The 72,089-nt window shown below is 39.0% G+C and overlaps 2 protein-coding genes across 2 annotated transcripts; one reads left to right on the forward strand and one right to left on the reverse strand.

The window, feature by feature from the left end:
• Positions 1-1,243: 1,243 nt before the first annotated feature.
• On the forward strand, positions 1,244-7,604 carry LOC146689622 (uncharacterized). The gene is made up of 3 exons (XM_085436775.1): positions 1,244-1,780; positions 3,208-3,839; positions 4,633-7,604. The coding sequence occupies exons 1-3, from the start codon at positions 1,755-1,757 to the stop codon at positions 4,992-4,994; spliced, it is 1,020 nt and encodes a 339-aa protein (XP_085292901.1). The 5' UTR covers positions 1,244-1,754; the 3' UTR covers positions 4,995-7,604.
• Positions 7,605-10,771: 3,167 nt separating this feature from the next.
• lepb (leptin b) lies at positions 10,772-13,842 on the reverse strand. Its single transcript, XM_085437360.1, has 2 exons — positions 11,843-13,842; positions 10,772-11,697 (listed from the first exon to the last, which is right to left on the reverse strand). Exons 1-2 carry the CDS (start codon positions 12,065-12,067, stop codon positions 11,386-11,388), a joined length of 537 nt encoding a protein of 178 aa, XP_085293486.1. The 5' UTR covers positions 12,068-13,842; the 3' UTR covers positions 10,772-11,385.
• Between the last annotated feature and the right edge of the window lie 58,247 nt (positions 13,843-72,089).

Consider the following 72,089-nt stretch of genomic DNA (forward strand, 5'->3'; position numbering starts at 1 on the left):
AATCCACAAGTAAACACACCCAAACCAGGGTTTCAAACATAAGCAGATATCCTGGAAAATTTTAAGGTGTTGTAGCGGTGTGTGTGTGTGTGTGTGTGTGTGTGTGTGTGTGTGTGTGTGTGTGTGTGTGTGTGTGTGTGTGTGTTAATGGGGTAATAACTGTAGGAAATTACCTAAAACTCACTCTGCTGCCTAACAGATTGGAAATATTTGATCATACATGTGACATTTTAAAATTACCTACATATAAAGCACTGTCAGAGGACAGCCATGGCTCACTTTCTCTGGAATCCCCATTGAGACGATCTCAAATGTAAACTTAAAGTTAAGAACATAGACTCAGATTCTTGAACTCTACATAATTTTGAATTCAGGTATTTATGCCTGAGTTTGGTATATCTGTTATATTTTGTGTAGATAAAACATATTTAATACTGTCTTACTGTGCAGGATGTAACAATTTTAATCTGGAAGCTTCTTAAAGGATGAATTACATCAACATGTTGCTGGCATAGCTTTCTAGATTCTGGAATTCCCCACTGTCTAAAATAACTCTACAAAATTAGATTTTGCTGTAAGAACAATTTGTCGTAAAGAAAGGCAAAGACGACAACACATAATAAACATATATAGCAGGTTATTCTGAGAGACATGGAGGAAGAGGATGGAAATGCAGGGCACACAGAGAACAGAGTTAAAGTTTAACGTCGAAATAATTATAATTAAAAAAACAAAAACAAAAAGCAGGCAAAGGTTATACATGGGGAATCATATAATGTAGCAAACAATCAAAATGATGAGCAGGCAAAAGCTAAAGTCCCTGACATAGTCCAGAGTTCACACTCAAACACAAATTAACACACGGGAGGGGACTTTCCACAGTAAACAAATTAAAACTGGGAGTACATTTATTCCCAAGTGAGCAATCAGCTGATAGGGAACAGGTGAGGGAGACTAAACTCAGGTGACAGGTATTGAGGACAAACGATCAGAAAAGGGGGAAAGAACAACAAATACAGGAAGCAAAACTGGCAAGCGTGTAAATGGACTAAGAATTGCAAAATTAAACAAGGAAATCCCGAACAGGAAACTAACACCATGACACACACATACAACTAACTGTGCACAACATGAAGCTACCGGGAATATTTAATATACTATAATACAACCTTTTTGCCGTGTCAGTGCCACCCACTGCATCAGCACAAAGTTGTTTCTCTGAAATCTATGTGGCTCTCTGGCTCCATCTCGTGGCCCATCAGACGTTTTGGAGTTAACTGGTTGGTATGTCAGAACATGGATTGGATTTCTGTGCTTCCCTATTTAGCCACATGAAGCCTGTCGGGTCAGTGTGACCAGGGCATGCGAGCCCTTGACGCTATAAATACCTTCGTGTTCCGATGTTAAAGGGTCAAACAAGAATTTTTATTGAACACCTCGTCTTATATTATTCATCACTAATAGTTGTTGCTTTCACATTGTGTCTTAGGCGATCTTTTATGCGCTTTGTTTCCGCTCGTTTGATGGGACCGAGCAGACGTACTGCAGCACGCGGACAAGAAACCGCTCACGGAGGACTGCGGGAGTTAAAGGGGCGGCAAGAGCCGGTGGAAGAGAGGCGGACTCTTGACTGTCAGTCAAACATCCGGGGTTATCCGTTGCTACGTTATAAAGCCTTAGCAGATCTAAACGACTCTCAGAAGTAATTTTTTTCAGAATACCAGGAGGAGACGGACACACCTAAGTCTCTCAGAATGGGAAACCTGCTGTTCTCCACAGGGTAAAATATAAATATATACATATGTGTTTATCTATATATATGTAGACAGATACATCATGTTGTTTTGGCATTACTTGTGCATGCCCTGCTTACTGCTCTTTGCACGAATATCCACTGAAACAAAGGTAGACAAAAGATGTGACGTGTCCTCGCGTGACCCAGTAATGCTCTGAAATTATCCCCCAGGATTCACTTCACTCAGTGCACGCGTTGGTAAAAGCAGCAGAGGTATAAAGCAAGCTGTAATGCTATGTGTGGATCATTTTCCTAAAGTCTGTTAATCACATGTTCAAACAATACGGTAATCAGTGGATCGGCGTGGAGCTTTAGGTGTGCGTCAAGAACGCAGTAAAAAATATTAACAACCAAGGTCACGCATTCGTTTTGCCAGCGTGTCGCTATAGAGCACCACCAGTAAAGAGCCAAGAAAGATGGTGCAAAATTGACTTAAACTACGGTTTATAAAAGTCTAAGGTGTTAAAAAAGTACAATTACAAGGAGGTGACACAATAAAGCCAAATATATAGCTAAATGCCATGCGTGAAGTTTTTGTGATCACGGAAATGGATCCATCGATGAAATGAAGGGGTGAATGTGTCACTTTAATCAGGTGTTTTCTGTGTAGGTCAAATTAACAACCTGGTAAAGTTACACTCATTCAGGTGAGGCAAGAAGATGGTTTACAGCTGACTTTTCCTTTCCGTCATCCATAGTAGCGAACAACCTCCAATTAGTTATTTGATTTCTTGTATTATTTCCTTTAAAACGACATAATTTTACACATAAAATGGGCCAGACTCAAATAGGAAGTGCACACTGACATGCAAAAACCTTGGCCTGCTATGCATCTCAGTTGCATGTAGTCCACTAATGATGATTACATGGCTTCAACATCATCATCTAGAAATAAAACTTAACACAGTAAACATGTTTCCAATATAAATTAAGTCTTTTAAAAACGCATGTAAATAAACAGTCTGTTGAGTCTAATGCATGGAAAATTGATCATGTGAACCACTGCACTCACAGGCTATGTAAAAATAATGTCATTAAAATGGAAATGATGGCATTAAATAAGGTAAAATGATTTTACATTGAAGTTAAACAAATGGCCATTTGGCACAATAAATAAACTTCCTTCCTTTAAAACCATACTGATGACTTTATTATAGTCATTTTGTTTGTCCATAATTTCAGTCCTACGATGGGAATTAAAGTTAATTTAACCTCAAAGAATTCTCCATGAATTACTGTTTGTGGTGACAGTCACAACAGATAATGACAATAATCAGTCTTTGAGTTCTCTGGGTCCTCTGAGGATATGTTTGCAAATCCTTAGCCAAGTGAATGTTATAGTCTGTTGTTCTGTGATGTTTCTCTGGTGAACTGTGGAAAGTATTCATGTTTCAATCTGGCCTCTTTTTCAGCCTCATAAGGACTGATGCAACCAAGTCGGATAAAGTTAACAGACGACATTTAATAGCCAAAACGATCTGCAATGGCATAACCTATTATTACACTCCACTCACTGGTACAGGTTGCGAAACAGAATGTCTTGCCAAAAATTTTCAAGATTCTGCAGCTCTTTGCCCCACATTCCCTGTTTCACCATCTGCAGAAGCCTCCTCTACACTCCTCTCAGATTCACCGTCAAACACATCTGTCTCCTACCAAAAACAATCATATTCTTCGTCCACTTCTCGTCCACTTCTGGTTTTCTTCTCCTGGCTTGGAGCCCAACCAGGGGGAATGGTTAAGTACCGGGACCTTTATCTGGACCGTGGCATGGATGTCCTCCTGGTTCAGAGCAGTGTGATGCATTTCCTGTGGCCTCGATGGGGGCTTGAGTATGGATTGGAGGTTCTGAAAATTCTGGAGAACCCTCCCTTCGCAGGGAGGGTGATGCTGGTTCATGCTTCTTCCATCGGTGGCTACACTTTCACTCAAATCCTCACCCACATTGTCCAAGAACCAAAAAAACATGGAGGCCTAGCACAGAGGATGATGGGACACATCTATGACAGCTTAGTGGTCGGCACACTGGACCACATGGCGATAGGTGAGTGAGAGTGATCTAGTATATTCGGTTGCAGTTCACTTTTGTGTTGGATACGTGTGTCAGATCTTTACATAATTTATTAGCCGATCGACCCACTGCTCCAGTTTGTCAGGAGTTCTCTCTAGCTGCTTGTTTTAATCGGCTTTAGGGCTGTGTCTGCAAGCAGTTTATCCATTTAACATTTGGGATTTTTATCAGGTTCTATCTAAGCCGCTAGTTCTGTCTAGTTTTCTAAAAAAAATTAACTGGCATTCACACTGTGTAGTTACTGTACTACCATCTAAAACCTCATTTATTTAAATTAAAATAAATTCAAACATGTGCACCCAATTCTTTTCTTTTGTTTTTTGAAGTCCTTAAAGATTCCAAAGAGGAAAAAGAACATTTTGAAGAAATCAAAAGTCTGTTAGAAGTGCAAAATTTCCATCAAATTCATGCCCATGATGCATGTAAACTTCTGACAACATGGACGCAAAGCACCTGGTAATTAGAGTTACGTTAGGTTACAAAGAAAAAGGCTAGAATTGCAATCAGAAGAACTGGAGCACAGACTTGTTGGTGTGTTTGACTACAGGGTAAGCCATGACATTACTTGTCAGGTATTGGATTGGATCATCAACACAACAAAAGCACTAAAAAGGAGGTAATAATATTTGATTTTGCCCTACAGCTGGCCATTTTAGGACTTAGCTATATAGGTCTAGGTTATTTTTGATACACGGCCTACATAAGAGTAAAGCTTTAAAACTCTAAACTATTTACTCTCTTGTGTTTTTTTACATTTTTTATTCAGGCATTGGTAGAACTCTGGTGCCACGTTTTGAGAGCTTTGTCAAAAACACTGCCATGCTTTACTTCTGGCTTTTCAAAACCCACACGGCAGACTTCTATGAGACCAGCATCCAAGTGTTCCACAACAGCCCAGTTACCGCTCCCGCTCTCTTCTTCTTCAGTGAAAACGATGCAATGTGCAACACTGCAATGATGGAAAAGCTGATTGACGTCTGGAGACAGAGAGGAGTGGACGTGCACAGCAGAAAGTGGAAGAAGTCGATACATGCGGCCCACTTGCGCTGCCACCCAGATGATTACCTCTCCACCCTGCAACACTTTTTGAACTCGCTGCCCATTTCCTCCTGTAAAAAAACAATCTAAGAGGGGAGGTAAAAATACACCACCACCAAATATTAAAAAACAAAATAAGTTTTATGATTTAAAAAAGAATGCACTTTGATTTTTTTTCCTTTAGCTTTGTTATTAATTAAAATGAGAAGTATTTTTTCTCTCTTTGTTACGACCCCCTCTGCTAGGCGACAGGTGGGGAGAAACATACACAAGCCCACTCACGAAGTCAGAGTAAATAAGGGGTTTTATTGCAAACGTTAAACTAAAAACCGACGGGGCTGTTCAACAGACCACCGGGCAAATAATCAGAGGTGGGACCAAGTCATTGTTTTGCAAGTCTCAAGTAAGTCTCAAGTCTTTATCCTCAAGTCTCAAGTCAAGTCTCAAGTAATGTCAGGCAAGTCAGAGTCGAGTCTCAAGTCACTGGTGTAAAAGTCCGAGTCAAGTCACAAGTCTGAAACTTTGAATTTCAAGTCCTTTCGAGTCTTTAAAAAAAAAGAAAAAAAAATGAAAAAATAATGTTGCAGTTATGCTAAATGTAAATATTAGACCATGTAATTTTAAAATCTGTGTTTTTCTCAACACATGACAAAATAGTGAACTTAGAAAATATACACAAATTGTGAAATTGCACCTCTTTAGAATGCAGCTCAATTAAACTTAGCTCCAAGAATAATTTTCACCGACAGTTCTGAGATAAGCTGCATGTTATTCTTGGATGCGGTTGTAGGACCAGTTTTAAAATCGCATGACAAAAATATCATACACATTAAAAAAAAACTGTATCACCAACGTAGCCTGGACAACATTTGCTAGTTAGATGAAGTCAGCTATCTCATCTTAGCATATTTATATGCATATTTATAATCATACGGTTCTTGGAGTGAGTGCATACACTCATGAAGTTTAGTAACTTCAGGTCACTGCAACAAGCCCAGGTACAGTTTACCGCCGGATGGGTACAGGACCTTGAAATGCACCGTGTAGAACGAAAGACCATCGTACGTATCATAAATTTACCAGTCTCACAAATCGTCGTCATAAATACACATTCGTTAACAGTTTATTAATAGGACCTTTGAGCTCAACGGTAATTAATTAGTAGTGGAAATAATTTCTGGTACCCATCACAGAAATGTAGCAGTGACAATAATACTGTATGCTGTAATTGTACTGGACAATTAGTGATACAAAACAATTGTTTTATCCTGTGAATAAAAGTATATGTTTTTGTCAATGTACCATAATAACAGAAGCGAAACGCAATATTGTGTCAGGACAATTCACTATTTATGCACAATAAATAAAGGAGCATAGCGCGACAATTTCTGTTCAGCGCCAGACTTGCTTGTAACCTATATCACTAATTATGTTATGAAAATGACGTATTAACTACTAAAAAACACTGACCTTCGTGTAAATGCTTGGAGCAGACTAACCTGTGAGCTGGAGTGTTCTGGGACGTTATATTTGGTCTTTGAATGGCTGCAATCCAGGCCATCCGTCGCGTCTTTGTTACTTCGGAAACATGGCTCGAACAATTTCTCTTCAACGATGTAATCCGATAACAACCGATCTCTTTACCCGTCGGCTTCCCGTGGCTGTCATGCGACCGGCTATTGCAGTTAATAATACAACGGCTTCTTGACATTTTTGTGTTTCTTTTTATCGCTGTATAACTGATTTTAATTGAAAGCCTGCGAGCGGTAGTACCGCTTGCCACGAGTTCCCAGAATCCTTTGCGGTTCTACCCGTGAATGACGTCACATTTTCAATCTCTATATAATATGCATGTTAAATTTTATATTTGGGGTAAAATATCAAGTCTTTTCAAGTAAACCGGTTCAAGTCCAATTCAAGTCCCAAGTCATTGGTGTAAAAGTCCAAGTCAAGTCACAAGTCTTAGAACATTTTTTCAAGTCAAGTCTAAAGTCATAAAATTAATGACTCGAGTCTGACTCGAGTCCAAGTCATGTGACTCGAGTCCACACCTCTGCAAATAATTAATACACAAAGAAAAGAACAGGCAAGAATAAAAACTAAGGGTTAACTAAGCTGAGCCAGCAAACACAAGACTCTAACAAAACTAAGGTCAGCTGTATCTCAGAGTTTACAAACGGAGTTCAAATGCTAGGCAGACGAGGAGGACACTGCATGTTCACGTCAGCACAGCAGTTCCCCTCAGTGTGAATCTTCAGCGTTTTTATACTCCCAGGTGCAGACAATCAGCCAGTCAGTTGGTCTTGGAGTGTCATTGGATCTCCAGGCAGCCAATCGTCCACGCAGTCTGGCACACTTTGATCTGCATAAAAGAAGGCTGGCACAGGACTCCCAGCAGCCAGTCATCCACGAGTCCTGGCACACTTAGATTTGCATAAACAAAAGGGCAGTCTCACTTCCTCCAAGGCCCAGGGCCTTAACACTCTTTTGCATATTCATTGTTTGAATTTTTGTTGCTTGCTGTTAAGTAAAGTTGTATTAAAAAAACTGATGTTATTTACCTGTGTGCTTATGTTATGGATTATTTTGCACTTTAAACAATTCAAAAGCTTTGATAAACTGTTGGTACTCTTACCAGAGATGTGGTTGCTGCACATTGAGTGAAATAAAATATTTCAATTGCGCTGCTTGGAACAGGACTTTTACTTGTGAGTTTTTTCCATATAAAAAATTGCCAACATGGTCTCACTTCTACTAAGAACTTCTTGAAAGTCGGCGCTGGTTTAGCTCAGTGCGTTGAGCGAGCGACCACATGCCATACGGCTGAGAACGGCCGGCCTGGGTTTGAGTAGCACCCGCGGCCCTTTGCCGCATGCCTTCTCCTCTCTCTCTGCCCCCACCTCCCTGTTGTCTATACTGTGTCCATCTAATAAACTTAAAAAAGGCCAAAAAAATAATTACTTGGAAGTCTTGTAACTGGTTTATCATTTAAGTCATTTTAATTACTTTTATACACATATATATTTGTTTATTTTATTATTATTATTATTATGATATTTAGTCTATCTGATATTTCTTTTCCAAATTTTTCCTTTTAATGATGAAATCGGGTACTTCATAATGTGGAAAAAGGATAGTTTTCTTTGAATGTGAATGGGTGGACCTGGAAGTTAGTGGGAAATTTATTCCAAGTTGAAAAAAATACAATATATAAATGGGTTTATAATGTGTGTATAAGTGCAACCAAAGGCTTACTGTTAGTCTTTAACTAAAGGAGGGTAGCAAAGTTAAATCTAATACTAAAGAAATGCTGAAAATATATGTGCTAAAGCAAAAATATTTTTCTTACCCCAAGCATATCATCTTAGCTAGTTTAGCTTATCTACACATGTTTATTCCAACCATATCTTTTAATCTATTTTAGCAATTTGGACTTACAATAACGTTTGCTTAGAATTAGACCTGTTTTCTAGTCTTTTCTGTTTTATTTTCAGTGTAATTCAAACATTCACATGAACTCATGTTATGAAAGCACAATCACTCTTGGTAAGTAAAACATAAACTCCATAAAACCTATGTCATTTAACTTCTTTCCAACCATCTTTGAAGTCCGTATGTCTGTTTTCAACCCTTGCTGTTTATTTTAGGAAAACACAAAGATAAACATTTTGAAAACTTTAATATTTTTAGTTGAATTTCTTTTTAAAAATTTCAGTCTGCAACCCTCTCTGTGTGAAAAGGAGCTTATGATGGTGTTTTGAGGTCTCTTCATCCACTTCTGTGTGAGTTACATTTGAGGAATGATATGTACTGCAGTTACTCAGAGTTGTTCATATATATTAGGACCACTCTCACAAGAAGTGAACCAGAAGTGCTTGATTATTGATTATTTCCTGGCATTGTTCATAAAACTATGTTCTACATCATCCCAGATGTTCTGTGATAAAAAGCCATACTGTTATTCACTCTTATTGTAGTATGATCTTAACAGCTTACAGTTGTTGCCATTGTTGTGTAGCAAAGGCACATTAGACCAGATAACTAAGAAACTTCAATGTAATGTTAAGAATGCCTAATAATTCTAAGCACTAAAAAACAGGTCCACAGAAGTATATACGTCTTTTCAGTACAGCTGTTAGTAGTAACCCACTGTTTCCTCCCTGCCACTGTTATCTAACACAAAAATAACCCTGCATTTCCTCTCTAATTACAGAAGCTTCTCTCACGCCAGGAAATAACAATTAAACGCTCTGTTAGCACGGGCTAATGTATGATTCAAAAAAGAGAATTTTACTAAGTAATCAATGGAAATTTAATAAATAAGTTAATAGAATAAACATGCTTTCAAACTGCTCTCAAACAGCTCCATATCACACAGATATTTCTGGCAGTCATTCGTCTTTCAGAGGAAGGCCAAGTGTAGATAACTGTAAAGGCAAGGAACACCAATAAGTCTATATTTAAAAAAAAACTTAATCCTATAGTGTTATCGTTAGACTTTCTTTGGAATCTCATGGAACTCAGCTGGAATACACAAAAAGCAGACTTACCATAAAGTGCTTACAAGCACCACCTCTTGTGTGTTTAGTCCCTTTAGGTATGTAGTAATTTTTTATTGCATGTCTGAGTAGTATGAAGAACTGACTCCCTACTGTATATTACTGTATACTACTATTCTTATTGTATATATTGTATATCTTATTCATCTGTTCCTCTGTCTCTCCTGCTGCTTTGAGCATGTACGTGACAAAAGAATTTCCCTCGGGATAAATAAAGGTCTTCTTATTCTTATTCTTAGAATGTAAAAGAGTGGATCTGTAAGAATTTACTGTTGATTTACCTTGTAAAACCTTATCAAGGTTCTTGAATTTCAACTCTGTTTACTTTTTTATGTTAGCGTTTCACACACACATACACTCGTGCTGTGATTATTCATCATCGATTTGTGGTGACTTGTGTTACATTTCCCTTATAAGGTACAGAGTTTTTAACATTTTCAAAACGTGTAGCATACTCTGCTTAGTGTTGTTTAATGGCCGTAAAATTAGAGGGTTAGATTTTGTTTTTCTGTTTGTTTCTTCGAAAGTGGCTTTTGGATGAGAAGTAAAAAATCTTCAAAAGCCTAAAAGAAGTCCTGCTGACTTCAACTCACACACTTCAGACAGTCGTACTAAGAGGCTGCTCTGTAGTTCCTCATTGCTGAACAGCTGCATGTTATTAAAGTGTCTTCTTGCTCTTTTGTAGTTCACGGGTAATCAGTAATGAGTAAGTTAGTTTCTGTTTTTGTGCCGTTTGGTGTTTAGATTGGAATGTGTCTCATAAAGAAAGTGAATCATTAGATTGAAATATGGGTAATTGTGAACTAATTATTGCCTAATGATATCTGTTTTGTTTTTTAAATTCAATTTAGTAGAAATTCTTATATAAGAATAATAATTTTTTCTTTAAAGTTTAAGCAAAGGATTGTTGTTGTTGTTGTTTTTTTGTAAATATATTATTATCATCTGAGTAGTCAGCTTGATGTGATAAAATAAAATAAAATAAAGCCATGATAGCTGAAAACTACATTTTATAATAAAAAACAAACTTAATTCTTTATGCTGGTTAAAATGCTGCTCCCAGCATATGATATACATTAATGCCATTACTGTAGATTATTATATATGAAATTTAAATTTATTATATCTATTGGCTTGTTTTATTTTATAAAACTGTATCATTGTACCATTAAGTTTAGCTGTATTTTATGTCATACATAATATTTTAATAAAGATTTTTTATCAAAGTAACACAAGTGAAAAAAGTCTTAAATGCATGACTTAAATCTTTTAAATTTTAGAAGAGCATCAGTCATGACAGAATTTGTTATTGCAAACTTTATTACAAAAAAATAACACATTTCATTTTTAAACACAACCTAATAACCTTTCGCTTAATGGTTCTGCTCAATAGACCACTGAGACAAGCATCCACTAAAAAACAGTTAAGATTGCACAGTCATCAAAAGGTCTTATATGCTTTCTCTGGCAATAGTTTCATAGCACCATGCAATTCTTTGCATTAGTTTTATTTACTGGCAGAAATGACCACAATCATGCTTATTCACACAACCTCCAAGTACTATGTAGTGTCTCATTTTTCCCATCCTGACCCTCAAAACACACACCATGTCAAACGTGTGTAAAACAGTTTGCCATAAAGTATTAAAAAATGTATTTTGTTAAAAAATATATGAGTATTTTAATCTATCTGTAAAACCCTATAAAACATTTGTTGTATGAAATAAAAGATGCCCTTTATAGTTTTTTTTCATTATATTACAAATCGCTGAATTATTGGAATTAATTGCATGCTTTTAACGACTGACAGTTGTCCACGTAGTAATTATATGTATAGAAAATATGCATCACAAAGACAAATTAACCTTTGCCTACACTGGGTCAAGTCCTGGCTTACTATATATGCATCAAGCTTAAATTTGTTAGCAGAGCTTGAGTTTGCCCTTGTTGAGAAGAAGTTCCTCTAGGTAGTGCTGCACCTTTGTCACTGTCATGTAAAGGTGGCTTTCTGGGAACACACTCTCATTCATCTGTACTGCTGGTTTGGGCTTAAGGGGACACTCCATTGAGAAGGCGAGGGAGCGCACCCTTCCTTCCAAGCTGGAGACATCAGCCTGAATCTGGATGAGGAAAGGGTGCTGCTGCAGTTCAATATCCAAAACTCCAAGCTCATGGCTTATATTACTTAGTCCTACAATGGAAGGAGGGGGAACACCTATCGGTGAAGCCAGCAACTAAGAATAAAAAAAATAATACATAAGCTTAGTTTAATATTGAATAAAAACATTCCTCAATGAGAAAATTTAGGCAGAAAACAGTATACGCAATGAAAATAAACAGCAAATCGCATTAACATAAAAATAATCAATATATTGGTACCTTTAGTTTCTTAATGTGGACAAGGGTTATCTGAGCAATGTTTACAATGTTGTGTATGGTGTTTCTGATGGATTCTCCCTTTGTGAGAAGACTAGTGCTCTGATGAGCTGCCATAAGAAAGACGCAGAGAAGGGCCAGAATGTTACGCATCCTAAAAAGGAAAAACGAATTCATTAAATAGACAAAAAGAAAAAAGCCATATAAACAAAGACATAATAAAAACATGCAGAAAAAAAAAAGTATAACCTTAATAACGTCTTCCTCTGGATATTTTTTGCATTTACTGTGGGGAAAAAAAAATCTAATCTCTTACCTGGATTTCTTGAAATGTGCTCCTCTAACTGGCTTCTTTGCAGGTTTCCAACATTTAAATAGTCTGCCCTGCACTTCAGTCTTGCCTCGGTCTGTTCTCCTCCTCTATCCCCCCCACGATACATCTTAAACGTAAGCCTGACCCTTGTAGGTCAACTTCTTAACATGCACTGATTAAAAAGGAAATTCCCATTAAATATCAATAAGAAAACAGATCACTCTGACTCAGACACACATGTTCTTATTTTTTTTCCCCCCTAAGATGATCATTAACAATGTTAGTATAAGCCAGTTGTTAATGTAACACTTTAATCTTAACTTTGAGTTACTGGAAAATGTGTAGGCAGACTGACACAGTGCAGAGTGCATGCAGTACAGCTGTTTAAAAGAAAATGTGTATGTAGTGCTATTTGAACTCTTCTTGTTTAGTATAAGTGAGTCATCCTATCAGCTCTTGTTCTAATATTTCTGATAAACAGTTGTGAGTTGCAAAATGTCTGCTGGAAAAAAATTTGATGCAGTATGGAAACAAATAACGGTATATCGGTATGATTTTGAATTTTGAATGTTGTCTTGGTGTTACTGTGACTCATCTGCGTGTGTGAAAGGGAGTATATTCTGTTCATTCTTTTCATTTTACCATTATTTGTCTTCAGTCAGAGCTTCACTTCATTGAGAGTTCACTAGCCGTGATCAGGAATGGAATCAGTAATAAAACCAGTGACGGCATGAGAGTTAAGTGGAACAGTGTGGAAGATCCTTGAACACTGAAACCTTTGAATCTGCCGATGACTGGAAAACCACTAAAATCTTGGACTTCAAACCTTTACAGGGTACCGTCGAGGTAAATAGACCGTTTTATCTGATTGCTTCCGTGTTTGTTTTCTTTTTTGATAGCTAGTTTACATGTTGACAAGCTATTTTTTTTTTTTTTGGGTTGTATGGAAGCCCCAAACGCAATTTCATTGTTCTTGACAATGACAATAAATAAATAAATACTAAAATACTAAAATATTTTCTGGGTTGTCTGTTTAGGTTCTCAGTTAAGTTCTCAGGTCATGGCAGAACGTCTTTTTGTAAGGCAGGGATAGCATGTCTGTAACTAATTTAATTCACTATGAATCGTGTTCTCTATACATGTAAATATACCTATACTTCTTTTTATGTACCACACAACAGAAGCTTAAAACCGAAAAAGCAAGAAAATGCAAGAGAACACACTTTTTGTAAGTCAGATGCGTCATTGCAGGGATAGCATGTCTGTAACTAATTTAATTCACAATGAATCATTTTCTCTGTACCTGTAAACAATCTTCATAACATACATATGACTTATTCCTAATGCACTGAAAACTTCTCTGGCTGACCAGTAAATTTGTGTACGGGGGTATAAAAAAAGAACTGAGCAATAGAGTGTTTCAGATATTTTTTTAAAAAGCATTTGATATCTGCTTTAGTCTAAATATTTAAGTTGCGAGTTGAACTTCCCGGGTTTGCAGGTTTAGGAAAATGTGGGTAATAACAATATCTTTATTCACCCCTGTCCTAATAAAACCCTGCTAAACCTGCACATTCACTTTAGCTTACTTCTTAAAACATCCTTAAATCATCCTTTGTTGGTAGAAACTTTCTCTGTCAACAAGAAGAAAAATATTACATTGAAGAAAATTACAAAGAAAATAACAAAAAGGGACTTTTTTCACTGGACTTCTTATATATATATATATATATATATATATATATATATATATATATATATATATATATATCTTCAAATTAAATGTATATATATATATATATATATATATATATATATATATCTTCAAATTAAATGTATATATATATATATATATATATATATATACATACATACGTGTGTATATTTATATGGAATATGTTTGTGAAGAAGGTAATCAGTCCTTAAGCTGATCATGTTGACAGCTTATAATAATAATTATACTATAGTAATTATGTTTATTATAATAATAACAACCACAATTAATCTGAGCTGGTCTTCAAATTAAAGAGACTGAGTTCTTTGGAAAGATGACAGTCACAGATAATGAAAGTTGAAAATAAAAAGAAAACACAATGCTCCATAATTAAGCTGTATTTATGCAACTTTCTGTCTTACTATCTAACAAACTTGTGGTATATAAAGGCAATTTTCCCCATCTTTTCCTGATAGAAAAGTGGATAATTATATGACATATTCCACTAAACAGATTCTTCTTTTTTGCTTTGTTCACTTTTCTTTTCTTTTCACAAGCACAGCTTGGCTGGATTTGTCATCATGCATCAATCTCCCCTTAAACTCAGAGGTCATACCAAGCCGATCCTATAGTTGCTGATGCCCATAATTTTAATCGTTGTTGGTAATATATTGAGATGGTACGTATCATAATATGTACTCCACGTTACTCCTTTGTATTACAGAAATAACATAGTGCAGATGGAAATACTTTGTTTTTAAAGTAGATGATACATTGAGGCAAAAATGGGCAAGTGGGAGGAGAAAACTGGAAAGTGTATTCAGGTCACTTCCAGTAAGTTAACATGACGGAGCACCAAGTGAATTTGACCTTTACCACCCATACTTGGCTTTTTGAAACCAAGTGACTCGTCTACAAAGGAAATAGTTGTGGTTTAACACACATGACTAAAGCATTATTGCATGATTGCAGAGGATTTAAACCTCCCAAAAGATTAGTCATCGCAGACAGGATTCACAGGACTGACCTTTAAAAAGAAATCAGCTATTAAAATGAAATGTTCTGGCCTCCTTTTGACAGATTTATATGTGATATCACTTACCTCACTTAGCTCACTTTCAACCTGCTCTTTGTAAATCACTTTCCCCACAGTTTTATATACATTTAATATCATGGTCCTGGGTCTTTGACCCAGCGTTTTGAGTTTTGGGATGTTTTGAGTTTTGTTGCGATCTTGTGATTATTTCTTCTGCATTAAAAGATGATTCAAGTTTATACTTTGTACTCTTTAGTTAGTTCTTCATAAGTGTCTCTGAGTTTGTTATCTAGATTCCTTTATCATAGTTTCTTGTGTTATAATGTTAGTTTTGTGTCTCAGCTTTGTCTCTGTGTCTTGTCCTCTGCGTCTGCTATGGAACATTACCTCTCTGTCTAACCAGTCGTGTCCCTATTTGGTTTCTTAGTCCTTGTCTCAGTGTTTGTTACTTCCTGTTTTATTTTGATAGGCTCTTGTCTTGTATGAATTCTTAGTTTTGCTTCCCTCGTGGTGTTAGTCAGATTCCGTTCATCTATGTTCCCCGCTGTTTCCCATCTCCCTAATTACCTGGTGTTTACATATAGTCTTACTCTCCATTTGTTCTTTGCTGTGTTGTCCCTCTTACTTGTGTCTCTCCGTGTTTTGTGTTTTTAATCAAGTATTATTGTTTTGTGTTTTGTTAGGGCTTACAATAAAGCTGTTTTTGAGTTTTACGCCTCGACTTCCAAGTCTTGCAGTTGGAAAGCAAATGTTAGTTCCATCAGCCTCAGCTATGCTTTGTGTTGGTTCCAACACCATGTAGTAGTCAATGTTAGCATGCTAAACATCATCACATGTTAGCATATTAGCATACTAAACATCATCACATGTTAGCATATTAGCATACTAAACATCATCACATGAGTGCAGTGCAACTGCTGTGGTTACTAAAGCCTCCTTTAGTATGAGTTCCTGCAACATACTAAAATTAACTTCAATTTGTTTTAAAAAGCTAAAGCTTCACTTAACTTTACCTCTATTAATAGATAAAAAGAAATGATCAAAGATCAGTAGGAAAAATTGGCCTTGTCATTTAAATTTGAATATTTCTCTGAAGTATAGAGACATGAGAAAGTACCCCCACTTTCAATTGTAATGTTTTATGTGTTAGGACATAATAAAGATAACCTAGTCCTTAGAAGGTCATGTAATTAGTGAAATACAATCTCAGATTGTGCTCTATAAAAGCACAAGTTTTGCTAGCTTGGTCAGTAGCATTCAGGTGTATGGTAGCACAATGCCAATGAGGAAAGACACCAGTAAAGATCTTAGAGAAGCAATTGTTGCTACAGTAAGAAAGAATATTCATGAGTGGAACACATTCAAGACAGTTGGCAATCTGCCCAGGAGTAGAAATCCCTGCAAATTCGGCCTTGACTCAAGGTCAGCTTGTCCAATGCTCAGAAAAACTGCAAAAAACCCAAGAGCTAAATCATAGACCCTACAGGCCTCTGTTAGCATGTTAATGTTAAAGTTCATGACAATAACATTAGAAGGTTTGGAAGCGTTGCCAGAAGAGAACCCTCTCCTTTAAAAAGAATATGGCAGCACAGGTTAAGTTTGCAAAGCTGCCTTCGACCAAACCACAGGACTTATGGAGCAATGTCCTTTGGACTGATGAGACCAAAGTGGAGATATTTGGCCAGAACACACCACACCACATTTGCAGAAAATCGAACACAGCACGGGTCATCATAAGGACACTGATTTCAAAACAGCAAATCATACAAAAGAATAAGTGAAAAAGACAATATTTAAGATGTCTCAATGGCCCAGTCAAAGTCCAAATCTTAACCAGATTGAATGAAAGAATAAATGAATGACTGCAAACCTCAATGAATGGAAGCAACATAGTAAAGAAGAGTGGGACAAAATTGCTCCACAATGATGTGAGCTACTGATGAAGTCATTACTTCAAGTTATTGTTGTTCAGGGTGCCTCTACTTCCTATTGTATCATGCAATCCCTTTAGTTTTTCACACATTTCTGCATTCTTCATTCTTAGATACGTTTTTGTTGACTACATTATGACAGAGTAATACATGATGTGATGTTGTTCATCTGAGGTTGTATTTGTCACGGTCTGGGGGGCAGACCGTGGGGGATGTTGGAGAAAGGACCCAAACGCTGGACTTAATGAAATGAACAGTGGGTTTATTTACAGTGAGGTAATTGTACACCACACATTAAATCTCCAAAAGTGCTCCCTCGACTCCCGTGTCGTGTCCTCCAAGTGCTCTCTGCTCCCGTGTCTGCACTCCCGGTGCTCGCTGCTCCTTAAGCCTTCCACGCTCCTCCTGCGGGAAACAATAGCGGCAGTAGTCAGGACACTGAACAATGGCAGGCATACACTACACGACCAAAACCTAAACTGGGTAACTAACGTGGAGTCCCAAGCAATGATCCCGCGTCGGTGGGAGCTCCAAGACTCTCTTAAGTAGCTCCCCCGACGAGGCCTGATCAGCAGCAGGTGTGTGGCTTCGGCTGTGGCCAGTCCCCTTGCAGGGCCACACCCTCCAGGCCTGACACCGCCTATAAACAAGTGCTCAGCCACCCACACACACACACACATATACACAAGCACAGAGAAGGGGAAGCAACACCAAAATACACAACAATAACACAGGTCCATGACTGCCCAGGGGTCCTGGGTCGCCCAGTCCCAGGACCCTGACAGTATTTACCTACTTTTAAGACCTGAAAGAAAACTGTATATGTAAATATTTTTTAATTTTGTTCTCCCATTTAGAACAAAAGAAATATCTCGTATTTTCGTACCTTGATAATATGTAGCTCTCAGTTTCAGATAGTATACCAAAGTTACAAAGTTGTGATCCACTGGCGTGTAATTTTCTTGTCTGAAAATAAGATCACACCTGTGTACTCTATGCATACATTTCTTCCTAACTCGACCTGTGGTATGTGTGATGGTCCCTGTGCCTCCCCGGCCAGCCCAGTGTGGCCACAAGTGTTTGTTGTTTTTCTCTCTCTCCTACCTGTCTGCCTGGGTGGAGCTCTGATTGGGCTCCCGCCCTTGACCCACGCACCTGCAGCTGATCTCGAGTGAATTGCAGTTGATCTCTGGCTCTTCTTATGGCTGGGGCTCTGAGCTATTCGTCGCTGGAATATTGAGTAACCCTCGTCAGTATTGCCTGGCTTCATTGTGAATCAGTTGTTCCCGTGCTTGCCGCCTACTTACCCTCGTCTATGTTTATAGATTTATCTGGACCCGCCCGTTTCGACTCCTGGACCCCGTGAGTGTGAGTGGGTTGCTCGTGTGAGGAGTGTTTGGACAAGGAGCGGAGCAAGTGTGAAAAAGTGTGTTTCCCCGGCCTATTGATCCCCGGGACCCTGGTGTCCCCCCCCCCCCCCCCCTTCACGTGTACATAGCGCACCGGAGTGATTAATAAAGTCTGTGCCTGAGTCCGCCCATCACCGTGACAGTATGCACATTTTAATTACATTTCATGTAACTACATTTGTGTGTTCTGATTTCAGAAATCCTAAACTACAGAAAGATAATGATTAAACTGCTAAAGACAACTAACAGATGTGCATGATTCTTTCTTTTGCGTCATTTCCAGAGGTTGGAATAACAATAATTTTTCCACTCCTGCCAGCAGCACAAATACATGGATTTCTTTTCTGCTGAGCCAACTCACAATAAATGAATAGTACTTGGCAAGATTGAGAATAAAAACACAGACATGATCTTTGAAAGTATGTTTTGGTAAATTAAACAAGGCATGAAAGTGTTCACATTTACAGCCTTTTACCGTAATCTTGTGTTGAATACCTCATAGGGAGGAGACTGCCAGTATGCATTTGGACATACTGAGTAAGGTTTCTATCAACCCTTAATCCTTGTGAAAACATTTCAGGAAGAAACTTTACTGTTAAGAATTATTCTGTGCTTTTTAAAATTCTTCCGTTAGTCTTTGTAACAGAGATCCATGTCTTGCAGTTCTCAATCCATCCTCTGGATGGCTATACTCACCCAGAGATGAGCGGTTTCCCCGTTTGTTTTGACTCTCGGCACAGTGTAAAATTCTTCCCCTGTTATGAATTTTCTTTCGAGCTTTAAATCTTCTATGAAACATAACATCGCAGCATTTAAGTCCTTGAATTTTTAAAGGGTCTTATTTGTGAATTACAATAAACTACATTTCAAACAACTGTGTGGTGTTTTCCAGGTATTTACTGTAGTTAGTTTGAATGTATTTCACTTTAACCTGCTATTGGGATTTTTTACCTTTTATGCACACTATTCTTATGTTATGCTATAAAATAAATCAATTATCTCTGCAAGAGGATATACATTTTAAACAAAAAAACATAGCAACTATGTAACAACCTAGCAATTTACTATTCCTAGATAAATCTCACTTTTTATACTTATCAGGTCCAACTAATCCCAGCTACATAGGATACATTTTATCCCAAACCAGAGTTCATGTGTCACCAGGTTAACTTTTCTATGGCACTCGTTTCTTTTTCTAAACATCTGTGTTAACATCTTTTTGTAATTGTGCAAGTTTAGGAACTAATTTCAGTGTCTAATGTATTGAAATTTAAATCTTTACATGTGACTTTTAGTCTTTATTGAAGGCAAGAGTAAAATGACTTTATGGTTCACTATTGTAAAGACAAGAATAATGCCACACATTTACTTTCCAGGCATTTTCTTCTGTATATGATTATCCAAAGCTACTGATATAAAGAAAAATGTGTAATACCAGACAATAAATAAATAAATAAATAAATAAATCCCTATCTACCATCTCTTGCCTGTGGTTACCAATTCAATTTACTCCATTACAACTGAAAGGAGCCAAAGTGCATCCACCAACCTACATCCCTATCATGGATGAGGCACTGCTCTATTTCCCAAGGCTATGCGTGACACACAAATTTAACTGTGAATCTCTAGCTCCAATCAGAAGGTCAGTCAGAGACTTGTTTGGTCATTTAGTAGTTGCAGAGGCCCTTGTGCAAAAGCACATCACTCCTATTAGTCTTTTTGATACTGTAACAACCCACAAGGCAGGACGAGTGGATGACTTCATCTGGAATTTGCTGGCGTTGTTCTTTCAGGCTTAAAAATAGAAATAAAATTAAATTCTTGATATTTTTAGGAGCTGGATTCTTAAACGCCACTGATACACCTTGTGAAACAAGAGTTAGAAATCACAACCCATTCATTCATCAATCACCAACAGAGAAACAAGTGTAGTTTAATATCCTGCACATATGAATATGTTGCTGAAATAACTAATCAAAACTACGCAATGCTTACAGTTTGGACACTGGATTGACAAAAACACAACACAATACTCCATCAAAATTTTATTTCAGCTATATTTAACAAGGCACAACATTTAACAGGGAACATTCACGTTACTACAAGGAAGCTTCTAGAGGTTTTGAAAGGAAAAGAAATAGAAAAGTGTCAAAGGAGTAGAAGGGTGCAAAAAGTTGATCACTGCCATAACCATAAGGGACAAGCTCATCAGCATAACATCACTTAACATGTGCTCCTAATTGTAATTGCTCATGATACCGTAAAGAATGCCTCGTGCACCCTCGTGTGCTATATGCAGGCATAAAAACGCTCCCCAAGCGATGAAGTCACATGGCCAGTGAAGTGCACAGAAAGTGCCTCGGGTTTTGATGTATAAAAAGTACATTGTGAAGGCTTGTGGCATTGGCAGGATAAATAATCATGTTTATGTAACACATAGAACGTCAAAGCCTTGGAGCTACACAACAATTTCCTCTTAGCTTATTTAGTCACTATTTACATCCTGTTAATGCAGTTTCTGGGGTTACATTTTAAAATGTATGTCTCAATGAGAAAATGCCATCCTATTAGTTCCTTCTACAATAGTACACCACTGTACGGTAGCATGAAAATATGAGGAAGGCATAGATGCACTTGGAATACACTGAAAGTGTACAAAGGATCAGACAGTCATAAATGCCTTACCCAATCATGTTGTATTTCTCTATGCACTTTCATAAACAACTGACTGGGCAGAGACGATAAAAAATCATTGAACGTGTACAACACAGTCTACAAGGAATGTATGAAGACAGCATCTGTTGTAAGATTCTTCTAGTAACATATATAAGTGCCAACATATGTAAAAGAAATAATGCATTTTTGGATTGCATGACAAAGAAAAAGCAAAAGTGTTCCACATTAATGAGATATGACAGATCTAAGTGAGAATTTTTTGGGTTTTTTTGTCAAATCTGACAAAGTAAGACAAGTTGCTACGTGGATTACACTGCCTGGTGTGTCTAAACTGGCACACTATAAGATTTTTCCCAGAAAGAAATTTGATATTAAAGCTCACTTTGGAAAGTGGAGCTTTACCAGACTGATGAATAAAGCTGGTGTCTCTTTCTTGCTGTTTCTTACTGTAATAAGATTCTTTCCGATCTGATTTTTCTCAGGTTGCAGACATGTGTTGTGCCACATCCTGCATTAAGCTTCTAAAATTCTTCCAATTTAAAAAGGTAAGTTCTTCTGTTTCGAACCAATCAAAAGCCACACCTTGCTTAGTTTCTTAAAGCAACTCAATGCAATCAATATACAGTGTCCTCATTTCAAAACTCACAGGGAAGATATGCAATAATTTATCAGAAAGAAAAAAGGGCGATTTCTGCTTCAGATGCCAGAATCCAGTGCAGATACTTTTTGGGGTAAGGGCTTCCTGGCTACTGCCTTAGGAACAGCAAGCCCAGACCGCAAAAAGACCCACAAAGGACAGTTTTGATCCTTTGTTCCCTATGAGAATGTCCACAGCACCTAGAGAAAGACATAAAAACCCAAATATGAGAGAAGACACATCTCCCTCAAAAAGTGCAGTTTCTGCATAGTAACCAAAAAATCTTTCTAATTGTTCTTTTAATTGTCTTGGAATATTGTGCAGAAAGCAGAACAACTGTGGGTTTGTGTCCACTAACAATAAACTGTGAATTGTTGATTTTAGACTTGCATTTCAGAAATGACTTTAACACTCCACGGTGTGGATAAGCAAACAGCAGTTAGCAGTTTCAGTCATCATGGTCGGGAAGACCACTGCTCGCACGCTCTCTGTTTAACAAGTCTTGGTCAAAATGCAGACTGGCGAAGAAATGGTTTGGATGTCGTGAATTTATAAAACATGTGTTCGTGTTTTTAAAGGTGGTTGAAGTAAAAAGCCCTGAATGATGGAAAATGACAAAGAATATGACAAAATGTAGAGTCGATGTCTTCCACATTAGTAAAGCATACAGGGAGATAGAGCTGAAATAAGCCATTCTAGTCTAGCTCTACATTTCTGTATCAGCTTGATCAAATGTTAAACTACTAGCTGAATTTGCCTATTGGTCAGTTCTTAATCTAATCTCTTCTGCTTTGGTAGCAACACAGTGTACAACCAACACTAACATGACTACATTTAAGAGGGTAAGATTCAGTGTATAACTGGACATTTAATGTATGATTTCTTTTTAAATAGGTAGCTGGAGATCTTGATAGATGCAGAATCCTAAGCATGCAAAGGTTATGGATTTCCACTGTGGAAATTTTATACTGCCAGGTTTAGAGTTTAATAGAGTTTAATTTAAAGAAAATTAAGTAGCTATCTTTTTTTAAATTTTAACATAAACCAGGGGGCCAAGGCGCTCTGGTAAAAAAAATACAAGTTCTATATAGGGATGCACCGATACCGATACTGGTATCGGGTATTGGGGCCAATACTGTAAAATGTGTGTGTACTCATACTTGTAAAAGTTAACCAATACCATGAACCGATACTAACTTATTTCATTAATCAGAGGGTGACTTGTCATTTTTGTTGTAGTTTTTTAGATTGGCCACTAGGGGGACATCCCGCGCTAAACAGGCACAGGGTTAGACGAGTCAGACTGGCAGCTCCAGATAAAAAAAGAGAAACTGGAGGCTGCTGTAGCTAGGCTAAACAAAATGTCAGCAGTGTGGACCGGAACAGCCAACTTTAACTCAGGTTTTGGAAAAGCGATGAAAAATGTCAAGAGAAAATCCACGGGCAGTTAAAATAACAGAGGCTCTGACTCATTTTATCACTCTGGATGACCAGCCAATGCCAGTCGTGGAAAACATAGGATTCTTCTCAGCATACTCGAGCTGCGATATGAAATTCCCAGCCGCCCACACATCAGGGAGATAATGGTGCCAAAACTTTCTAAAGAGGTAAAGACAAGCAGTGTGTGCGCGATGTCAGTCTTTGGTTTAACGGCACAGTGGACTGATGATCCACGGACAGATGGGGAGTTCGTTCGTCAATGCCAAATACTTTCGTTATTTTTTTTGTTTGTTTACAATATGGACACTCTGCAACAATTTAAACGTTTATTTTATTCTCAAACCTAATTTGTATTTAGTTTATTCCAAACAGAAGTGTTTATTTATTATTCCGAAAGCTCGAGACAGTGCCAATAGTTCAGTGATATTTTGTTAAATTACAATGTGGAGACTGCAATAATTTAACAGAAGTGCTTATTTTTCACTTGAAATCTTTTTGTGGTCATTTTTATTAAGATATTATTTATTATCGGCAGAGAATAAAATAAAACCTGTCTTCCAATTCATTGCGTGTGTGTGTGTGTGCGTGTGTGTGTGTGTGTGTGTGTGGGTGGTAGAAGTATCGGTTTTCGTACTCTGTATCGGCAAGTACTCAGATCCAAGTATCGGTATCGTATCGGTTTGAAAAAATTGGTATCGTTGCATCCCTAGTTCTATATATATCCTCCTCAATAGATAGATAGATAGATAGATAGATAGATAGATACACACACACACATACGTTAAAACTATATGTATGTATTTATGTACAACCAGAAGCTTTATATGGCTTTAGGAATGAAACAAAAGGGTTGATCACAAGATCTTCTTCTAATAACACACAGTCTCTCCCTTATTCTATCAGCAAAAGATCAAAAAGAAGTAGCTGTAATTTTTCCTCAGATGGAGATGACAGATGGAGAAAGGTTCAATATTATGCAAACTTTAAGTTGAGAATTCCTGATGGCACTGCAAGAGACGAAAAATTAAATGAGCTTTTGACACCACCCCTTCACTTCAGTGCAAGCAGGCCAACGTGGCACCCCAGTGGCTGAAAATTAGGTTGTCATTCACACAGATGTCGCAAGGGACAGGAACTGTAATTGTGGACCTGGCGTGGTCTTTGATGTTCTTGGTGCATTTTCAAAGAGTAACATTGTCACCGCTTAGTGATGATGAAACTGGTGTGCAACCATCTTGTACTCCACTAATTCTTTAGCCCTCTGGCCAAAAAGGACACGGGTCGGCATATTTGCTTGGTTCTTTCACCTGATAAGTCAAGTCTTCATTGTTGGCCTTCAGCGCCACATAACTTTTGACTAATCTCAGCTGGACACTAGTGAGCTTACATAGTCCCGTCCTTCAGGGAACAATGGGATCTCTTTTTCCTCAAACTAATCCCACTATCTCCACATTCAAGATCTTCAGCTTTCGATAATCCTGCACATGCCTTTCCAGAAAATGAAAACATTCACGTTTTCCTTATATTTAGAGCAAAAAGTTCAGTGAACATCGCTTTCTTTTGAGTTTGGTTTCTCAAAACGAACGTCAGCGTTTATATAGCCGCCCACTGAGAGAATGTCTGAAGTGAACATTGTTATGTAGCCTGATCATAACGACTACAGTCTAGTTTTGAGAAAAGTTTATTGTTTAACATTACATTTCTGTCACACGCAGAAACAATAATAGCTCTTTTCTATCCCATGTGACTCACAGAAAAATGACCATCACTAATAAATCTCTGATTCAGCTTCAATCAGCTGCAAATGTGTCAAACCTCTCAGACCAAACTACCTTAACAAACTATCAAAAAGCTCTAAAAGGCTAAATTAGACAAATAAACCTCAGAGATATAAAAAACCTATATGAAATATAATACAGCAGCCACCATATTATATCAGTATGCCTTACTATGTGAAGGCGACAGTGGTAAAAGTAATAATTTAGCTGCATTTTTTTGTACAGTGGTATTCAGGTACACAGGTAGCTGATTTAAATATGCCACACCCTTTTTGAAACTAAACAACTACCTGCATAGCCACCACCTGCTGAAACTCATAACTGCTCCTGCTGAAGGCTACAGATAACGTGGTGCAACAGGGCTAATCGCATAAACTTTTTATATACAGTCTCGTGGTCAACGTTTGGTTTGATCCTCTGGTTTTCAACATTTACTAACAACAAAATACAATGAAATGCTGTTTCACACCGTTTTTGTTTAACACTAGTCTTGAAAAAAAAGCTTCATGCTGTAGTCAATTTCATTACCTATAAACACAGTGAGACTTTAGTTTAAAAAAGTAAGAAATAATATAAACACAATACGAACAATTCACACAGCTCAAATCATGCAGACAGCATTGCCAGTTTCATGAATGTAGCAACAATAATAAGACTAATAATAATAATAATAATAATAATAATAATAATAATAATAATAATGATGATGATGACGATGATGATGATGATGATAATAGTAGTAGTAATAATAATAGTCATAATAATGCATATTCATCAAAGACTATGGGAAATATTTTGAAGATGTGCATGCAATGATCGGTACAGGAAATATTCTTGGATGTGCAGCATGAAAAAATGATCTGAAATAAAGATCCACCTCAAATCTAGAAAAAACAAAGAGAAAGTCTAGTGAGACAGTCCACACAAGCTAAACTATGAGTCTAACTCCATAGACCATAAAATTTCACGCTCCAGTAAAGAACAAGTTCATAAAAAGGGGGTGGGGGTGCTTTAAAAACGGCTTTTGTGGTGTGTACTGAGAAGGCACGAACAGCACACGACCACATCTGGACGACAGGGCCTTTGCCTATGGGTGTTACATCAAGCCCAGGGCGGATAGGGACCAGCACACTGGACCATCTGCACACGTAGGCATCTGCCACACTTACCTCACCACATGCGTCATATGTGAGGGGGGGGGAAGTTTCACAGTTTCTGCTCTTCTCTAAATATATCTTACTTTCTCCCAACTAATCTCATATACGATTGAAAGCGATGGAAGATAGGGGGTTCTGATCGTTTACTTACTTAATGAATGCAACGATGATGGCTTCACTGGGCTCCATTCATCTCATTTTCGTAGTGTCGGTTGCGCAGGCCCTCAGCCACTTTAGGATCGCCTTCTTAACAAAAGTTGCAGAGGCAAGCCGACCTTTACAGCAAAGAATGACTAGTCCAGTGTTCACAGAAACAACAACAAAACCCCACAGCGCCTAAAAACGATGGGTGAAAGAAGAGTGCTCTCCATGGTCCTGAAATGTACAAGTGATCTATCCATGGTGCTGAAACCAGCTCTTCCCCGCGTGGTGAACGCCCTGCACCGGAGCTCAATTTGTGGAAAGACTGGAAAGTGGAGTTGGTTAAAAACGAGGCTGAAAAAACCCCCACACACCAAGGATCAAAACTAAAAAAAAAAAAAGAAAAAGAAAAAGAAAGAGAGAAAGAAAAAAGAAAGAAAGAAGAAAAGAAAAAGAAATTTAAAAAGGCAGGCAAACAAGAGCCAACATGTCGATTTGTAATCTGCGGGACGAACTGATCGTGCATGAACTGGCACTTGTTGCCATAACGCATTTGAAAGCCGGCAAAGTGGGCAATATTTGTATGCGTGCGCGAGCGCGTGCATCGGCGGAAAGGGAATCTTTGCTATTCCGAGCCAAAAAAAGAAGTAACGTTACTTATTCTAGGTTCCACGCGCACGACTGCCCCCCTTCCCCCCACCTACACACACACGCGCGCGGCTATGAAAAGTAGCCTCTTGGTAAACGACGATCAGCCAGCTCAATTTCTATAGATAGCTCGATCTTAATGAAATTCGCCGGAATCGTTTACATTCACTCTCCAAAACTGATGCAAGATGTTGGGTGACTGGCATTGCAATTAGACCGCTTGCAAGTATCGCATTGATCCTTTTAATGGTGTTTCCAGTGTTTGAAAGATTACGGCCAGTCGTCGGAATTGTAATTATAGATAGTAAAATGTATTTCCTCCCGGTGCACGCTCTCTGTCAGCGGTGAATATGTGCAGAATTGCTGTTGCATCGGAATAGCAGGACTGTAGACAGAGCACGTCCACCGTTGCGGTTAATGATAAAGAATTGCAATCAACTCGGTGGAAGTCAACACGAAGACACTTTTAGTTTAATATCTTTTCCACCACCCCCCAAGCCAACCCCCCACCTCTCGCTCCTATCATCACACATCAACACGTCTCCCCTCCGGAGGAAGCACCGGCCACTCACGCTTCACCATCAAACTCTAGGGAGGGGGTGGTGGTGGTGTAAATTTCTCAATGGCTCTGTACACAGCAACACAGTCGATAACCACGAAAACAGAACGGCAGGTTGTTGTTTTACTTACTTCAACAATAAGCAAAGAGGATATAATAAAATATAATAAAAATAGAATGGGCTCACCCAGTCATCACCGATCCGAGGAAGCGTGCATCATTTTTCTCTCGCCCTCCCGCCCCCCTTCTTTTTTCCCTCCAATAATCCCTGGGAATTTGAACGGCACCCATTGATATGCAGCAGTAGCCCCCCCCCCCTCCCTCCATCCTTCCTCCTTCTCCTCCTCCCTCCACCCCCCTCTCGCCCTCCCTCCGTCATTTCTCTCGCCAGACGTCAGTCGCATTGCCTCCCATTCATTTTCGCTCTACATTTATTTTTATTTCTGTGCTTTTCTTAATCTTAATCCATTTTGGTCCTCCTCCCTCCTCTCCGGAAAATGCTGCAAAACCTCTAATGGAAGCCACTCAATTCCTCCAGTCTGCTTCTTGCTGGTGACCTGCATTGACGTCATTGCGTCATTAGGTTTCCCCTGGAAACACGGGAGAACCAAAAATAGAAGCACATTAATTCAGACCCCAAGCTGGGGGAGGGAGGAGGTTGGGGTAAGGGGTAGTTGGAAGGGGCTGTTTTCGACGACTATTTCGTTCAAATAATCCATATTCTGACCCTCGCTGGACACACACACACACACACACACACACACACACACACACACACACACACACACACACACACACACACACCCTTCTCTTGGCTTTCTTGTGGAGTCCCAAGATAAGAAATTAAGAATTTTTTTTAAAAATGTATTTGGTCAATGCCCACCTTTTGGAAGCAACGCACTGTTTGCAGCTTTTGTCGCATTTCCAGGACACAATGCGATACACTGGGGTTATTTTCTTTTTTGATACAACCTCTGTTTTTTCTGTATAATCTTCTGCAGTGAACCTGAGAAGCTACAATAAGTAAATAAAAGAGGTCTTTACATCTACATAACGTTAAAAATCGTGTTTGTTTTATATATTTGAGGATTATTTATTTACTTAAATTCTCTCTCTCTCTCTCTCTCTCTCTCTCTCTCTCTCTCTCTCTCTATATATATATATATATATATATATATATATATATATATACACATATAAACACCCAGCACGCCCCTGCGGGCGGTTTATCCTTCAAGCTCGGGTCCTCTACCAGAGGCCTGGGAGCTTGAGGGTCCTGCGCAGTATCTTAGCTGTTCCCAGGACTGCGCTCTTCTGGACAGAGATCTCCGATGTTATTCCCGGGATCTGCTGGAGCCACTCGCCTAGCTTGGGAGTCACCGCACCTAGTGCTCCGATTACCACGGGGACCACCGTTACCTTCACCTTCCACATCCTCTCGAGCTCTTCTCTGAGCCCTTGGTATTTCTCCAGCTTCTCGTGTTCCTTATATATATATATGTGTGTGTAATTGAAATTAATATTTTTCATATTTCTGTTTTTGTATTCTACCGGTTTAAATATATTCATATGCTACATTTGTTTTAATTTGTCTGTTTTTTCCAACTGGTATTTCAATGAGAGATTCCACAAATATTGCTTGAGTGACAATAACAATTATTATGAACATAAAGATTGTATGTTTGTGTTTCAGTCACATTTACATCACATGGGTGGATGCCCATATCACAGCAAAAATGGTCAAAATTTAATCTAAAGCTCTGGTGTCAGATCCCTCTAAACGTTCGCTTTATATGGTTTATTCTGCTCTTGGCTCTGTATGATGTCATTGAGAGGGAATATCCCATAAATGACCATTTCGGACACATAGCTCTAGCTGTGAGCACAGCGGCCCCACCCATAAGGGGCAGAAGAAAGAGGGCCTAAAGGGAGGGTGGCCTTAAAGGGGGCTTTTTATGCTGATTTCCAGCTCTGTCTTTTTATTCTTAGGTTGTACTAGAGTAGCTGTGAACAGTTTATCAGTTTATCCGCTTTATGAAACAATTCATTTTATCTCCAAACCAGTGTTGTTCTAATTCAATGAGCCTCACAAATAGAAGGCAGGTGGGGCTTGTGTACTCAAAGTCAGCTGAAATGATTATATTAAAAACACCCCCTCCCATCCCTTGGCTCTTTATGGGATCATAAAGAGCAAAAGACAGAAAAAAAACCTCCTCTGAAATTGAGCTGAACTTTGGTTTGCAGGGGTTGCTTGTAAGACCCACTGACATAACCCCAACCTTATGTTTTGGTGAGAGCCAACACCAGAAAAGGGAGACCTAAATGTACAGTATATGCAAACCATACATTCACTGGCCACTTTATTAAGTACAGCTTGCTGAATGAACCCGCCTTCATTCTTAATAACATATATTCAACAATGTACTGGAAATATCTTTGTCCATACTGACATGATAGCATCACACAGTTGCTGCAGATTTGCGGCTGCACATCCATGACAAGAAGCGCTTGTTGCACCACATCCCAAAGGTGCTCTATTAGACTGGAATCAGGTGACTGTAGAGGCCATTTGAGTGCAGTGAGTTCATTACTATATTCAAGAAACTAGTATGAGATCATCTGAGCTTTGTGACATGCCATATTAATCAGTTGGAAGCTTTCATCAGCAGACACTCTATTTAGCAACAATCCTCAGGTAGGCTATGGTATTTAAATGATGCTTAATTTATAATAAGGGGTCCAAAGAAAATATTCTCCACACCATTACACCCCCAGCAGCTGTGTGGGGAAATCAGTGGATCAGTACTTTCTGAAATATTCAGGCCAGCCCGTATGGCACTAACAATGATTTCATGTTCAACATCACCTTTCTTCCACATTCTGATTCTCAGTTTGAACTTCACCACATCTACATGCCTAAATGCTTTGAGCTTTTGCCACGTGATTGGCTTTAGATATTTACCGTAATGGGCAGCTGATGAGCACGTGCTCACATATCTAACAAAGTAGCTGGTGACTGTAGATGTACAGTAGGTGTGACAAAAAATTAGGAAAATCATAATAACTCAACTTAAATATTGGAGGAGCAAAAATGACTTGATTCAGTGCATGAACTGGACTCCAAACGACCTCTATTTTTTTAAAAAAGAAAGACATAAAAAAAACACAGTCAGAAAGAAATGTGAATGAACAAATACTGGTCCCATTAACCATCACTTCTCCCACCATAAGAAAGAAATGGTTAAAGCCCCAAAACCAGAAATGCTTTAACAGTACGACACAAACTCACTAATCTCAAGTCAGGCTGTAAACCTTGAGGTCTGCAGGGATCTGGGTTTTGGTTAGTCATCAAAATTTTGGCGACTCCCTCTGTATGAATGATCCATACAGTAGATCATTTCTTTGACATCTTGTACTCTGAGCCCAGAGCGCTGCTGCTTTTAATTTAAACTTTATAATCAGGATTTTACTTTTAATGTCAGGGAGTCTGGGGGACTGCAAAAAGAACATTGAATATCTTCATATCAGTTTGAGGGTACTCTGTGCGTACTGGAAGATTTAGATTTATTAAAAAGGGAATAAAATTTTGTGATATTCATTCATTGTCCATTCATGCACTCAAGTTCCCTTCTTAATCCATTCACATATCCAGGGCAGCCACCTTGCCAGTGACGCAAGGCGCTCCTCTCATTTAATCGCTTTAGCTATATCTATCTGCTCTGATGTTCGAGATCAAGTGACATGCAGCGCTGCGTGCACCCATCCCCCCTTTTCAATGCGGACCCACCGTGCACCACCGCTCACATACAGGCACGTGTTCACGTGCACTCTCCAACCTCATGAGATCTGGCTGCTCCCATGCACACTGGCACATGGGTGGTGATGCTGCATTCTTTAATGAAAGAAAAAAAAATCACAAAGAAATAATTGAATGCACAAAACAAATTTGTTAAAACATACACTCTAAGACTACAAACAGTGCTAAATGTTTGTACTTTGGCCAAAATCCAAAGCAGTTACAGCCATTATTGCCAAACTCAATGCAACACCCCCTGGAAAAGAAGACAATGCTGTGTTAGTTACTGCTGTGATGCTCTAGCTAATCTTCTTATTTTACCATGTCAAATTAAATGTCTTGATGCGTGCTAAATAATCCAAGTAAAGCAATCCCAGAAATGTTGATTTTGTTCATATGGATGCAGTGTTTTCACTGTGTCATCACACATCCAAGTGACTTCTTGAGTCTCAGCTGACTGCAGGTTTTCCCGGCCTTATAAAGAAATCACTTGGATGAGTGATGAAATATATTTTCCCACTGGAAACGCTGCACCCACAGACAAACAAAATCTACTTTCTGGGATCCCAAATTAAACTTTATTCACACTTGAAGGGGTGTACACAAACCCGGCAAGTCATCATCGTAACCCTAAAATGACAAATTTCCCTCAGAACAATTTGGCTGCTGTTATTTAAGCTCATTTGTCCAGTTTTGTCATTCCCAATGCAAAACTGTCATTGTTTGAGATGTGTTTGTCATGTGATTACATAACTTGTCACAAAATTAGACAGAAGACCTAATGATCAAACCTTTACTATTTAGCACTGCCTGATCTCATATGTGGTCAGCAATGTTCCCTCTAATTTTTCATGTGTCTGAGCGAACACACAAACTCCCTGAGCGACCCCTTGGTCTACTGTGAGCAACAGCAGACGTGTGCACTGTGGTCACACCAGCATCGAACCCATCCAGGTTACATGGTTTATTAAAATAATCAAATTACAGCATTTACATTTATGTTAGACTACTTTTAATTAACTGTTCATGACCTGTGTAGTATGTTAACACTATTAGAAGTAAAAAATAATTTGAACTTCAATTTTGAAAACACAACTTTCTTTCTTTTTCTTTTTCTTTTTTTTTTTTATAAAGCTCTGACTTGTATTATCAGTCTGTGGTCTGGGAGAGAGTCCTGTAACTCTCTGTCTGCAAAATACAGTATATAATGACCAATGCTGGGCAATTAATTATATAGTTACTTCTTCAAAAAAGTAACTGAGTTATGCAAGCGACAAAGTTTTTTGCAGCTGTTTATCTAAAAATGCAGCCAAGGTGTTTTTTTAAATAAACATTTCAAACTATTTACAGAACAATCAGCTGTTCCGCATCAAATTTGATGCCACACAAATTATTTGTGCCACTCCAAAAATAATTTCTGTCCACTATGAGATAAAGCAGAACGACAGTCTGATACCTGCAGGCCTGACAACAGGAGATGTATCACTGCTGTAACACCTGTAACATTCAGCAGTCGCCTCATTGTTCTGACACACACAACAAAATTATTGACTACACTACACACTAACTACACAAGAACGCCGCAAATCTCTCACATCTCAAAACACTGCCATCACTCCTAAAACTTCCCCCCTTCCTAAACAACTAAATACCATGTCGCCATATCATTTTTTGATTGGTCGACATGGTACATTTTTCGAAGAATAGGAAAGGGTGGGGGTTTTTTGGTTTTGCTCACAGGTGGAGAGCATTCGAGCATTTTCCTTATAAAATGCCGTTTTTACCGTTTCTTCCCGCAGTAAATATAAACAACGATAGCACTCAGGAAGAAAACCAAACATTGCATATATTTTTATCATAACTCTGGTTTTACGTGGCCTATCAACACAATTTAAAAACTGGTATAAAGTCCACAGTTTTTCCGTTAATTGTTCCGTCTGTCCTGCTCACATCTCCAATGGTTGTGCACGTTGCCATTAACATGGCTTCACTCCACATCAGCCACTCCGCTTTGCTAGCTAAAACACCGGTGTCAGCACATAAGGACGCTGTCATAGCCTGTCAACGACTTTGATTAGCTGCGTATATACGAATGTGAATCGCATTATTGGCTGGACTACAGGATAAGGTGGCATCGTTCTAATCCCATACGAGAGCAGCCCAATTCAGGTTGGATTTTTTTTGTGCGCAACACAGATTTTCTGTGCGCAGAGACAGTGCCAGCAGTGCGCAATTGCGCACGCGCGCAGCTTAGAGGGAACATTGGTGGTCAGCTTTTTTTCATAAGATTTCAGCTTGACTTTTCCTTCAAATTAGTCATATAGCCTTTCAAGTCCTGGGTCTATATCTACCATGTGGCCAGACTCTTTCTGTGTAGAGTTTGCACATTCTCTTCATGTTTACTGGGTTTTCTCTGGGCACTCTAGCTTCATCCTGCAGTACAAAGACATATAGATAATGAGGTTAGGTTAACTGACGACTCTAAATTGGCTGTAGGTGTGAATGCGAGTGTGAATGGTTGTCTGTCTCTCTGTCCAGGATGTACTTCCCCTACAGCAGCTAAGATAGTCTCCAACGCCCTGCACCAGTGAATTAGATAAGCAAAAGAGGATGGATGACACCTTGGCTCATGTGATTAGGTAGAGGATCATCAGGGGGTCCTTTGTCCCTCTTTGGGTGGAAACTCCCACTTGGTTTAAATCTGGGACTCCCCACCATTTGACCTTAGAACTGAAGAAGCTTCTCGGATGAGAGGTGAAACGTCTTCAAGCAACTCAAAGAAGTCCAGACGCTTTTCTTTCCAAGCTCCTTAGTCATGGATGACTGAATTTCATTGCTTATAAATAAAGCTTTAACAAGCCCAAACCCTTCCTGTATTGTGTTTTTTATGAAAGCTTGTGTTCGTTTTCAGATACATTTACTTTTGTGTTTTCAAGGTAGGTACTACTCCCCTAGGGCACCTCTTTATTTTTTTTTATCTAATACAAGTGATTTCTACAAAGTTAATACTCATTACCACTTACAGATAAATTGATGCTTTGAACAGCATATCCGTATCCAATCTCTAGCAAGTCACCATTTTTGTCTTGGATTATTTTCCTTAACGGACGTGGACACACATTTGTTTCTTGCTTTGGTCAAATACATTGCTAAGACAGTGTTCAAGCTAATCTGCGTTTCTCAATGTCTCCATGTTTCAACCACCCTGTTTTAGCTGTTGTTAAAGCGCCTCCTCTGTACTTCCCTCAGACCATTTTGTGATGGACATCACAGCAATAGGCTTCTGAAACATTTAACCAATTTTATGAGTTAGTCATTCCACCAAGAAGACTGTGATTATTCCACCAGTCTACACTTTAAAGTCACTTCTAACTTTGACTGGCTTCAGATGTAGCGTACCTCTTTCTTTCTTTGATTAGTTTGCCAAACAGTTTCTCAAAGTTTGTTGTGGTATTCCTTTGATCCGGTTTCCTCCTATAAATCCTTCCTTTCTCAAGGTGACCTCCTTAGTGTCAATCCTACACTTGATGGGATTCACATGAACTGAAGCTCTTTCCTCTCAGCAGTGCTACAGTTTTCTCTTGACTGTTTCTAAAAGAGATGTGATTAGCTAGACTGTTGAAAAAACCCTAATAGACTGATGCATGATGTTCTCTACTGTGTGGTCATTTTTAATGAATTTGTCCCTGACTGAGGATGCGCCAGCGTGAGTAACACAAGATGTGCCCAAATGACTTGATGAAGAGTGATGCAGGTGTGGTGCATGCCTTTCAACACTGGAAACTACACCTGAGAAATATGTTAGTAAATAGATAAGTGGATCGGCAAGTGAGGGACTTTTTGTTTTTATTTATTTATTTTTACCCCTGAGTATCCATCCTGCATGGTTCACCTTAACCATGGGCATTGCATTGTAGTTAAAATTGTGATTTTTATAAGACTCATAGGCTGTTAAAACAAACTCTATTGGGATGCAATTAAAATAATTAAGGTAGTCATCACAGTGATGGTGGCACAGTCCTTTATTTAAACTAACTAAATACTAACCTTTTAAGTACAGAGAAAAGAGAAATAATAAAATAATGTTTTAATATTGTACATTAAATAATTCGCATTAAGTTTGAATTTCATTTTTTTTTAACTAAAAGTGCGCTGGGAGTATGTAGTCTTGTAGCTTACGTTTTTAACGTGACCCGGATGTGTACGTTTCAAATGAAATTTGTTGTATGCGACTGAAAAACAGGCTCCTGCCAAACAGGCAGAATGACGATACATTTCACTCTGATTTTTAAGCCTTCACAATATATTTAAGTTTTATACATAACCATTAAATAATCTTGCTTCAGAAAATGTAAATAAGCATTGTCCACAACCTGACTGGATTCTAATTTAATTGCTTAATTGTGTGATGTACTACACCTGTTGTTTCTCCAGTTCCATTATCATAAAGTCTACGTAGTGAGCTACTGAGAAAGATTGCAAACAAGGAGTAAATGGTAAAAATGCTACGAATTAATTCGCGAATAGGTCGTCATGAAACGTTAACTTACAATAGCTTAACCTAACTTTAAATGCTTTTTAAATAGCGTACTTGTCAGGTTTTTTTTTTTTTTAGCTCGCATTGGCTGATGTCAATGCACTAGCTATAAGCTAACGTCACTCCTACCAAAATAAAAGCTTGCTGTAGCTGCATGTTGTGTCATGGAACAATCATTCACTGCAAGTTAGAAATGTTTTGTACGTTTTCGCAGAACAGAGGTCAGTTCAGTATTATGTAAGCGATTGTCACGAATGTTTGCCACCTTGCAAACGTTTCCTTCCTAGTCAGGATATGTAAATTTCAGGTATGTTAACAGGCTTGGCAGTAAAGGGTCAGCATTATGGAAAACATAAAGGAAATGTACTATTTACTCTAGCCATACGTGCTACCTTTGTGATATTGTAAAGCTTTGCATTACTCAATGACTAGTATTATACTTTTTTTGTTTGTTTTTAGAACTATGGTATGTGGACTTTCAACATGCCTAAAATTGGTTTGCAGGTATGTTTTTCTACCCTAGGCTGGCCTCTGTAGTACATGGCAATTGAAAACCTCAATTCTGATGTTCATATTGAAACAACACAATGAATATATTTGCAGTTTTCATATAATCATTATGAAATGCATAGCTTTTTCCTCTTGAACTGTTTTGTCTTTCGAATTTCTTGAGTTTCCTGTATGTGAACAGGATAACCAGTTGGTGGTACATGTGTTAAGCAGGTGTTTTCCTAGCTCAGAATGAGCCTTTGGGGAGTGACTACCCATGTAAGCACAATTGGTTTGCATGTAGTTAAGACAAACACTCAGTGTTACTTTAACTAACACTGTTTTATTTATTTTTAATTTTTGGCCATTTGCTAAACAAAACTGAATTAAAGCCTGGGTAAATTAAAAGCCAAATTAGGAAAAAAAACAACCTAAAAATATCAAAGTCCTGGTAATTTTCCTTTCATGAAAGGACGAAACAATATTACATCAGCAGAACACTGATATGGGTTGATATCAACCTAGTTGACTGTGTTTGGCATATTATACGGCCGTTTATTGATAGCAGGGTCACATCAATTTTGCACTCGAAGTTAATGTGATGAGCTTTACAACTTTAAAATGGTTCAGTTGTTTTTATGATTTTCTTTGTGGAATAAACGACACATTGGTATTGTTACTGTAAACAACAGTTTTGGCTCAGAAATTGTGTTCCTGTGACTTAATAGTGTTTTCGATTCACTGGTGTTACTCGTGAATTCCCTTCATAACTGAACCCAGAATCATAGATTGAGCTTATTAAATATAAACATTTACATGTAAATCCCAAAGCCTATAATTAATCAAAGAAATGAGAGCTTGTCCTTAGTGCTCTGAAGAAACCCCAACAGATTGTGTTTAACCAACGTGGTGAATTAGGTGTTAAACCACCAGATTTATGCTTATAATGTTAAACCTCTATAAACCCATTTTATACGGTACTTGTAATTCTGTCACACGTAATATTTCCTAGTCTCCTAATTCCCACAGTGACACTCTATGTACATTAAATGGATATTAACAGATAAAAGTTTCTCACCCATTTAGACAGGCCATATTAGAGCTGCAAGATGAAAACACCAGTTGGCTAACTGCAATTTTTTTTCTCACCTCACCCCATTACCTCAGTCAATATCTAATCATCCTCTTCCTCCTCCTGATGTTTCTATTGATTCTCCAGACAAGTTTTACCATACTCCTTAGCATGTGTATTAATGATCTACTGCTTTCTTTCTTTGTCTGTTTCACATGAAAACATCTGCCGTGCTGCTGGGTCAAAGGCACTTTGAAAGGGGTAAGTATTCGTGTGTGTATGCCAGCGTGTGGGAGGGTGTACAGTTCAAAGGGGCTTAAATATCGAGCAGAATTTGGTGAAAACGTGAGAGGAGTGAGGCCAGCAGTGCAAAAGTGCTAGAAATTGTAGCGTATTCTACAAATCTGATCAAAATAAGGAAGCAAGCTATTTGCTGCAACCAGATTGCCAAATTGTAGTTGCTTCACTGCAGCCGCTGCCCAAAAGGACAGAAAACGGGGGTGGTTCTACTGCGCCACAGCACACTGCACTAACTGCTGATGCCATCTGCTGGCCAAAGAGATAAACTACAGATGCAGGGTTCAGTCACATTCATCAGATCAAACGCCTGTCTGCAGGCTTGTCTAGCTTTTCTGTGCAATTATAATCCGTTCCTTGTTAACTCTGCTTTTTGGAGCTCAAGAATCATCAATCAAATTTATGTGCTCACAACTTAAAGTGCACAGCCGTTTCTGCAGGATTAAACAAACAGATTTGTCTAACATGATGCGAATAAGACCTGGTGCGTCTGTGTAGTTCAGAATTGTACTTAATTATCTGTGCTAGTGGCAAATAAAACCACCGCAGTGAAGGCTGTATTCAAAGTCTAAAATGAGTGTTTAAAATATCCAGTAAATGAAATGCAATTCGCTTGAAGAGTATTATGAAATGATGTCTGCTCTTTCTGTAATTCCAGATCTAATCCCAGTAGCTGCATTTATGAATGAATGAGCTCTATCATGCCTCGGTATTTTTTGCCTCTTTGGAATTTAAATGTATGCAAAGATCAAAGCCACCCTTCGGGAGGCAGAGGTGGTGCAATAAGCAGAAACCCCTAGACTATTTTCGCAGAAGTCCCCCTTCTACTGTAACTCTCTTACAGCCTTCTTTACATAGTACAGCAAGATGCTACTGCAAACTGCCACCAGGGGGCAGAAGTGCTCAGGAATGTTTTTTCCTTCCTTCCGTCTTTTTCCTAATCACTCTCTCTTCAGTCTCTTCAGACTGTGCATGCATATGCATGTGCGTGCAGTTTTACTCTGATCACAAATCCACATTACGCTTGAATGTAGCTCTAAAGTGACTTCACAAGGTCACGACCTCCCCAGTTCTCCCCCTACTGATGGCTCCGTTGCTGCGCTGCATTATCAAGGTTCAGCTACATCACCCATCTCTTCACAGCCGCACGTGTAACAACTTCCTATTTCTACCAGATTGTTAATGGCTGTTCTTATTAATTTCACAGGGAGGCGATCAAACAAAGTCTTATCTGGGTGGAGCAGCAGATGTCTGGTGTAACCTTTGCAATATTTTCAAATGGACACTTAGCAGGCATACTGCAACCTTGTTGTTGAGAGGGAGAGTGAAATCATGGGTGCGTAGGGTTGGGGTTTTATGCCAGCACAATCAAGCAAACAAGAAAAGAGTGTATTAGATGCAGAGAGAGTATAAAATTGAGTGAGAGAGGGTGGGCAGATATCAAAGAGGCCTTTGTTCCAGTCTCTCCCAGTAGCTGTATAAGGATCACAGCCAGAGAGCAGTGGACCTTGAGGACCTTGAGAGGGGGAATTGAATGCTTACGGTGCAGAACTCTATCTTCAAGGCTCTCTGCCCTCAACTTTTTCATTTTTTATCATTAATTATTTCTCGCTAATTGCCAGGATTAAAAAAAAGAGGGAGCAAGAAAGGGCATTCTGGGTCTCTGGAGCCTCACACTATGAGTCTGTGAGCGTGCCGGTGTGCGGCGTATACACCTCTGGCTCACATATAAAGAAAAATAATAATAAGAAGAAGCACAAATTGGACATTCTTGGTCAGCAATGTAGTTACAGTTGATAGTGCTTCTTGACCTATGAAACTGTTTCCATTAAATTTAAGATGTTTGCCATGTCCTTGCACAGCATTTAACACTGAATGTGAGGTTATATTTTTCTTTGCTGGTTCTGTTATGTCCAGCAAACTTTAAAAGCATATAGTGAAGATTTGTCCTTTTCCATCTGATTTCATTTTACAGGTTAGTCAAGTTATTTACAGCCTCAGAGCTGAATGTTTACTTTCCCTCACATTTTTGCAGTTTCGCAACAGCTAAAATAGAAATGTGAAACTTTTCCTGTTGATCCCAAGATAACACCTTTATTTATGCTGCCGTAAAAAGGATAATTCAAATAAGTAACATTTTTTAAAAATTATTTTTATGACTATTTTCTCCTTTTAAAAACTGCTTTTAAAGGTTGTTAAATTGTATTTTCTTTGACCAAAAGTGTATTTAGGATTTTTATATCTGGCAGGAATAATTCCCTCTTCTTTTCAGTACAGTAGAAGGTCTCACTTGAAAACATACGCTTTGTCTATTCCATTACCGAGAATTTTAGTTTTTTTTCTTTTTTGTCCATGTTGGTAATGGCTTTAAAAATGCACTTTCTTTTGTTTGTTTGCTTGCTTTTACATGATAGTAAAAAATCTGAGGCACGTGTTTTTTGAGGTACAGCAGTAACATTTGCAAAACAGGCTCTCAGAAAGCTAGCAAACAAACATAAAGATGTGCAAATTGCACAGCACTGGAGGGTAAAACAGCTTCTACTGGTATTATTACTTTTGTTACAGACAGGATTTAAGGGATGCAAGTTCTCCTCCCCCTCCCCTTTTCTTTGGACAGAAGGCTGGGATGTATTTAGCTGAATCATGCTCGGCCTAATGAGTTCTTAATGTTCTTGGGCAAGAAAGACATTTTGTTGGATTTTGATGGACTTATGAGCAGAAAGCTGTTTGAAATGGCAGACAGATCGCACACTCATTGGCAAGATCAAAGCAAGCAGTAGATCTTTATTCGAAAAGCAATGTTTTTCCAGCTTCTATAAAATAACACGGCGGATAGGGTTTTTTTTCTGTCCAATCACCACACAGCAAGGGGAGTTTTCTGACACACATAGAAGGCAATAAATGTAAGATAATTCCTGAACCTTTGACTTCTGTAATGAGTGGATCTGGTATTGTTCCTGTGCCCCTTGTATCCTTAGAAGAAAGGCTTTGTTTCATGAATACAAAGTCAGTCTGAGTCACCATACCCTTTGAAGTATTTCTTCTCTAATATATAGATATATATCAACACTGATGATAATGTATAACAGTATGGAAATGAGGCGAATCTGATCTGACATGTATGCAGGACTTTAGCCCAACGTGTTTCAAAGAGCTCTGTACCGTTATCTTTAAAAATGAAGAAATATCCTTTGGAGGAAGGTGCATTGAAAGCCATCAATAACCTAATGGCTCACCAGCTTCTTTCCCAGTGTGAAATCATAGATTGCACTGTGCATCTTTGATAATCTACATTAAATTAGCTTACTCTGACCTATTACTGTGCCCTTCTGAGGGCCGAAGCACTCAGAGGCTGAACCTGCCACTTGCTAGCAACAGTCATTACTAGTATTGAGGAACTTTCTTAGGCTTAGCTGAAAATGCATTACATTACAGCCTTCATTTGTGCCCTTTTTCCTTGTAGCTGGACTTTAAGGAGTCTTTCTCCCTCCAACAAGGCCAGTGAAAATGGTAGCATTTATGTCAATTTCTTGGATCTTTTTGACATTGTAAATCATTTCTCCATACCACAAAGCTCAGCCCGGCATATCAGCTGTGCCAGCTGTGATGTAATGGAATGGAGCAAAAGAAATGTTTGAACATAGCTTGGCTTCAGACCAAGAATCCAGTTTGCCATTTTAATTTTGATCCCAGACTGGCCAAAAAAAGAAACAGCCCAACAGAGAATATCCTGTAGCACCAGTTTTTTTGTTGTTGTTGTTGTTAAACAGTACTTTATGCAAACGGGTTATAATGTCTTGGCCATGTTTCCTATCTTTGCTCTTAGCTTAACATTTTAACAGACAGAGTTGTAGTTGACAGCAATTTACATGGTTTGTATCGTCAAAAAAATAGTCTAACAGACAACCAGATCATGAATAAATCTTTGGCTGCACTGTAAAACCATTTTTAAGGCAGATTTTGATTTGTGGCCCAAGGATTTTTGAGTTAAGCTGAACTTACAGACACAGCATGCAGTCACATAGTATTTATTGGCTTAATTATTTGGGTCACACCTGTGTAAAAGGAGCACAGCACACCGGTGAAAAAACAGCAAGGCTTCACAAAGACGAATGAAACGAAACAATCAAATGTGATATCATCATTATTATTGTAAACGTAAAGCTATTTTTTAAAATTAAAATGTATTTGGGACCTAATAGGGATATTCCTGGCTCAATATGGGCCCTCGGGAGTGGCTACACACATAATTGTGATTATGGACAGTTGTGTGGTTAAAGCAGCAAGGCTGAACAGCAGTCTTTTTGTTTTTCTCTAGTATTATTTGTGGCCTTTTGATAAACGCTACGTCCAGATGAGCAGAATCAACTTTTTGGAGAGCCTTTTGATAATGTTGACATTTGCAGTAGCTTGTTGCATGTTGCAGCTCCTCACATTGGTGTGGTCATCCAATGCAGGAAGTTGCTTTTACTTCATAAACAAAGTTTATACTGTGCAAGAGAGTTCAAGCAAAGAATGTGAAAACTCGCCTGCAATTTATGCTTATTGAACAGATGTATGGGAAACAATCTTAAAAATGGCTTTTCATCTGTGAAGGTGATGCGCATGTGTTTATTAGCTTGGTAAAACTCTATATTTTCTACTTCTTCACGACCTCTTGTACCTGTGTGTAAGAGGCTGTGTGTGTGTTTGTGTGTGCTCGGCCCTTCCTTTAGGCAAACGCTGACAAAGAGATCGCAGAAGAGAATGATAGAGAGGAGAAGCCCCTTGTGCAACGTCAATTACACCAAAATCAAGTTTTCCGCTCTACTAATCTCGCTCCCGTCTTCTCAAGTACAGATTAAAAAAAAGTCTTAAAACTTGAAAAAAGCCATGGTTCTTAATAATTTAGATGCATTTCCAAGTCCGTATCTGGTTTAGGGACCATCCCTGTATTAAACTCAGTTAGTTGCACTGGTGCACCCCAAAATTTTTTTCTCATTCCGATACCAGTTTTCAGTCGCGTATCCAAATAAAATGCTTCCACTCTGGAGCCCTGTCTATTTGAGCTGCCTCACTACACGGCATAAGGGTGCAAAGCCAATTTGAAACAGAACCTACTTTTTCATTAATGTAAAGCTTGTTCTCATGGTATCGCCATTTATCTTACTAAGATTGAGATCACCTTGCATAATATTCATCTTCCAGTAAGCTGGGCTTTATTTCTCATCAATTGGAAATAACAGCTCTTGTTGACAGCACGGCGCAGCACATCCATCTGCACTGGACCAGGTCCTGTGGCTTCTGTGTTTTTTGTAGTGATGGATGAACCTGCCTTGTTGCTTCTTGTTGTGCCGTACAGTTCACCTGATGCCTTCAATGTATGTTCCAGTTCAGTGACACCAATAAAACCGCTTGAGCTTGAGTAGCAGAAATGCTAATGTGATTTGACTGGCACCTGCTGACAGTCACTAATGTCACAGTTTGCCACCATAGTTAATTGATTACATTAGCTTTGGCCACTGACATACAGTAGCGTAAAACATCTTGCATACTTTGAGACAGAAAATAGTTGGAGCAGTTCACAAAGTAAAGTTGAGTTAATCTTACATTCACTGTGGGATATCTGGAGGGAGATTTGGAGTTTTTCTCTTTCATGGTTAATTTCTGCATTTTTAAGGTCAGTAGCTCTGCATACAGTTTATTTATTCAGGGCACTGAAGCGCAGGTGTAAAATTAACCCCCACCTGGTTTTAGAAGGTTTGTGACTTTTAGTTGTCATGTTAACCCTCCCATCTCTTTCTCTTTGTGTCTTTGTCTCTACAGCTTCTTTTTGCCTGCTCTTCCAACAGCGTGCTGACATTTTAGCATTAGTGGCTCTGTCAGAGTGTGAAAGAATCAACCCTTACCGTCCCCCCATAACACCCCAGGATAGAACTCTGTCTGCGAGGTATGTGTGTTTTGTGATTTCTCTGCACCAAGCAATGTTGTTTTTCATTCAGTCCTGTAACCTGCTGTGTGGCACTGGGAATGAAAGCACCGTGTAGACTTTCAGCTCCTCTAAATCCACTCAAGATGACTCTGTAACAAGAGTGTCAAAGTTCAGATCAGACAATATTCTTGCTCGGGCTTTTCACAAAACCACTGTGCTGTCCAATTGCATCACTTTGCAGCCATCCGTGCTCCATCACCCAGCCTAGTCCCTGCCTAAAATCCTTTGCTAGACCAAGGTCTAAGGCGTTGTAGGTCATATGCAGAACACAGGGCGCTGGCTGCTTATAGCACAGAGCATTCATTATGCAATTCGTATATGGAACAAACAGAGTTCAAATTATGAGTACCCAAATGGACTACCTGAGGGCAAAAAAAGGTCCCTATTTATGTAATCTTACAGTGCGGTAGATAAAATTTGGTTTGTGTGAGGACATTTTCATGTTAGATTAGAGGGTATTGTATCTGTGTCAGGTATGATAAAATTAGCGTGTTCTTGTTTGAGTGTTAGATAGGAAAGAGTATAATGTGTTTGGGCGCATGGCCTAGCCTGCCTGGTGTGCTTAGTGTCAGGATACAGTGTGACTGCATAGAGTAGGCTGACATGGCTGGGCATGCCCTGTGCACCCCCACAGGGCTTTTTGGAAAGTGCACATCTCAACAAAATGTCACTTTAACTACTGTGAGCCACCCTAAACACAAGCAAGTGCTCTTTCTGCTTTGCACTCCTTCCCTCTCTTGTCCTTTTCCACTCATTCTCTCATTCTCATTTCGAACACACCTAAATCATCCTCTTGAGGAAAAGAGGCGACTCAGAATGCCAAACGATATGTTCCGCACCTGACTGTGGCCACTCCTGTACCGTACACAGTATATGCAGATGTGTGTTGGAGATATGACCATGAAAGAATATGTCCACATGTGTCAATAACATTTGTGCATGAGTGAATTTTTTCAATCTTGTTAGACATTAATAAGCAAAAAGGCTATATTGCCTCAGTTCAACAACTCAAATGCTATATGCATAGTTATGCAATTTTAATAATAAACATTTCACAAGCTGCAAAAGAGGCGCCAGGGGCCAAATGGGGAGATGAGGGAAAAGTTACTTAGTCCCTGAAAATAATTTGACGGTAGTTATTACAGGCTTATTGCTGTGGATGACATCTATTTCTCTGGCTTCTGACAGCACATCATCCTGACTTTCCTATAATAGCTTTGGTTGGCAGATCAGGACTGGTGAGAATAAATTAGAAATGATTCCTAGAGCTCAGTATTAGGAGCTTTTTTAAAATAGTGACACTTTCATGGAAAAAAAGGGGCCATGTAATCACTCAGGCTAGACTTTGATTAAGCGGTAAAGTGAGCTGGTAAAAGTGTGGATGTCATAGTAACGGAGCTTATGTGGTTTTGACAGTTCATCCTCCATGTCTTTTCCTAATTCCAATCTTTACTCATCCGTCCTGTTATGCCACACCCCTTTCATGTTACTTCATATTCTTCCTCTGTGTTCCCGTGTCATTTCTGCCTACCCCCTTGCCATTATCACATTCCTTGATTTTGCAATCTATTTTGCAGTCTTCTTCGACATTAAAGTAAATATTTAAGGTCTTTTACTGTGGCCACCAAAAAGTGTAGCTCCTTGGAAGTAATATATAAAGAAATTAGCAGTGGCTCAAGACTTTTGCATGGAGGTGTATACTTGGTGGGTAATGCAAATATCTAATCAGCCAATCGCATGGCAGCAACTCATGTATGTAGATGTAGACATGGTCAAGATGACCAGGTGAAGTTTAAACTAGGAATCAGTATCTGGAAGAAAGATTATCTATAAAGACTCTGAATAAAACATGGTTGTTGGCGTGAGACTGGCAGGTCTTACTGCTTCAGAAACTACTGATCTACTGCTATTTTCTGCACATCCATCTCCTAGGGCAGCGGTCCCCAACCTTTTTTGCGCCACGGACCGGTTTATGCCCGAGAATATTTTCACGGACCGGCCTTAAAGGTGTTGCGGATAAATACAACAAAATAAAACTATTACCGGTACCGAAAAAAAGAAGATTTATTCATAACACATGTGAAAAGACCCAGGAAAACAGAGTTAACGATAAAAACGATAACAAAATAACGCTGAAAACTGATAAAAAAACCTGAAAACCATACATTTCACACCTGAGCCTCAACTCTCGCGTCCTGGTACCAAACGACTCACGGACCGGTACCAGTCCGAGGCCCGGGGGTTGGGGACCGCTGTCCTAGGGTTTATAGAGAAAGTTTCTCTTTTTGGACCAATCAAGTGAGCACCAGTTTTCTGGGTGAAAATAGCTTGTTGATGTCAGAGATCAGAGGAAAATGGCCAGACTGCTTTGAACTGGTAGGAGCAATAACTAAAAGACCAGCTCATTACAACCAAGGCATGCAGAAGAAAATCTGTGAGCATACAGCACACATTGAAGCTGGAAGCAAATGGACTGTAGCAGCAGCAGCAGAAGACTGCATCAGGTACTCCTGTCAGTTAAAAACTGCACTGGCTACAATTTACACTGGCCCACCAAAACTGGACAGTAAAACTACTGAAAACATTAACATGGTAGAGTCATAATTTGGCATAAACATCATAAAAGCATGGAGCCATTCTGCCTTGTATGAACAGTTTAGGAAGGTGTTGGCACATTTCTACTCTCTTGGGCCCCGTAGTACCAACTGAGCATTATTTAAATGGCATGCCCTCTCTGACTATTGCTGCTGTCCATCCCTTTATCACTACAGTATATTCATCTTCTGATGGCTGCTTCCAGCAGGATAACACACCATGTAACAAAGCTCAAATCATCTCAAACTGGTTATTGTAGATGACAGTGAGTTTCCTGCATTGGCCTCAACACTCACCAGATCTGATATGAAGAGCACTTTGGGATGTGATGGAACATAGACTGATATCATGGAAGTACAACCAGCAAATTGTCAGCATCTGTGTGATGCTGTCATTGTCAATATGGACCAAAATCTCTGAGGAATGATTTCAGCACCTTTTCAAATCTTTGCCATGAAAAATTAAAGCAGTTCTGAAAACAAAAGGTCGTCTAACATGCTAGCAAGGTATATCCAATGAAGCGGCCAGAGAGTTTGTATCTACTCAGAATACAATTTTCTCTATGACATGTTTTTTCTTTCACTTTGTAACCTATCATTCAGTGATAATAGGGGGAAAAATAAATTATCACTCAAGTTTCCTGTAATTGCAATTCTGTTTCCCTCTTTAGCAGATGTGAAAACAAACCCTGCGAATACATCTTCATTGTGAAGCCCAAACTACTTCAAGTTAGAATGAAAATGTTTGCAGAGGAATATCAACAAACAAGTGCATTTAGTGACTGCAATACACAAAGATGAAAAAATAGATCTAGTAAGCTAAAAAGAAGTAAATCAGTTTATTTCTATTTGCTGACTTAAAACCTGTTGTGATGAATGAGAATCACTGACAGCATAAGAGAGAGATGCACATTTACACGTATTTACATGAGAACAAATAAATGTAAAGTATGTATATAATACATAAATATTTGAAAGGCAGATAGTTGATTTAATGCTATGTTTGTCTGCTATGCTATGCTGCTATGTTTTTTTTTTTTTTTTTTTTTTAATGCTATGAATGTTTATCTGAGAGTCGGGTGATAGAAGGCACCTAACTCTAAACATACAACTCGCTTTCTCATATAGTTGTAAGCAAGTAGGATATTATATAAGATCATATAAAGACATGCACATTTTAATGAATACCCTCTTTGGTTAAGATTTGGCTAGAGGGAAACTATAAATAATGGATGGATGAATAGCCATAGTGTTAAACCTTTGCTATCTCAGCAGAAAAATACCTGTAGAAATTCTGAGTCTGATAAGAAAATATGTATTCAGGGTCACACAGGAGCAGAGTGCTTTGATGTGGTTGAGATATTGAGTTGTTAAAAAGCAAAGTTCTATATTTCTTTATTGAAGAGCTGATACTTGTGATGGTATGGTGGGGCTGGTGGAGCACGCTTGAACTGTTCCCAGTAGATATACTGAACTGTGGTAGTGTGAAGTGTGTTCAAGGGCGTATTGGCTGCTGTCAGAGTGCTTAACATTTTTTTACCAGCTTTGGCTCAGAGCGTGCGAGTGAAATGATAATCTTTGCTTGAAGTGATTGATCGCTTGTTTTTTAAATTCAAATCGGCCTTTAGTGTTGCCTTTAGGCATTACTATCTCCTCTTTCCATGTGTCTGTGTACAGTGCAGAAGTTTGCAAGTGAGTGAGATGACTTCATATGGCTTTATCGTGTGTGTGTGTGTGTGTGTGTGTGTGTGTGTGTGTGTGTGTGTATTGATCATATTGTTCTAAATGATATAAAATGAGAGAGAGGGAGAGAGGAATAGAGAAGCCATTAATCTACTGGTGTGCTTTTGGAAGAGGTCTAACAATGTGTGCTCATCTGGACTTGATATCTGTGTATGAGGGATGCCTGTGACCTCCAAGCATAAATTCTCGTGCGTGACAGTGTTTGATCTTTTATCGCTAAAACACAAAGATTGAATAGGACTCTACGTGCGGCCCATGAGGAGATTAGCTCAGAGCCCAGAACTTATTGATCAAGATTACATTCGCAGTGCAGACTTGCAGTAACTAGCAAACCACATTCATTAGTTGAGGCATTTAAATTTTAATTGCTCAACACCCACGAAACTAATGTGGGTCACGAGAGCACACACACACAGACTGTATATAATCAAACATCAGCCTTTGTGGGACATACATTAAAACACACTTATTATCACTGTGGCTTCACACATGTGCCACCAAATAGATCCCATTTACAGATATTTAACCACTGTAGGGTTAGAGTTATCACACCAATTATTCTTCTCCCAGCTTCATTTGCATTCATGCTCTCTCCCCTTCTATCTGTCCTCTTTTTTCTTCCTTACTATATTTAAATTTTTTTTCCTCTTTTTCTCTTTGAATCTCCATGTCATTTGTAATGCCGTAGAGCTGTTATTTAATGAATTAGAAAATAGACAGTAATCATAATTTCTGCATGATCAACACACCCCAGCGATGACGATATAGCCACGACGAAAAGGAGACATTTCCACTGCCTCTATCTCCTCTGTGTGTCTCTTTTCTTCTCTCTCTCCCGAACTCACTTACTAATGATCGACGTGTCCTAATGTTTCAGACTTGCCTAAGTCTCTCTTATCTCTACTATGCAAACAAAATTACACACAGTAGTAGGGCCGTAGTAAGAGAGGAGACAGTTAATTTTCTTTTAGCCGCGGGCAGGCATCTGGAACCAGCATGGAGAAACATGTAGCGAGAAAAGGAAAAAAAGAGAGAGAGAGAGAATGAGAAGAAGTTCGAAGGGATAGAGATGGTGAGAGAAAACAGCTGGTGAGGTCTAGCAGTGCTGTGTTTGCAGAAAACATAGGCAGCTGGTGACCCAGAAACATCCTCGCCTCTTCCCAACACCCAAGCACTGCTGCAATCACCGCAGTGAAAGGGAGAGAGTGACTACACATCCAACCTCCACTCGTAAGATAGCGGTTAATTAGCCAACCATAATGAAACTGAAAATAAACAGAAAGAACGGCCAAAAAACACAGAGTTAAACTTGCAGAATGCTTATGCAACTTCTTACCTCTGTTCCATCACCCACAAAATAAATAAATAAAAATGATGCCCAATGTGAGGCAGTGGAAAAAAAAAGTAGGTGGAACTTTCCCCCTTGAGTTGTTTATTCATTGTACTATTTTATTTATGCATGCATTTTTAAATAAAAACAATTCAAGATGGGTTTTGTGTCTCTTTATTATGCTGCTTAATTGCAAAATCAGAGGTAAACAGAAGGATAAATTGTATATCTGAGCCTGTGAGGGATTTACGTAGCATCTCAGCGCCAGAAGATTATATGCCCAGATTGTTTACTTTGCTACTTATGCTTTATCTCTTTTAAAAACAGCCTAAGGGAAATGTAGACGATATTAGTTAAAAAAAAAAGCCATACTTAATGCTGTGCTGTGCGAGCATTTAAAATTTGTTGGCTTCGCTTCACTTTTAAGTCTGCGTTTGGGATAATTCTGCATTAGCGTGTGCACTGATTATGTTATTAGTGCAAATTTGGATGATGGTATTGGCCAGTGTACAGCAAACAATTACTTGCCTGATTGCCTGGCCCAAAACCGCATTAGTTGAAGCTTTTGATTTCTTGAATAATCAACACAAATGAAGAGGCTAAGTAGTTAATTCGAAGCTGTATTGCATGATTTAATAAGGTTTTCATAGATCCCCTATGGATTTGCTTACAGTCGAGCTCCTATAATGAATAATGTTTTGCAATCTTTCTCTGTTTAGTCACAGTCAGACATCATAGCGATTCAAGTTTTATCTGCGGAGTTTTATTCCATTTCTTATTAATGAATCATAGCCAAAGACTCTGTTAAGCTTTATGAATCTTAAGAGAAACTTTGACTTGATTCATTTTCTATGAAAGCACACATTCGATTTAGCAATTAGATTGCCTTGATGCCGGCTGGGATGCCTACACACATAATAAGCTTCATGAATGTGGTTGAGAGGTGGGGATTATGATGACAGACCCTGACATTAAAAGCTTAGGTGCGATAAATGAGAAAATTCAATTGAGATATTTATTTATAATAAATAGCAGAAATTCACATCAATTTATATGCACACTTTCACACATAGCCACCAGTGTATCTATTACCATGGCAACACTCTCCAGAAGCAAATTTGCAAATGTCCTCTCTCTCCCCCCTCTCCTCCCTTTTCTTCAAGTCTTCTTCTGACACTGTTATTCTTTTGCATTTGCCAGCGGTGAAGCTCAGCAGGTAGGCATACTGCAATACGCAGGTTAATAATAAAAGGCTGATAGGTGGGATTAAATTACTCTGCACATAAAAGAAGACGTGCATACTTTATATACATGCACCTGCCTCGTTTTTTTTCCACACCATTTTTTAAACCTAATTTGTCCAGTCCTTGGTTTCCTGTTTCTCTCTTTCTCTGTCACGTCCTCTTACAAGTTTTCATCTTGAGGTCTTCAGCTACATTGACCACGCTTCTTTGCTTCTCTTCTCCAGACTTCTTTGATGCATTTAATGCTTTTGCTTTTTAACCCTCGCTCCCTACATATTTGTCTCTTATAGCATCTTTTCTATACAGGCAATATCTCTCCCCTACAAAGACAAGTATCTTTCTCTGTTATTCTTTTTTGTGTGCTCTTCTTTTCTCACTCCCTCTGTGTAGGAGGAGCGCACTCTTTTTTAGCTGAAGTCCTTATCAAGTGTGACTCACAATTCAACTATTTCTACAGTGAAGCTTGTCCTCTAGAGTCTTGTTCTTTTTCTCTGTCTTCGTACATATTTTATCTCTTTTCGGCATTCCTTCCAATTTTCTTGTCCTGGCCTTTATGCTTCCTAATCTTACCTCTCTTATTATCTCCCCTAGTCGTCTTTTTTTTCTAAAAAACTCCCTCGCTCTTTGTTACACCGCCGTCCCTTTCTACTTTCCTTGCAAGTTCTGTAAACATAAACATTTTGGGTGTCTGTTATCAGAGATATCCGGGGCAAGTCTGTCACCAGAATCATTTCAATGCTAATTTCTCTGATAAATAAATTCCCTCTGACAAACACAGTCCTCACTTCAGAGGATTGGACCCGCTCGTTTTTTATCCTTGCCTCCCTCTTTTCCCAGAGCAGGGGTATCAGGGATCTGAAGCCAGCCGTGTTCAGTGAACACACATGGGCTCGTGTACACACACTTTTTATTCCAGAGCAAACGTACAAATATTGTAGGCATACACGATCAAGCATATACTCTACATGAAACGAATTTTGACACCAATGGAGGCATACACACTCAATAATAAATGCAAATCAAAATATATGCTATATGATATATATGATATATATATGACTGTAATTACTAATTCATAGTCTTCATTTAAAAGCACATATTGGAAAGAGTTGCATCTTTACTTTACGTGTGCTTCGGACAGAGTAGAGGGATTCCAGGGGAATCCTCTGCAATGCAGTATTGTTGTGGGGAGTGAGCTCCTATATCCCTCAGATGCAAATTCATATAGATATCCAGATATAGCGCACTTATATATTCCTACTGCAGCAGCAATGCTCTTCTTGTATCACAGAGATCCAAGGCACAGAAAGAGCCCCAGTGTTTGTGTGTATGTGTGTGTGTTTGTTTCTCCCTGTGTCACTTCATCTGTGTTCCCTGTGTTCTTCTTTTTGTTGTCCATGTTCTAAATGCTGTCTTCAACAGCCCTGGTTTGTACTTTTGGCTTTTCAAACCTTTTTTTTGTTGAGCTTCTTTTCAAGGTTTTGCCAGCAACTCCGTGTTTTAGTGATTAAAGCTCGCCTTTTTTGTTCTGCTCACCACACTCGTGTGTCCTGTGTTTGGTGCATTGTTCTTGAACTCTAAGCTACAACATCAAAAACAAGAATAATGTGTTATAGCAAACCAAGAAAAGATTTGTGAGAAGCAAAGGATGAACCTAGCCATTATAACTGTTGATGACTAACTGCAGTATTGCCGTAATTACTTCTTTTATATTTATGCTATGTTGGGTACAAAAGTCTTAAATGAATTCGTACACCACTTCTTCTTTTTACTTTGCTTTATAAGGACTCTACAGTAATTTATAAAAGCTCTAGTGATATGTGTTGTGTCTTGTCATCATCATAACTTCAGGCCATTACCTGAAGGAACAGCTATACACAAAGCACATACACGCTGTCTTTCTTTGAACTTCATCATGATCGGTTTCTCTCACTCCCTCATACGTACTGTTTATCTACCTTTGTCTCACCTCATGGCTATCTCTCCCCCCACCCTTTCTCTGCCTCTTACACAATGCCTCTTAGACTTTTTGTCTTGCCTGTCTCATTCTTTTCCCATCATTACTTCCCCTCTCTATGCTTTTTGCCGTCTCTTGTCTGTCCATCTCCTTGCTTCCTTTTTCTCTCTCCTCCCTAGAGGGTCTGCCTTCAACACTGGGATCAGGGGGCAGGCACTCAATATCTTCCACCTTGTCATGCCGCGAGGAGGCCATCACCCTGGCTTTGTTGTGTTGACACATTGATTCTCTCTACCATGCTACATAGAATGTGGATAGCAGGTGTGTCTGTGTGTGCGTTTTGTTTTTGATAAGCATGTGTCTAGGTTTTTGATCTGTGTGATTACTAGCAACAATGGTGTGCCTGGTATCATTTTCACCTTGTGAGTCTTTCTGCCTGTCTGTCTTTATTTATGTGACATCTCGGGAAAATATAATCCCGCAGACATCTACAGTTGTTGGAACTACCACAAAGGCGGTGCAGGTGTTTATTTAGGCTTTTCCACACAAACTCAGGAGAAATTCATTCCAAAGTTGCCCTTTCATGCATGTAGCACACAGCAGGAGATAGTACCTCTTCAGAAACATTTTCACCAGTAATAGAAATGCTCTGTTTAGCTTGGATGACGGAGCTGCCTGGGTAGAGCGTGCAGGCGAGAGGCATGACACCCACTCGATCACTGTGAATTCATTGGACGATTATCTATTCTATCTATTTTCACATCGGGTACCTCTCAACCTTTGCACTAGAGAGCTTGCAGGTTAAAGACTTATTCTCACATGAATCTCCGATGGGTTATATAGAGAAAGTTCAGGGCTGCGGTCCATTTTTAAAATCCAACCCCATCAGTCTGCCTGACAGATTTTTGTCAACAATATCATCACAACTGTATAAGACGTGGCTCGGAGACGGTGCGGTCTGAGAAATGAATGTTAATGAGTGCATGAGTATTCAAGATATGCCCCAGTGAACAACAACAGTCTTCACAGGCAGTTTATTTGGTAAAAGAAAATTCTCTCAGTATTTGAGGTGGAACCCCAATGACCAACTGTCCTTTATGTGCTTGGCGACTCCCTTTTAATAGAAAGAGTCATCTGGCAGAACTAGGCCCAGTTAGTGGCAGCCAACTGCACAACCAGTTGTGGGAGAGAGAAGACAGAAAAGAGGAGCGCAGAGAGCCCACAAACAGCAGTAATAATCTAGTAATGACTGCTAAGTAGTCAAGGTCAAGCATGCAGAGCAGCTGGTGCGATCTTGTTGCAAGATGGTCTGTAGTTTGTTTTGATGCCTGCCTGGCGAGAAGCAGTTTTAACTTCTGTAAGGACAGTGGATATTTTTCAAAGATAAAATTTGAAATCTAACAGTCAGTTTGTGTGTTTCACTGCTCACCCCTGCAGTGAGCTTGCTGACTGTTCTCTATCCACAGCTGGTATTGTTTTGCATCGCCATGTGGTACGTTTGTAATAGAAAAGTGTTATATAATGAATATCCTCCAAATAAATATATTTCTTCAAATGTTTGCAAATCTGTGATTTAAAAAAATAAATTATGTGAAATGCTTGATGTGGTTTTGTGCCATGGTGTTTCAGAGAAGGTAGCAGTTGGTCATTCAGTTACAGTTTGCCTCCATCATGATAAATGCTGTTTATGATATATGCATTCAGCAAGCACTTTATTACAGAGACCTCCACAGGTATTGTATAATCCAATATAGTTAGAAGGTTAGACATTTTCAGTCCTTGAGTTTGTATTAAAAGTGATTAATGTTATTTATGTTTATTATTGAGGTTTTAAGAGCAGGTTAGGGATGTTTTAATAGGTGTAGGTGGTAGAAACAATACAGGACTGTGTTCCTATTGTTTTGCTAACTTATGGATGTCAGCAGGACAGGCAAAATATATTCAAAGTCACTTTTATATTTAATTCTAATGTTGAATTTTCACTTAGTGATGACATGACTTGAAAATATAGTTCCTTTGATTTTGCTCATTTTATTGGTGTCATATACCCGTAAAGGCAAACAGAATTCTTGTTTTTTGGCTTAGTCTTTATTTTTGCATTGTGCACTAGGCTCTGGGCACCTAGTACACAAGAATGTGGGCACCTCACAGTTCCGTACTTATCCAAACACCTCCAATCACACCTCACCTCATCAGTTTTAGGAGTTACAGTGTTCCAGGTAAACATTTTTTCATATCAATAATTTAAGAATAGCAGGTGTTTTTAAACACAGTGCTTTGTAAATAGCATTTGTAAAATGGCACCCTGAATGCTGACAACACCTGTACATTTGTAGCAATAGTAAATCATCACACACTTGGAGGCCTGTGCCAGTTTTCCTTATAAATTCATATAATTATTCAGTTATCGCACTTGTGGGAGCAGCGTAATTTGTCTTTGTGAGTGAACCTACATTTCTAGTTAGTCAGACTTCAGTGTGTGCTTGTGTGTAACTTTCAATGGCTTTGACCAGGGTATCTGTTTTTTTGCTGCCACTGTCTGCAGCTCCAGAATGTTAATTTAGGATACTGTCTGTGAGGGGAGCTCCGCTGGGAGCTTTAGGCTGCTAGCAAATAAGTAGAGTATGTGTGGACTTAGGGTGACACAGCAACAATTCCCCGACCCGCTCCAACCCCAAGCTATAACCCCTAATCCGTTACTGACCCTCCGAGAATGCCAGAAAACTTGTCTGTTCAGTTCTTGAATCTACACTCCCACCTTGGATTAGACCTCAGGGATCCGCAGTCTGAACAGGAAAGACTAGATAAGGCTGGAGGATGGAGGCTGCTTTCACTTGCAAAATGTCCCTGTTCACAGAATTGGACTAAGAGTATAAACATATAACATTTTGATAGAAAGGGTAAAGGTGAGAAACGAACTGAGAGAAAGAGAAAAATGGATGGGCTGCGGCGGAAATAATCAATGTCTTTGAATGCATCTGTGGGTGAGATGAGTCAGTAAAGTGTGTGCACAATAGACATGAAGGCCACAGAGTCAATACACACTGGCTGTGCTAAAGCCAGTTGTGTGAACATTGACAGAACAAACTGCGTTGTCCCTTCCTGCTGAAAGCACACTAGAGAGTGGAGCGTGGGCTAAACTCTGTGAACTTTATCACTTCTCACAGGTTTGCAGTTTGCTGTGCAGCTCTTGAAAAGGGTATATCTTGCCCCTCTTTTCAAACATGCAATTTAATGAAAAAGGAGGAATGCACTACAGAAAGTAATGATGAGAAGAAGCAATGTGTGAAGAAAATTTATTTCTGACAAAATCTGAAGTTAATAGACTTCTACTCACATATTAAAATTGTGTTGACTGCTATTCAGAAGGAAGAGTATTCAGTTTACATCCAGTACAGGGCTTCAAGTACCCAAAACACAAAAAATGTGTTTTGGGTACTTGAATAAGTTAGCAAAGGTAAAGAATTTCAAAGCGGTACCAACATCAAATAAGCCCAATTCAGTTCAATAGCTGGGATACTGTGTAAAATGTTCATAAGAACTGAATGCAATGATTTGAAAATCTCATGAACCCAGATTCTATTTAGGTTGGGTAGGCGCTGAAAAAAGTAAGTGTTACTAAGAAGATATTGCTGGAGGAGCATTTTGAAAGTAATTAGATTAACTGCCAAGATGTCATCAACATCATTAGGTACAAAACAAGCATTTTGGAGAGTTGAGATTCTTAAATGTACAGATGGCAGAGGTTCACCAACCTACAAGAAAACAAAAAAAACCCCCAAAAACCCAGCATCTATAAATTGTTCCTCAACGAAAAAGTTTGACTTCACCATCTACAGTGCACAATATCAAAGTATTCACAAAATCTGGAGACATTTCTGTGAAAGGGTCCTAAGGCGTTACTGCTTAAAACAGACATAATTCTGCTATTTGAAATTGATGCATGGAGTCAGAAATCATTATCTATGAACACAGTTCACTATACCATCCACAAATGCAGGTTAAAGCTCTATAATGCAAAGAAATCCAGAACATGATCAGGAAACATTGTCAAATTCTGTTGGCCAAAGTCCATTTTAAATAAACTTTGACTATTTGTCTGACCACAGTCTGTTTTGTCAGACTGTGGTCGAAATCTTAAATTCTTTTAGAAAACATGGACGCTTGGTCCTTTGGACTAAAGAGGACAGGGACCATCCAACATGTTATGATTATTACAGTGGGTGCCTTAGTTCCTACAGTATAGAATGAACAGCTTGCACATCTGGAAAGGCACCATCAATGCTTGAAACAGGTTTTAGAGCAACATATGCTCCCTTCCAAATGACAATTTTTTTTCAAGGAAGACTATGCTTTCAGATTCTTAGAAGAGTCCAAATACCGACGTGGCAACCTGCAGTCCAGACCTTTCATGAATTGAAAACATTTTTATGAAACCAAAACGAAAATAAGACAAAGAAGACCCAGGACCATTGAACAGCTGGTGTCAGACAATATTGCTCTCCCAAAGTTCCAGTGACTGTACGCAGTTCCCAGACATTTATAGGCTGTTGTTAAAATAAAAGATGATGTTACACAAAAGGAAATATGGCCCAGTTCCAACTCTTCTACGATTCGTTGTTGGGAGCAAATGCTTGGTACATTTTCTCAGTTTAAATATTCAACCTGGTTTCTGTTTGAGATTTGCAAAAATTTGCATTCTGTTATCGTTTACATTTTATATGGCATCCTAAAAATTTTGGGGACTGTTCACAACTGTTTCACAAAGAAAATATTGCTCATCTTTCCCCAGTACCATTCATAACTGAAAAACTGAGAAGTTAGAAAGAAAATTTGAGTGGTTTTTAATTTTTCATATGTGATGCAAACCTACTCTGCGTGCTTCTGCAAATATAATGACAGATTTATATTCAGGGATACATACACACCAACATCCACCCACTGCCAAACACCTGCCCTGTCTTTACTCAAGGTCGTTTCAGATCAGCTCTTTCTGTATTCCCCCCCTCACTCTTTGTTCCCTTTTTAATTTTTTAATCAACTGGAATTAATTTAGATATCACTTTAGATTACTTTCCTTAGCCACAAAAGCTTTGAAGGTGGTCAGACCTCCATCTCGCCCTAGTCTTATTTTTTTCCCCGTCGTTTCTTCCGACATGATTGGTTTTAAAGTGAAGCTTTACTGACACATTTTCAAGGTTGAAGTTGATGTTTGTGCTTTGTTTGGATTTTGCTACCTGATTTACTCACCATTAGCTGTCAGTTTTGCTTCTTTCCTGTTTCTGTCTCCCTCGGTCTCTTTGTGACGGCGGTGTGAGGTGTGCCCTTCGTTGCTTTTAGCTTTGCTCTGCTCTCCCCAGCTGAGTATGCATCTGTCCTCTACACTTTTAGCACAACTTCCTGTGACAGTGTTTGTACAGTGCTTGTTGTGTGTCCTCTAACTGTGCTCTCTGTGTAGAGAGTGTAGTGATGCAGGATGCTGCTCCAGCAGGGATGTGGCTGCAGGCTTGCAGTGCCATACACTGTAATTGTCAAGATGCCTCAGTGGATGTGTACAAACAAAACTAGTGTGACACATATACACAAAAGTGTGGTGTGTGTACTTTTTGACTTTTCCTTGTGCTCCTGTAACCAGAACTTTGATCATTTTCATCTCACTCATTCGCTCACTTACATTTTCAAGCATTAAGAACAGAGATGGGCAGTCACACGTAACACGTTACTGTAATCTGATTACTTTTTTCAAGTAACGAGTAAAGTAAGGGATTACTATTGCAAAATCGGTAATTAGATTACCATTACTTTCCCGTAGGAACGCTGCGTTACTGCGTTACTAAAACCGTGATTATTTTGCGAGAATGTCTCATGACAGTGACGTAAGCGAGTGCGACGTTGGTGACAACAGCTGTGTGCAGATCAACAATGGATCACATATCGATTGTGGGAGAGAGTATGAGCGTGCAGCGTTTAAAGCGTGGAAGTACTGACCTTACTTTGAGTTTGATTCCATAAAAAGTGACAAAAACATTAGTGTCCGTCGTGCGTGGGAAGAAAACTTTTTACAGCGAAAAAAACCCCTAAACTTCCAAGCAAGCACCGAGAGCGCAACGACGTGATGGGAAACTCAGAGAGAAACTCGCGGATTCTTCAACTGACCGCAGCACACCTGCACCAGGGTAAACCTCCGCCTACCCCACTCCTGCTTTACAGGTGAAAATAGAGCAACAGGACCGCTGAGTCTGTGACTTCATTTATTTTCTGCTGTGTTTTACTTCCATCTATTTGAAAGAGTGAGTGTAAACACAAAAAACATTTTATTTTATGTGCTGGAATGTGCAGAAAATAGGTTTAAATGTTAAACTAATTTATTCAAGTCAGAGAATGTTGCATATAATTAAATTTTTGCTTGATGCATAAAGTTAAAAGATTAAAACTGATAAAACAAGTTAAAGAAAGAGACCTTTCCATTTGATTACATTTTGTATGATGGATTATGCAGAAAAAGTAGAATTGGGCTGAAACATCTATCGCTTTATCACCTCTTCAGGTTGTAAATCGTGTTTTTAAAAAGTAACTAAGTAACTAAGTAATTAATTACTTTTGAAAATAAGTAATCAGTAAAGTAACGGGATTACTTTTTGGGGGAAGTAATCAGTAATTAGTTACTGATGACTTTTTTCAAGTAACTTGACCAACACTGATTAAGAATACCTTAAACATCAGGTGAGTGAGATTCGTCATTTAGAGCACTTCTTCTCTGGACAAACACTCCATGTCCTTAAGTTACAGAAAAACAATTTAGTCAGACAGCTCTCATTGAAATTGCTTCTTACAGTAGAAGAATATAGTAAGAATTGTCTGTCTGGTCCATGCCTGATCATATAGCTATCACCTTTGAGCCTCCTCGTGGATGCTGGTGTGGTGGAGGGGTTAAAATAGCATGCAACAATGTTGGGCACTTATATGCAAATTGAGAGGTTGTGTTCAGACAAACACATTCTCTTAACTAACTTAAGATTAAAGCTGAGCGTCTCTCTTTCTTTTCTGACAAATGCAGTGGAGATCGCAGAGATTTCTGCAACATCTGTGTGGTCTAATGAGAATTCAAAATAATTTTGAAGCTCTACGCCATTTGATAACCTAGCTCATATGGCTTAACTGGCCCTTGAGTGTTCTGGCAGGATGCCAGCAGACTACACTGGCACCCCGCCATCAGTTGTCAATGCACACAGTCTTAGTAGCTATCTATTCATCATAGAGTATTAAGCTAATGGCATGCTTCAAGGTCTTTTTACTATAAACAACACAATTCTCATGTCTTCAGATGATGGAATCCCCGAGCCATCATAGTTTATTACTATGTGATTTTCTCCCTCATATGCTTAAGTTGGTTGATCACTCATTTACTCAGCCATCAGTCTTTGAGTGTGCAGAGCTCTGGAAACCAACACAACACAGCTATGAAGAATATCATCACTGTCATACTTAATCTTATCTTAGTAGAGATGGTTATTGTTCTCATAATCTAATTTGACTTTCAGTATCCTTTTATGGTGTGTAAATTTTGCAAATAAACCATCTTGAAAGGGGTAAAATTCCTATTTATTGTAAAGACAGATTGCTGTGGATATATAATTAATTCTTTATTTGATCATTAAAACAACTTGAAATGTTGCTCTGACTTCAATTATATGTCATTAGAAGTTGGTTTGTGAGGTCAAAAAAAGCAGCAGCCACCCTTTCAATCTTTCTGCTCAGTTCTTCTTGTTGTTTCTTCTTTTAACTTCCTTCATCCAGTTGTTTCTAGTGAAAGACTTGTGAGATGAGGCATAATCAGAGAGTTCTTACCCTAACACAGAGAAACCCCTATAAAGGACACTTAGCTTGATTGCTGATGTTAGGATAAGGAGTAACACAAAGGTGGTTATCAACTGGATAAGTGCTCTGATCAGTAAGACTGGAGCATTGCTAGATTTATAAAGTTTAGCCTGATGGCAGCCAGGAATTAAAGCTGGTAAAAATACCAGCTTAGCAAACTTATTATTAATACAGTCCCGTCATTAGGACATGGGAGAATCTGGTTGATTATACATGTTATTCCCTAATATTAATATTTAAATGTGAAGACATTTCCCAGCTAAAGCCCAGTGTTTAATGTTTTGAGAAAGAACATATATGAAAATAGAATTTGAACACAGTCTTAGCCTACTTTAAAACATATATACATAAGGTCAACAAATATAAATAGTTGTCCTTTTTTAGGATCATATATAAATGCTTATCAAACAATAAAACAGTTTAAAGATTCTTTGCATTGAAAAGAAAAAGAAATGAAACAAAGTCTAAGAATCAATATTTGTTATTACAAGACTTAAAACCGTCTGCACATCAAGGTCAGAGAAATCGTCTGAAATCGGGGATGCTGTTTTTCTGTGAATTGATTGGTCTTTGGTGATTTCATAGCAGTTCAATTTTATAAGTTTGAATATTGATAAGCTTGTATGTTTAACTGAGTATATCTCCATGGTGTAAAAAGTGAACTGTGCTGATAACACCGAAAACCCAAGGTTGCCCCTGAATTTACCTATATAAACACAAATCCTGCTTTATAGTGCGGACATCAAGTGGTGTCGTGTTGGTGATTGTGTGGGGAAATTTTTATTTTTGTTCCCAATGTCAGCGTTAAAAAGATCCGTATGTTCCCTGTGGATGGTAGGCAAGAAGCAGTGGTGTTAGCAGCGTTGCAGTCTGATTATACTCTGCTGTTACCAATAGATGTCATAGCTTTTTCAATTATTTGTGATACTGACAGATTGTCTTTTTCATTCTCTGTGAAAGCCAAGGGAAAATTATTATTTCTTTTGTCCCAGTGGGCTCTGTGATGATTAATTATTCTTATTACTGTAACATACATTTCAAGGTTATGATTATATGTCTGGTAATTTTCTTTTAACCTCAAGAGCCAGTAATATTATTATTGCATTCACTTTCTCTGCTCAATAAAGCAGTATGAAAAGTGAAACAAGTGGAAATGAACCAAATGCAGTCACGACTTGCAATCCAAATTTCACACAAGGCTGACCTGAAGGAGCCACAGCTGATAAAGAATGCCTTGTTTTTTCTTACGTATCAAAAGGAAGTCTCAAATATTGTTTCTCAAAGTATTTTATCTTGCTTTATTTAAAGTTTTTGTCCATTTTAGTTATTTAATCTGGAAGCATCTATAGTGTCTTACATGGTTTAGGGAGGGTTAGGGAGAGTAGAATTGCAGTTTGAACCAGGTTTTCCTGGTTAAATACTTTTAAAGCCGATCTCTCCTGGGATATGCTTTTATGTTGGTAAACTGTGAATTTAACTAAAAAATCTTGACAGTTTATGTAACTATCAAGGCTTTTTCACGTTACTCGTCATGGTGAATGCCAGCAGGTTTTTTACGGTTTAATGTTGCTGAAGTTGGTTTCCAGTGGTTTAAGGGTGATGTCAGTAGCATGAACATGCTGGATATCTCCATATTCCAGCGATAAAGGAAACTGCTGATGTCAAGAGAGGCGATGCTCTCAGCCGCTCTCAGCTCTTGTTACGTAAAAGATACATGCTATAAATGTGTATATAATAGGTGTACCTTTACTAATCTAATGTCAAGGGGTACATGAGGGCTGCACTCATGGGCTGTGCTAGCCATTGTGAACAGTACAGCAAAGCTTTTGAATTATGGGTGCCATAATTATGGGCTATGGTTAAAATTCCATCTAATCTTTCGTCAGGAAAAAAAAAAAGATTAGTGGTTAGTTCACTATCCAGTGTCAAACTAATGAGCAAGATGGTTTTATAATTGATCACATGGTATTTGATGTTCCACTGGAATTTAAATTGATATGTCAGTCGACCGGGCACCTGTCCTGGGTTTGACCCCACCACCCGATGTCAGACCAAAGACACATTGTTAATGGGATTAAGTTAATAGTGATTCTAAATTGCACTTATGTGTGAATGTGAGTGCAAGTTGTTGTCTGTCTCTTTGTGTTGGCCTTGCGACAGGCTAGAGACCTGTCCGGGGTGTGACCTGCTTCTTGCAGTACGGCAGCTGGGATAGCCAGCTTTTTTTCCCCAAGGGTAATAATTCTAATTCATGTTTATTGAAATGTTAGTGTTCTGGGGCTAAAACTTTTAAAAGTATATTGTGTTTGTGAAAATTTTCTTTATCTACTGTTTTTAAATATGTAGAAGATGTGCTTCGTAAAACACTTCAGATTTATTGGCATTTATTTACTCAAACAGGCACTAAACTGCTTCTCTGCTCCTTTCAATGCCACTTTGTTTTATGCCTCAGTTTAGTTTCTTCACTGATCCTCGACTGAGCCTCGATCCTTACTGACCTTGGTATGTCCCTTTCTGTTGAATGAAAGCCTATGATGTCTTTAAGCCCTCAAGAACAGGAGTCAAAACCTTGCTGGTCATTACATCATACAGCCAGTGCAATAACAGTTAGGTGGAAGAAGTGTGCCAGCTAGGTTACTGTGTAGGTGTCAAGGGTCCCGTCTCTGTGTGGAGTCAAGGGTCCCGTCTCTGTGTGTATGTATTTCAGGTGTTTATGCACTTGTACTAATATGTGTTTCTGCACCTGCACGTTTATAGCGGGTAAAGGAGCGGTGAGTGTTTATGTGTGAGAGGATTTAATGAAGCACTCTTAACTCAGCACATTTCCCCAGGCATGGGTAACTCAGAGGAAAGCCTGTCAGAGTTTGCGGGAGTACACTGCCAAAAGATTGCCTTAGCTTCACACTAATGTTGAACCAAAGACTGCAGACATCACTTTACTCACCTATCCTATTCCCATAATCCCATTTTTATTGGCTAGCTGATACAGTGTTTTTTCACTACCCACCTTCCTACACATGTGTGCAGACACACTCTCACATGCTCCTTGTGACTTGCTGAGTTCGATTGGCAGGCTCAGCCAAGTGTGGCTGAATGCGTAGTTGGTATTTCACAAAGGCAGATCAATGCCCTTCAGAATTGCCTTTTTTTTAAAATCCCACAGCTGAGTACATTTTCATAAAGAGTTTTTCTGTTTTTATTTATATACATACCTATATAGTATATGTGTGTGTGTCCATATAAAATCTGTAACACTGCTGGAATGGGTTGGGTCATATGCCCTCATTAGAATGGGTCACTCCAAATCAATAGCAAGTTGTGTGAGTTATAAGTAATCCACCTTATCCTATGATGGAACATTTCCAATGTAATGAGAGTGACCTATTGCAGGACTCGTAGGTTACATGGGCACAATGGATGGTGAATTATTTGCTATGGTCTCTAGCGTCACATATGGGATATTTTGTACTCCAGGATCATCAATCATCAGCAAATGAAAGAATATGTTTTGGAGGACTGGTTACAGATACTTGTAGAGTCAATCCCAGTGTCCACTAAAGCTGTTCTGGTGGTATATGGTGGAACCAACATCTTACTAAAACTGTTTACTTTGGATTTTCATCCATTTGTGCATATACAAATATCAATATGAAAGCAGCTTCCCTGTCTCTCCATGTTAGTGCTATGATATTAGCTACTTTGGTTAGGTTGAACCCTGCATTTTTGCTTATAATCATCTTAGATATATTATTGTCACCCTATCCTCATTATCCTGCTAGACTTATGAGTAGAATGGTGGCTAGGTGTACTGGTTAACACATTTGCCGTTTATGCAAAAGATTGTTTGAGACTAGGAGGCGACAGAAACCCAGCCGAAGGGAGTCAAAGCTACTGTTCTAATGTCAGTGTATAGTATGGACTAATGGGAGAATGTATGGAAGGACCAATGTAAAAACTGTGCCAAGTCTGTTCTGGAAACCACTTGAGAAATAAGGAACTGGCTGGAAGTTGCTCAAAACAGTTTGTAAAACATTGAAAATTTCTCTATTTACAGTTTTTATTTTATTTTACAAATGGTTTAGTTCATCAAGATTAGTCAGTAACTCAAAGTAAACCTGAACGATCTCTTGAATACCAGTAGTTTGACTTCATGCCAAATACAGTACATTTTTGCTTACTTTGCTTATAGTGCAAGTTTTAGGGTCTAACTTCCTGTGGACAAATGCACTGCAGTTTCTTTGGGGGGAGTTTCAAGACCTTAGGTTAGAGTAAAGGTGAATTTTTCCATGCAGTTTTAATGAGAGTAACAAGTGAATATAGTCAGAAGAATCCCCACAAGCACAGAAAGACAATTGTTTGTGTTTCTCTCTGTCTGCTTGAATTTGAGTATATCAGTTTGTATGAGTTTATGAGTATCCACTCATTATGTAGAAATCCTAATCAAACACCACTGAGCTCTGACCACCTGCACCCAGTTGTCAGCCAGCCGGCATCGATGTGTGTGTCTGCCAGGATCTCTTGAAAAAAAATAATTTCATCACAAGTGCAATTCTGGTTTGTGCTTAATCTATAATTTAACAACCACTTTTATCCAAAGTGATTTATGAAACACAAAGTGCACTGAAAAGCAGCCGTACAAACATGGCGAGTGCAGCTTGGCAGCAGACTAAATCAAATCTTCGTTTTGTTTTTTTTGTTCTTTTAAAAAAACAGCACAGCCACACACAGCCAGTGCTCAGTTTTCTCATTAATTTCGTTTATTTTTCTGTCATCCTGGGAGGCGAGTTGATAAAGAAAAAAGTCCTTGTTAAAATTAAAAAAATCAGCTTCTATACCTTTGTCAATATGTCAGAAATGCCTTGAAGAATTTACCTACTGGCTGGCTTCAAGATGAAACACTGAAGGATATTTCACAGTTCCACTTAACAGTGACATTTTGTCGACAGTTTGGCTCTCTTTGTCATGTTTCCTTTTGCCACAAGCAGCTAAGACCCCACTTTAATGTTTCATACGTTCAGTTCATCCAAGTAAGTGACAGCCACGTTGTAACCAGCAGCGCTGTCCTGGCAATGTCTAGTTAGCTTGGTAAACATCGGTGGCATAGAATCTATTCTGTCAGATATAATTGGACTCTACAGGGAGAGGAATAATTCATCAAAGTCAAAAGAGGAAGAGTGAGAGAACGGAAGTGTCTCTCATGTGTTGAGGAAAATAATGGTAAGAAAGGGGTGTTGATATGTGGAGGAAAGAAGAGGCGGGAGGTAGCAGACCAGTGAAAATGGCAGAAAATGAGTGACTCTGAATGAGAAATGTAAGAGGGTAAGTACTGAAGAGCAAGGGAGCATTGGGTAGATCTTGTATAACATATATTCAGGTGTGTGTGTGTGTGTGTGTGTGTGTGTGTGTGTGTGTGTGTGTGTGTGTGAAAAGTGGGTGCACCAACCAGGGAATATCTGGCGTAAAGTGTGTGTGTGCGTCCTAATCGATTCTCTCTGTGCCATTTTCAAGCCCTTCCTCCACTTCAGCCTCAGGGATATTTGTGTTTGCCTGCAGTGTGCTACTTAAAAGAAGCTGTGAAAAAACGCAAAAATTTGCAGGAGACACACGCACATAGGCGGCGTACCTCACACAGAATAGAAAATCAGTAGCATTTCTCACATCTCTCATTCTCCCTCTCTCGCCCTCTTCTAGAGATGTTCTTTCAGCAGCCAAAGCACAGTGAGTACCAACTGGCTTAGGAGGAGTCTTCATTTGGCACTGTTCTGGCCCTGAGGCGACGCTTTATCACTGCAATGTCCACTTTTCAACTTGCTTTGAGACTTCCAGTAAAATCATAGGCCTTCACTTCTTATGAAACAGAAGTGGATCAAATAATTGAATTTGAATGAGTCTAACAGTTGTGGGTATCACAAAAAGACTGCCTCAGACTTCATCAGTAAATCTGAGGCAGTGATTCCTAACCTTAGGATTTGAACCCATGACAGGATCCAAAAATAAACTACGCACGGTCACTGGGTGATTAAAAAAGTTTGTTGAATGAAATTGTTTTGTTTTTTGTGCAAAATCTGATTACCTATCCATGCACCTAAAATCCTTTAAATAATTAAAATTGAAATATTAAAATAAAAACATACTTGTTGACGTGTTTATATAATTTCCAAAATAAGCCTGTTGACACAATAGTCTCTGAGAAGTTCTGAAAAATAAATATAAGATTTATAATTTATTTATTAAATATAAATTTTAATTTGACAAGGAAAAACAAAGAAAAAAACGAAGTCAGGAGAGAAACGACTGTAGCACCGTCTGCAGTCATTTTTAACCCTCAGTCGTAAGAGGCTGTTGTCATCCCGCCGGGCGGTGGGAAAGCGTGGAAACCTAAGTATGTGACAGTAACTCAAGAATGAGGCAATGTAGGATTGTAAAATTGATACCATAGCTGCATCTGGTAAAAAACTAAGACTAGTTCCAATCCCGGTGACCTTGACCTCAAGGTCAGAGGTAACTTTTCTGACAACAACCTAGGATTTTCACATTTATACCATGTGTGCATCTACTCGAAAGGGGGAGGGGTAGCACTGATGGCTTTTATTTATTTATTTATATTTTTAAACTTTTTGATTACTTTCATTTTTGCTGGTCATGTGGTTAGCTCTAGGCAGGAAAACAGCTAGTCCGGTAGTTTGGGTATGGGTTTGGTGAGTTTTTGTCACACATTTGAAAACATATGGAAAATATGCTTCTTATTGGAATAGATTAACCTCACAAATTAGTATATTACATTTTGTCAGTTAAAATACATAGTGACATCATATTTGTACACCTGCCAAGATCTTCATATATACAGATCTTTGTATATGTATCAATAACCCAAATCAGCTGGATGAAGCCAATACATTTGTAGCCTGCTACTGATTAATTTTCCACTATCTATTAGTGGTTTTTTTTTTTTTTTTATGTATTGAGGTTGCAGTCATTACTGTGGAGATGTCAGATTCACCATAAGCCCACAGCAGTTGCTCTCTGTGTTAAGCACTGCTGTGGGATGTTTCTGCGGTTTTGTGTTAAAATGGTGTCACTGCACTGCCCCGAGGCATTCGGGGGGGGGGGGGGGGGGGGGCTTGTCAAAGTTAAGCCTGTTATCTGTGACGTCACAGCAGTGCGCAGACATCCAGGTTCTCACGCACGCACACACAACCAGACAAACCAGACGTTATGTAACCACAAAACCATGACATGGCACTTGTCCCAAAGAAATCCCCCTCTGGAGAAAAGGGGAAGGAGCAGCGATGGGAGCGGTAGTGAAAAGAAGTGGGTTGAGATAGAGAGAGAGAGAGAGAGAGAGAGAGAGAGAAGCAAAATTAGTAACAGCAGTGTGTGTTTGTGTGCATCTGTGATAGGATGAGAGGAACATCAAAAAAAAAAGGCAGGAGAACTGCAAGCTGTCAGAGCTGAAGGTATTGACTGACTGGTGATTCTAAAACCATATTTACTGCATCAACCATATAAACAAATGCATATGTCAGTCTCTTGGTCTCCCTCTTTTCTCTTCCATAAGTAAACAGTATATACTCTTATTCACTCGCACGTCTCATTCCTCAGACTTGCCACACAATCCTCCTTGTAGATGCTCTTTGCACTTCCTTAAATATGCCCCACTCCCAAACAAATTTTCCTTCAAACTCATCTGTTTTGTCAACACTTGAAGAAAAAGTGCATCAGATTGTGCTAGCGTCTCCCGTCAGCATCAAAGTTTTAAGAATAGGGGATTTTGTGCCTCTTCTGCTGCTACTGTTGCTGGTGGTAAGTGTATTGGAGATTTAGAGTCTATCCCAGCATCTCTCTTCCTGCTCTCTGTCTTTGTGCTGTGCCCAGTGGATGTTTATCCAGGCTCTGCGCTCGCAGCTCTCTGTGGGCTGGGCCTTCCACCAATCATTCTCAACTTGAATACCAACACGTAAACAGTAGGGGTGCAACGATACACAAAATTCACGGTTCGGTTCGGTTCGATACTTTGGTGTCACGGTTCGATATTTTTTCGATACAAAAAAAATGTTCATGCCTTTTTAATTTGTCATTTATTAAAATTATAAATATATATTTTAACTCAAAAGTACAGTTTTTAAATTTAACCCTAACCCTTGTGCGTGTTTTTTATTTTGACAGCGAATGCGCACCTGCGGACCACTTATGTGCAGCCCTGGTTATTTAGCTCGTCATATTGCAGCCACAGAAATTCTTTTGTCCATGAAACCATAAAGCTGCACTTTCTTTTTGCCTTATAGTCTGATTTGTCATAACTTCTCCGTTTTGTGGTAAGCTTTTCTTTGGCTGTCACTTCTTCACCCTGACCTGTCTTATTTGGCTCAGCAGAACTAAAATATATATCTGTCTGTGAAGGTTCTCAATCATCCAGGTCATCGTAGTGAAATATATATCCTGCCGCACTCACATAAGCTCAGCGATTCTCTGCGCGATCAACCTCTCACATGTTTAAGCTGCGGGAGATTTCACTTGTCATGTTTGCATAGTAAGCTAACAATTAATAAGACGATGTCAGAGGAATTGGTGCACAAATTATCATCACTCACAGATCAGTGCTGTCGCTCTCTATACACAGTTTGCAAAGTGAAAGCAAAAAACAAGCGCAAATTCAAACACGATTTCAATATGTCACATATTGACAGTGGCTCACCCAATGACATAATTACCCAGCTACATTTCTGAAAGAATGCAAAAGCATTGACATATATTTTTCCTTCCTACAATAGCCCGACAGGCAGGGCAGAGATAGCCCCGGGACGTCGGGCTAGCGATATTGCGAGCCCTGTATCTGATTGAGGAATCACTCATCTTTGGAAAAGAGAGTTTATTACAGAGAAATGTCTCTTTCCAAAATAAAAGCTATACTATACGCTTCTTCTGGGCTATATTCTCAGCAGCATATTAAACATATCAGGTCTCCATAAGGAGAATCCTGTGCTAACAGCTGTCTAAATGACTCGGCTAAAGTTTGTAGCATGCATGCTTGTTGTTTTTGTCTTTGCACTAGGATGATGTCGGTGTAAATGTGCAGTCATATTCGTTGTGTTCCCACTAGTGCTTTCAGGTTAATCTCGTTGAAATAACCTTAACGCCACAACACGGCAAATCTCCGTTAACGAGCTACCCTATACAGAGGGGCTAGACGGCCAACACGTTAACGAGCTAACTGCGCTAACACACTAGCTCCCACCCATGTAATTGAGCATTGCATGGCACATCCAACATACTGTTTTACTTTAGTCCATGACTCGCTTACCTTCAGGGTCATACGTCACATGAAAACCAAAATAATTCCAAACGCCAGATCTGAATGAGGGTGGGGAGGTCCACTTCTGTCTCGCTAGCTTGCCCTGCGCTCTTCCTTGAGTGCTCAGTGAATCTGCATTCGACTACTCCGCCTAGGCTGCACTCTCAAGCCTAGGCGGAGTAGTCAAATGCAGTTTCACTGAGCGCTCAACACAGACAGCATCGTCAGAAGGAAAGTTGATAAAATAAATTACAAATTTTGTATTGTTCTTTCTTTCTCTCCCCCTCTTTCTTTCATTCTTTCCCCCTGTCCTATCCCACAGTCATGTCTGTCCCGTTTGCAACTGAAAATAAAATAAATTCATAATTATAATAAAGGTCAATCAAATGGACCAATATGATGATCCACTTGGTAAAATAAATCCTCTTGGCATCTTTCTTGGCCTCAAGACAACAATTCTGATGGCTATAGATCCAAACGGGACACAAAAAAAATAAATAAAAATAAAAATAAAAATAAATTTGAAAAAAATTGTATTGTTCGATACATATGCGTACCGAACCGAAAGCACTGTATCGAACGGTTCAATATCGATACGAATATCGTTGCACCCCTAGTAAACAGACAGCAGCTGCCAAGCTGCTTGTGCTAAACCACACAGGGGAGAGAAAAGGAGTGTGGGTGTGTGTGTGTGTTTTATGGAGTTTTGGGTTGTGTTGGATAAAAAAAATAAAAACAGAAAAACAGGAAAATATAGTTCTGTAGGTGTGTTTTTGCTTCCCCCTATCAATTTCATATCAATGTCCTTTTCCTCCATCATTACTTCATCGTCCTCATTGTGGTGCCTCTGTGCCTCCTATCACCCTCCAGGTCCGTAGCCAAGAAATAATTGCAGCTGTAGTTTAATTTAAACTGGTCATAACTGCTCAGAAAGATTTTGGCTGCTGATTCTACTCCTGTTGCAGTATTTAATTTTATGTGGAAGGCAGTTTTATAGCCGAATCAAAAAAGGATGTGTTGATTGCACTAACTGTGCAATCTACTCGTTGCTCTCCTTGCAGAATGTGAAAGAACAGTTAGCTCATGTGGTATAGAATCTTGATACTCCGTTTGATCCTCACAAGATGCTGCAGTTCAGACGTTTTGATTGACGGCTTCCTCTGTCATGCGGTTTCCGCTTCTGTTTGATGTTTTCGACGTGTTACATCAGTGTTATCTGACACGTCTTCCCCAACATTGTTCGAGGTCTGTGATGCAAGGTTGCTGTTTTCCTAATCTGTGTTCAGTACACAGGGAGATTGGTATTTGCATGCGAATTGCTTTTCTGTTGCCTCTGATGTCGGGCACGTAAGGATGCTGTATGAGCAATTTTTTTTTCTTCCTTTCGTGTCTGTCTCCTTTGAGACAAAAAAACAATAGGTGGAAGAGAGGCCGTTCTGCTGCATTGCTGCAGTAAGAATTCAGTGAGTGTCGAAAAAATAGACTAAAAGGTAAGCGAGATTTCAGTATATGAATAGTGTTTGAGTTAGATGCTCAGCTGGGAGAGTTGGGATAGACCTCCTGGAGGTCCCATAGCTCATGGCAGCCTTCACTGCTTCCAACACACCCCCTCTTCTATCTTTAGCTACCTCTCCCTGCCGATTCCTTTGCCCTAGTCTCAACTTCCCTAGTCAGATTTTCTTTCCTATTTTCCTTCCCTCCCTCTGCTTTTCTCTCAGTCTCCCTTGCTCCTCCCTCTTTTTCAGAGCCAGCTATGTAACTCTGCTAATGACGCTGAGAAAGCTTGCTGTCAGCACATCCTCCAAGCCGCCAGGGCACGGTTACATAAGCTGGTTAACCGAGCAAGCCCTCTGCCATGTCAACCCCTCATCATTATAAGGAGGAAAAATGAGAAAAGAAGACAGAAGAAAGAGAAAAGGAAGCAGAGAGGGACAGAAGTAAACTGAGCATGTTCTACAGTTATCGTGTCATTTCTGCTTTTCTTGGTCTTTAATGTATAAACATAGTTGTTTAAAACTATCTAAATATGTAGACATGCATGCCCCTGAGCCAACTAGGGGTATTTTTATGACTCTCTGCAGATGATCGGTAGGGCACTTCTTCTAGTATCAAGGGTTCCAATTAGAACCATCAGGTAATTAGGGGCAATTAGTGGATTAACAATTATGTTGGAATAAAAACTAAAGCCCTCCCACCACTTGTAGCTGAAGGCATACAAAGAGGCGAGTGTGAACACACACCATGCCCTTGCCTCCCCCCACCCATCCCTCAATACTAGTATGGCTCAGCTTTAATGTATCCTTTAAGACCTCTCCTTTCTCTTTGGCCTCCCTGCTTGAAACTGCAGATTCTCTTTAACAATCTAAATCCCCCCCAGTTGTATTCTTCCAGCCTAATCTTTAATCTTAAACTCAGCTGCAGTAGTAAGCAAGGTCATGTGGGACACCCCTAAAAGAAAGGCTAGCTATGCAAGAAAGAATACGATGGTAGTGAATTAGAGCCCTCACACCACTCTCTGGTCTAGTAAAACCAAATCCTCTGATTTATAATTATTAGCCATGATTAGTCCACTAATTCAGAAAAATGAGTTGCTTACGTGCAACAAATTAGA

The sequence above is a fragment of the Copadichromis virginalis genome, linkage group LG17 (assembly GCF_057382275.1).
Source record: "Copadichromis virginalis isolate Kocher_CV1m ecotype Utaka linkage group LG17, C_Virginalis_male_GT1.1, whole genome shotgun sequence".
In the NCBI taxonomy this organism is placed as follows: Eukaryota; Metazoa; Chordata; class Actinopteri; order Cichliformes; family Cichlidae; genus Copadichromis; species Copadichromis virginalis.

Excerpts from the sequence above, each read along its gene's own strand:
- LOC146689622 (XM_085436775.1), top strand. The coding sequence starts at position 1,755 with ATGGGAAACCTGCTGTTCTCCACAGG. Across the intron at positions 1,781-3,207 it reads AACCTGCTGTTCTCCACAGG|CCTCATAAGGACTGATGCAA; the intron begins GTAAAATATAAA and ends CCTCTTTTTCAG. Across the intron at positions 3,840-4,632 it reads ACTGGACCACATGGCGATAG|GCATTGGTAGAACTCTGGTG; the intron begins GTGAGTGAGAGT and ends TTTTTTATTCAG.
- lepb (XM_085437360.1), bottom strand. The coding sequence starts at position 12,067 with ATGTTTTTATTATGTCTTTGTTTATATGGCTTTTTTCTTTTTGTCTAT. Across the intron at positions 11,698-11,842 it reads TCCACATTAAGAAACTAAAG|TTGCTGGCTTCACCGATAGG; the intron begins GTACCAATATAT and ends TTTTATTCTTAG.